General features: G+C 37.4%; 3 protein-coding genes across 6 annotated transcripts; 1 reads left to right on the top strand and 2 right to left on the bottom strand.

The window, feature by feature from the left end:
* Positions 1 to 4,334: 4,334 nt before the first annotated feature.
* On the bottom strand, positions 4,335 to 16,733 carry LOC126822360 (ankyrin-1). The gene is made up of 5 exons (XM_050551224.2): positions 16,655 to 16,733; positions 14,869 to 14,906; positions 12,830 to 12,955; positions 10,113 to 10,808; positions 4,335 to 8,579 (listed from the first exon to the last, which is right to left on the bottom strand). Exons 2-5 carry the CDS (start codon positions 14,897 to 14,899, stop codon positions 7,657 to 7,659), a joined length of 1,776 nt encoding a protein of 591 aa, XP_050407181.1. The 5' UTR covers positions 14,900 to 14,906; positions 16,655 to 16,733; the 3' UTR covers positions 4,335 to 7,656.
* Positions 16,734 to 22,885: 6,152 nt separating this feature from the next.
* LOC126822366 (ankyrin repeat domain-containing protein 50) lies at positions 22,886 to 30,255 on the bottom strand. Of its 2 annotated transcripts, none has more exons than XM_056101156.1 (5): positions 30,160 to 30,255; positions 29,609 to 29,646; positions 29,207 to 29,332; positions 26,995 to 27,663; positions 22,886 to 26,097 (listed from the first exon to the last, which is right to left on the bottom strand). In XM_056101156.1, the coding sequence occupies exons 2-5, from the start codon at positions 29,637 to 29,639 to the stop codon at positions 25,184 to 25,186; spliced, it is 1,740 nt and encodes a 579-aa protein (XP_055957131.1). In that variant the 5' UTR covers positions 29,640 to 29,646; positions 30,160 to 30,255; the 3' UTR covers positions 22,886 to 25,183. The 2 variants fall into 2 exon arrangements, with proteins under 2 accessions (XP_055957131.1, XP_055957130.1); XM_056101155.1 differs by having other exon boundaries at positions 22,887 to 26,097; positions 26,962 to 27,663.
* Positions 30,256 to 31,329: 1,074 nt separating this feature from the next.
* Positions 31,330 to 55,844, top strand: LOC126822356 (angiotensin-converting enzyme). 3 transcript variants are annotated; one of them, XM_050551214.2, is made up of 13 exons: positions 31,330 to 31,445; positions 37,752 to 37,967; positions 43,431 to 43,592; positions 45,182 to 45,413; positions 45,955 to 46,146; positions 46,778 to 46,875; positions 47,731 to 47,900; positions 48,784 to 48,908; positions 49,434 to 49,532; positions 49,812 to 49,956; positions 50,753 to 50,851; positions 52,193 to 52,315; positions 53,718 to 55,844. In XM_050551214.2, exons 2-13 carry the CDS (start codon positions 37,773 to 37,775, stop codon positions 53,983 to 53,985), a joined length of 1,908 nt encoding a protein of 635 aa, XP_050407171.1. In that variant the 5' UTR covers positions 31,330 to 31,445; positions 37,752 to 37,772; the 3' UTR covers positions 53,986 to 55,844. The 3 variants fall into 3 exon arrangements, with proteins under 3 accessions (XP_050407171.1, XP_050407174.1, XP_050407172.1); XM_050551217.2 differs by lacking the exon at positions 31,330 to 31,445 and adding an exon at positions 36,007 to 36,087; XM_050551215.2 differs by lacking the exon at positions 31,330 to 31,445 and adding an exon at positions 36,603 to 36,730.
* The last annotated feature ends 16,245 nt before the right edge of the window (positions 55,845 to 72,089 follow it).

The following is a 72,089-nucleotide window of genomic DNA, read 5'->3' as shown; positions in this document are numbered from 1 at the left end:
GATTAAAGTATGGATCATATTCGTTACCTTTTCATCGTTTTATCATATTCTTGATATTCGTTCTGTTGACACGATCCTTTTATGTTTGTGAACTTTATTTTGTTTTCTTTCTCAGTTCGGTATTTATAATTTTGAATTCAATAAAATAATCTTTTACTTTGTAAAGGAAATCTCTCAGGTTTGTTTCCGATCATTGTAAATTCGATTTAAATGATGAAAAGGAGGGGCGGCTTAAATAATAATCTGGATTTTGTGTAGAAAATGGCAGGTTGATAGGCAGACATCTTGGTATCAATAAAATCTTTAGAATTATTGATAATGTTGTTATAGATTATCTTAATCTTCGCATTCTTAATGGTATTAACAAAATATTTGGTCAATGAGGACACCAAGGCGACAAGAAGAAGGTGTGTTTGATAGAAGAATGTTAAAGAAAAAAATAAATAACCACAATTTTGGGGGTTTTCAGTGTGCTACGCTTAAACATAAAACTTGCAAGAGAGTCCCGTATCAATAAAAATAAGAACCAAACATTTAGGAGGCGGGGGAGGGGGGGGGATTTAACGTCCACTCGACACAAACTAGGTCATTTTGGGACTAACATGGTTTAATTTTATTTTAAGAGAGAGAGAGAGAGAGAGAGAGAGAGAGAGTTTCGTCCCCCTGTGAAAAAAATTTCGACCATAAAAAAATAGATATACATTTCCGTCAATATCACAGCACCCCCGAGAAAACTTCCCGCCCCCCCCCCCTCATTGCTCTCAGCTAGTTACGGCCCTGTAGGTGAACCTAGTTCCTTCAGGGACTGCCTCTGATCGGACGATGTCCGCTGACAGTTCCTATCGCTTTCTTTATAGGTGTAATATGAAAATTCCACCTCTGGTCTAAGGCTATTTTGGAATCCTTACCAACTATTTTTCACCCTGATTCTTTTTTTTTTATTTTGCCAAAGGAATCATTTCTTACCACAGCTGACACACATTTATAATAATTCAACACTATTTTCAAACATACACAAAATATGTTTGAACTGATCAGACATTACAAGACTCGAACATGCGCAGACCGCATGGTTATTTAATCACTAAATTCTACTTGAACATAGTGTTGAATTATTATAAATTTGTGTCAGATATGACGAGAAATGATTCCTTAAAAAAATAAAAGTACATTCACGGTGAAATATTAGTGATCGTTTCATTTTGAAAATTCCGGTGACAGAGGAAGGCAGCAAAGAATAGACAACAGCTAAGCAAAGTTAACATCTGACATAAAATTTGAAAAAAAACGAAAGCAGTTGTTTACGCCTTAAACGGCATTATGATTGATACTCCAATAATTATGACTAAAGGGAGATAACTACATTTAATTGTTTGGATACAGACCACAGCTTTTTCTTTCCTCTTGAAAAGGCAGTAGACCTACTTCAATACTCGAATACCTTTGGGATTCTATAAAACCCCAATAGACATAATACTTTTTAAATAGATTAGATTTTTTGATTAGGCTATAAAGGAAATACTCAAATTTTCCAAAATATTAGAACAAGAAACAAAACGCTGTGGTCTGTATCCTTACGATCAAACGTATTTATCTCGCCTTGTTTACTTTTGTCGGATTATTGATCGCCATAATGATTAAGTCGTGAAAATCTTCTCTTTTTTTGTTTCAATTTTATCACAGACACCTGTAATCTGAAAGAAATGTCTTTCAAAATAACGTTAACACGTGACTAAATATATTACGTCCATGTTCGGTTTGTAACAATCTGATTAAAATACGGATCTATATTTCGTTTTGAACTTTAAAAATGAAATGAAACGAAATAGGATATATGTTTTATTCAGATTGGGTTTGTGAGTAAGACGTTGGCTCGCTAACCTTGAGGTCCCGTGTTCGATCCCGATGTTAGCCGAGAGACTTCATAGGGATTATTGGCGTGAGAAGTGCTGGTCTGTCACTGAGACAAACTGCACGACAGCTGGGTCACCACCGGGGATACCGAGGGTGACATTCAATGGGTCATCACCCGTCGATCATTAGTCGATTATTGAGAAAACATCAACGAACTAATAACGTAAAGGACGGATACCGTTCTGGTAGACCTCGCAACACATCTGCAAGATAAGATGCAACTCTTTAGAGACTCTTGCGACGTCATCCTTTTGACCAGGGAGACGGAACAACTTCTAGGACGTATAATAGCTAACATATCTGATCGAACATTAGCACTATATTCAAATAGGGGTGTTGCGATTCTTTTTTTAATTTATTTATTTATTTTTATTTATTTATTTATTTTTTTTTTGCTGTGTATACCAGAAGAGCAAATGGATGTTTGGTAGTCTTCGAGATACAAAGTTCATTTGCTTAATAACGTTGAGAGAACCCTCAACGAAACGTCGCCTTATTTAAAATAGTAATTGTGTTCCATATTGTGTTTTTTATTAAACCAATGTTGAAATTGCCATATGTAAGTCTCAGAAGGACGGAAATATTTTGTTAACGAGAGGTTAAACTCCATTCCACTCATTTGGGTCGACTTCTAGCTTAGTGTATACTGGCCTTTATGCAAAATCCACGCATCTACGCCCTAATACTTTCTTATCATCAGCTTATGCAAACGACGACATCTTACATGGTCATAACAAATATGAAATATTAAAATGTCAAATAATTCGTGTTTTCAATGTCGAAGACTTTGGATGATACTGAGTTAGAGACTTGGCTACTTTAAGCTAACATGACATCTCCAACTCAATTCTTGCTCTTCAAGAGCCGCAGCAAGAAACTAAACGTAATGAGTACTGTCTGTAGACCTAGCAAAATCCAATCTGAACAGCAGAGCCACCCCCTATATGCAGAAAGAAGCTAGCTATCATTAGTTTTCGAACTCATTTACGTACGAGCAAAAATCTATGGTAAGTGGCTAAGGGGAGATAACTACGTTAAATTATTTGGATACAGACCACAATGCTTTCCCTTTGTTCAAATCTATTATAATTTGCTCAAAGTATTATAATTGCTGGGTTTATTTATCCACAAAGATTTTAATGTCAAAATCATCTTATACATCTATTGGAAATCCCTCTCTGGCCATCGCTGGATTAGCTTCTGATACTTGAGCCTTTGAGGGAGTGTGTCTATTCTTCTCGTTCAATCAAATCTAGCCCAAGTACAGCAACATGACAGCCTTCGTTTAATCTGGGGTCTTCCCTAAAACTTTGGACAGTGATTAAAAACGATGATAGTTTTGTTCGTCTCCAAACAGTATTGTTTACATTGTATCCGTGTTGATAGCCTCGTTTTTCTGCAATATTCTGCTATGCACTGGTTAATTGGGCATAATAAAATCGTGAGTCTGACGTAACGTTATGTAAACAGCTCTGTTTAAAGCGTAATGGTATTGTCACGCCGTTAACTATTGGTTGTTAATCGGACTATTTGGAAGAGAATTTTTCTTCCTTTACGTGGAATTAGCTCTAATCAAACGAAACACTGCGAGGAGTATGGATTTCCACAACTCAGGTATATAGTTTATTATATAGCATCTCAAAACAAACAGAAATATTACGTTGTAATAGTATTTGTGATCGAGCTGTTCGTTTCTCCCTGGCTATTAGTTACATGTACTTCCGCTTCATTTCCATAGGATTTCCGTTTAGAACAGGAAATGAAATGAAATGAAATGGGGTTTAACGTCCTACTGTTCTGCTCCTAACCTGGGCTAATGAAGACGGACATACGCCATACAGTGTGCAATGAGTGAAATTTTCCCCTGGTAGCGGCGCTACGGCCTACTCTTGTATCAAATTCCAACTGCCAAGAGATCTTTTACGTGCACGTCAGTGTGTACACAGGACCTCGGTTTTTCGCCCTATCCGAACGACTAGACAGCTGTTCTTGTCAGGCCCTCTTTCCTGCATCACTAACAAGGGGGAACCACGCCGGGAAATCTAAATGAACTTTCTCGACCAATGCAGGGATGATTAGTATGAATTTATGAACTGGGGTTTAACGTCCTACTGTTTTGCTCTGACTGGATTAATGAAGACGGGCATACGCCATACAGTGTGCTATGAGGGAAATTTTGCCCGGGCAGTGGCACTATGGCCAACTCTTATATCGAATTCCAACTGCCAAGAGATATTTTACGTGCACGCCAATATATACACGGGTCCTGGGTTTTTCGTCCCATCCGAAGGACTAGACAGAAGTTCTTGTAGAATAGTGTTTTGGATTATTGGGAGATGCCGGAACCGCGTTCGACTTTCCCCCCACACACCGGTATATTTTGAATAGGCCTTATAAAAGACATTTGACATCAACACTCGTTATTTATTAATTATTATTGTGAATGTTTCCTTGCCTAGAAGCACGTAATATATTTTATATCATCTAATGGTGTGATTAAAAAACGTTTAACAGTATATCAGGTTGATTAGATAGGCCTATATGTTCACAGGTAGATCTTTTGCTACGACATGCCACAGTCTACCAATTGCAATCGTTAAACATACATTATGCAAGAGCTAAATCTGCCTATTGCAGGTCTTTCTATAGGCCTGAAATGTTATCTAAATTATTAATTAGACATTAATTAACTAATCCAGACCATAATCAACTCTTGGAGCCATCGTTAGCATGCGATATTTAGTGGAATTTAATACCATTTATAACAGATAATAAGCTAGACTTTATTATTGTACATGACGTTCGAGGCTAGCCTAATATTGAATCGCTAATATCGCAATTCAGAGTGAAGCAATTTGACTAATATTTTCAGAATATTCTGTATTCATTATCTATTTTTTTAAAACTATTATAGTGAGAACTGTCAGCTATTCGTCTAATCTTACCTAATGCCCCTTTAACAATAGGCTAATTATTTTTCATATTTTTGGAGAAGTTTACAAATGGGAAGCTGAACTGACTGGCCTTTGCTTATATATTTATAAATATCCGTACCTTTAGCTTTGGCCGAGGTTCGTACAATCGGGGGGGGGGGTAGAATCTCACCATGGTTTATATTAGTAAGTGCAGGGGGGTGTATTACACACATACAATTACACAAGACGAATCCTTGGACACGACACGTTTATATTAGATATAGTGAACGGATCCGGGGGCTAGTCGTAATCGTCCTCTGCGCTGTACAGCCCAGGGCTGCAGTGATGCAAACGTGAATTAAAATGAAAAATGAACTAACGATACGCAAGAAAAATGGAAAAATTTCCCAAACGTTGCATCATACTAGTGTGAGTTATGATCGGCCATGTGCACATTACATATCTAGACTAATATATAATATATACAAACTGATACATCATAGGCCAATATATAATTATACACACTGATACATCATAGTCCAATAAATAATATATACAAACTGACACATCATAGTCCAATATATAATATAAACAAACTGATACATCATAGTCCAATATATAATATACACACCGATACATCATAGTCAATACATAATATATACACACTGATACATCATAGTCCAATATATAATATATACAAACTGATACATCATAGTCCAACATATAATATATACAAACTGATACATCATAGTCCAATATATAATATATACAAACTGATACATCATAGCCCAATATATAATATATACACACTGGCACATCATAGTCAATATTAATATACATATTATCACAGATGTGTACATATCACATATAACTTATATACACAACCAATAAAATCTATAATGGACAGTATTCAGACGTAACCAAAGGTACGTTCAATGAAATGAAATGAAGGTTTAGCGTCTACGCGACACAAACTAGGTCATTTCGGGACTAACACATGGTTCTATTTCATTTCAATAATTCGCTTGCGCGTAGAGGTCTTTAGCCGTGGGAGGAAACCGGAGGACCCGCGGAAAAAACCACGAGGTTGGACAGGTGACCCTACTACTTGTCACGTACAACCGTCGAATCGAAACCACTTCAGTTGGCTCGATGACAGACCTTATGAAAAGTAAATCGTATTAATTCATCAAAACATGTCATAAAAATATTTCACAGCAAACGAAGACCAAGTTAATACTATGTATATAAATATATTTTGAACAATTTAACATCTATATTATATATATATTTTCAACATTTAACAACAAACGTTAAACAACGTTTCGTTGACGAACGCATGTCGCCTACAAGAAGTCTCATACCTTGACAAACGGTGACGCCTTTTTAAGGGATGGGGCTACCTGGAAAATGCTTTCTGAAATTTTAATGCTATTGAATTGAAGAAGGCACAAGTTGTTAGGAAATGTAATAAACAAGGGAAAACTAACATTAAAAATAGAGAAAGAAAAGTCGTTGCCAGGGTAACACATTGGTTTTTTTTTTTAAAAAGTATGAAAAACGTAGGTACACCATATCTCTGGCACTAATAAAGACAAATGTCTCATTTTCGAACTGCTTATTCTTTAATGATAACTCCAAAACCGGACAGAGAGTTTTTCTCTATATTTTTTATAGTTTCTTGGGAAATGGTGTTGAAAACATTTGCCTCACCACAATATTTTGTCTTTGGAAAAATATTTTGATAACTTTTGAAATATTAATGATAATTCAAACTGCTTTCTGTTTGATTGTGTGGTAGATATTAGTTTATATATCCTGCAAATTTGGCGAAGATATCTTAGTTACAGAGATATAGTGTACCTACGTTTTTCATAATTTTTTCCCAAAAAATGTGTTACCCTGGCAACAACTTTTTTAAATGCTAGTTTTGCCTTGTTTATTACATTTCCTAACTAATTGTACTATTTTCAATTCAATAGCTTTAACATTTCAGAATAAAAATTTTCGGATAGCCTCCCCCCTTAAGCGTTAACTCAAATATTATAATAATTAGTTTATGGAATTAAATTAAATGGGGTTTAACGTCCTACTGTTCTGCTCCGACTGGGGTTATGAAGACGGGCATACGACATACAGTGTGTTGTGAGGTGAATTTCGCCCGGACAGCGGCACTACGACCTACTCTCATTTCAAATTCTGTCAAGGTATCTTTCACGTGCACGCCAATGTGTACATAGCCCTGCAGGAAACTTTTAGGGAAATCGAATTTCTAGGTTCTTAAGGTCTTGATAAAAAAAAAATAATCAATCAAGTCTCGTGAATAATATTTTGTTTCATATTTCAAACCAACGACATTTTGGTTTTTAAATTAGTTGGTTCCTGAAGAAGGGGGGTGTACAAACTTTAAAGGTTTCCAAAAGAGAATATTTACAGAGTTATGTGGCCTTAAGCACACACTAGTATCTATCAACAACCAAATATCGAGAGCAATGGGTTAGACTATTCCGCGATATCACTTTGATATCACCCACACGATTAGTCTTCAGTTATAAACAATGGCCAATAAACTGGGAATGAAGACCTTTTACATGTAGTAAAACACACAAACGAAGCGATATTGAAACATTTGTCTCTTTTAAATTTATCTCATTTTGCAAGGGACTGGTGGGGAAGAAGGGCGATTGTCACAAGAGAAGGCCTGATCTCTATATAAAGCCTACTCCTTGTTCACTGGACATACGAGTCATCATCATTTTAATATCCAGTCTTTTTCATCATATCACATCATCGTTTACCTAAAAAGCAAAATTCATACGTCACAGATTCACAAGTATTTCAGTGTTATGTAGGATTTAAGAGGAACAGGAATATTTAGGACTTCAGTTTTTACGGTCACGTGTTTACCGAACAATTTTCTGAAGAAATTTCTACTCTGGAGTAACAAAGACTGGGGTGTATTGTAGGCTTCAATCAGATACTGCCGGAAGGCTTCGTTGGATTCCAGTTCTTTTGGTATAACATCTGAATCTAACAGCCAGCTTTCCTTCGCCATATTGTATCCTGATTCAATAAGCATCCTCCCCAACTCAATCAAACATTTCTCACCGATCATATGCATTGGAGTTTTCGGCTCTGAATACAAGAACACGACTTCTTCAGCTTGGGCATGTTGATCAATTCCAACAGAAGCAACTTCTAAAGTAACATTACGTTTCAAGAGAATTTTTACTATTTCAAGCGATCCCGCGTGAACGGCGTTCCACAATGGCGTGGTACACACGCGATTCTGCACATCCGGGTCAGCACCGTGACGTATTAAACGTCTTACAGTGCTACAGTCGTCATTCAAGGCGGCGTAATGGAGAGCCGTGTCCAAATCTTTATCCTTGTTATTTAGGTCACAGTTTAACGGCAGCAGACGATCGATGATGTCAGGGTGTTTTCCATGAGCTGCCAGGGTCAGGGGCGTGTTCTTGTCTATCGTACGCACATCGGGAGGGGAACCATGTTCCAACAGTAAATTGACAGACGGTAGATATCCGTTCCATGCAGCGATATGTATGGCTGCATAACCCTGTTCATTAGCAAGGTTGACATCAGCACCATTCTCTAGCAGCAGCTCTAATACATCGCGCATGTCGTCTGATCCGCTGTATGTTGCTATTAGTAACGGAGTATAACTATCCCCAGCGGCTACGTTAGGGTTAGCACCGTTTTCCAGCAAAATTGACACAATATGGGACACTTCTGCAAATAGAAAAATAAACATATAAAATAAAGATAGGTTGCCAGGCACCGAAACATACGCCCACAGCAGCTAAATCGTCCGGGCAGTCAACAAGAGTTGTCGCATATTTTTACTTTTGTCGGTAATGAAACATTTATAATACATTAAAATCAGATTAAGAGTAACAACTTATTCAGTAATTATCAGAAAACCATTAAAATTTGTTTAGATTTTATAAAGTTCTGCCCCATGCTAACGTTTAGTATACGAAACTTTTAACATCATGGATTTAGCTGTTCAAGTCATAAAAATTCATTGAAAATCAATATAATTCTTCGTCTCAAGACGGATGATAACTTTAACGTCACAAGATTCTTTAAAGTGATCAAAGGCCATAACTTTGGTAGTAATAATTGGAAATCAATAGGATTCTTCGTCTTATGACCTCAAACACTGTGTATAAATTTAAAGTCAATCGGATATTAACTTTAGACAGGCGACTTACTCCTTGTCACGTACAATCGGAAAATCGAAACCACGCCAGGTGACCCACATTCGCTTGCGCGTAGGGGTCTTTAGCAGTGGGAGCGAATCGGAGGGCCCGGAGAAAACCCACGAGGTTGTCACGTACAACCGGGAAATCGAAACCACGCCAGTTGACTCAATGACAGTCCTTATGATAGAGCGCGCACGTGCTAACCATTCGGCCATCTCCCCCTACCAATGGTAGATAAAGACATGTTATCATGGACTCTAATAAGACCTCTAACGTTACCAATGGTAGAAAAAGACATGTTGTTATGGACTCTAGTAAGACCTCTACCGTTACCAATGGTAGAAAAAGACATGTTGTTATGGACTCTAGTAAGACCTCTACCGTTACCAATGGTAGAAAAAGACATGTTGTTATGGACTCTAGTAAGACCTCTAACGTTACGAATGGTAGAAAAAGACATGTTGTTATGGACTCTAGTAAGACCTCTAACGTTACCAATGGTAGAAAAAGACATGTTGTTATGGACTCTAGTAAGACCTCTACCGTTACCAATGGTAGAAAAAGACATGTTGTCATGGACTCTAGTAAGACCTCTACCGTTACCAATGGTAGAAAAAGACATGTTGTCATGGACTCTAGTAAGACCTCTACCGTTACCAATGGTAGAAAAAGACATGTTGTCATGGACTCTAGTAAGACCTCTACCGTTACCAATGGTAGAAAAAGACATGTTGTTATGGACTCTAGTAAGACCTCTACCGTTACCAATGGTAGAAAAAGACATGTTGTGATGGACTCTAGTAAGACCTCTACCGTTACCAATGGTAGAAAAAGACATGTTGTCATGGACTCTAGTAAGACCTCTACCGTTACCAATGGTAGAAAAAGACATGTTGTCATGGACTCTAGTAAGACCTCTACCGTTACCAATGGTAGAAAAAGACATGTTGTTATGGACTCTAGTAAGACCTCTACCGTTACCAATGGTAGCTAGTTACCCTAGAGAAAGGTCAAGATGCTAATAATAGAACATACAGTCATGCTGTTTTGAACTTACCATTATGTACAGCAAAATGTAGCGGTGTTTCCCCTCTATTGTCAGTTTTATTAATATCAGCACCAAGTTCTAGCAACTGCCTTAATAATTTATCATCTTCTTCCAGCACTGCGTGAATCAGTGGAGTGAATCCGGTGCAGTCCACGTGATTAGGATCAGCTCCTCGTGCTATTAGCAAGGGAAGCAATTCTTTTCGTCTCACCCTTACAGCAATGGTTAGGACCGTTTCTTTTCGAAAGTTGATAGCGTTGACGTCAAGTTTGGGATTATCCAACAATATCTGGACGATTTCTTTCTTTCTCGTTAAAATGGCTTCCATCAATGGCGTGTTACGTTCATACCGCGAGGTAACGTTAATATCGGCGCCATTTTGTATCATATATTTTAGAAGTTCTGTACCGTTAATCACCACAGACAAGAATAAAGGCGTGTAACAAGACACCGTTGTTGCTTCATTTAAAGATAGACCGCAATGTACCCAATACTCTACAACTGGGATGTTTCGTACCACTGCAGCGACATGAATTAATTTTTTCTGGCATTTCTTCTTTTCGAAATGTTGACCATTGGAATGACATCTGCAGAGACCTGTTTCCATCCAGGAATATACCATTTTGTAGCGGTCTGTCTCCATATCATGGTTGTGACCCGGATGCATTTCAAATAGGGTTATACACATGCATCGCCATCTACATTCTGTTATAAAATAAATTAAAAATAATATAAATCTAAAGGAACTGTTCAGCCAACACCAAAAGGATCGGCCGTAAACATACATTATCCAAGAGCTAAATCTGTCAATTGCAGGTCTTTCTTTAGGCCTGAAATGTTATCTAAATTATTAATTATACAATAATCAACTTATCCAGACCATAATCAACTCTCGATGTCATCGCTAGCCTGCGATATTTACTGGATAAAACGCTCATTGATAATTAAATCAAGAAATGGATAATTGAGACTATGTTTTTTATCTTATCGACTCAGTAATGATGATCGAGGCTAGGCCCAAAATTCAATCGCTAAATTCTCGGTTCAGAGTGAATCAATTTGATTGAAATTTTCAGCAAATTACTTTTACATCATCTTGTTTTTAACTAATATAATGAGAACTGTCAGCTCTTTATCTAATCTCCCATAATGTATCTTTAAGGTTTTGTTTTTGAAATATTTGGGAATGAAAACGGTTCAAAGCAAACTTTGAAAATTCATCTATTGCCCTTCCAGTCTCTAATAATTGCCACTTTCCAGATATGACGTATATTACGGTAACGACAGATCCATCTATTTAATTACATGGACCACCATGTGTATTCAAATCGAGCATTGCATGGCGTATTCCGACTAATTATTAAAATAAAATACCCTTGAATTCAATCTTATGCTTGCGCGTAAGGGTCTTTAGCAGTGGGGGGAAACCGGAAGACCCAAAGAAATCTCATGAGGTTGGACAGGCGACCAAAGTCCTTATCACGTACAAGTGGGGAATCAACACCACGCCATTTGACTCAAAGACAAACGTTATGACCCCAACGCGCACGCGTTAACGATTCGCCTCCCTCCCCCCGCCCGATATCCCTTTGACTGTGCTTACCCAAGAGGTTTGACAGGCAACACTTAACTCCTTGTCACGTACATGTGGGGGAACAAAACCACGCTACTTGGCTCAATGACAGACATTATGACAGACAAGTATATCTCTATGTTATAGGTATATCAAGTATATCTCTATATTATAGACTTACCAACTGTTATAGGTATATCAAGTATATCTCTGTGTTATATAGACTTACCAACTGTTATAGGTATATCAAGTATATCTCTATGTTATATAGACTTACCAACTGTTCTAGGTATATCAAGTATATCTCTATGTTATATAGACTTACCAACTGTTCTAGGTATATCAAGTATATCTCTATGTTATATAGACTTACCAACTGTTATAGGTATATCAAGTATATCTCTATGTTATATAGACTTACCAACTGTTCTAGGTATATCAAGTATATCTCTATGTTATAGGTTTATCAAGTATATCTCTATGTTATGGGTTTATCAAGTATATCTCTATGTTATAGGTATATCAAGTATATCTCTATGTTATAGGTATATCAAGTATATCTCTATGTTATATGGACTTACCAACTGTTATAGGTATATCAAGTATATCTCTATGTTATAGGTATATCAAGTATATCTCTATGTTATAGGTTTATCAAGTATATCTCTATGTTATATAGACTTACCAACTGTTCTAGGTATATCAAGTATATCTCTATGTTATAGGTTTATCAAGTATATCTCTATGTTATAGGTTTATCAAGTATATCTCTATGTTATAGGTATATCAAGTATATCTCTATGTTATAGGTATATCAAGTATATCTCTATGTTATATGGACTTACCAACTGTTATAGGTATATCAAGTATATCTCTATGTTATAGGTATATCAAGTATATTTCTATGTTATAGGTTTATCAAGTATATCTCTATGTTATATAGACTTACCAATTGTTATAGGTATATCAAGTATATCTCTATGTTATAGGTATATCAAGTATATCTCTATGTTATAGGTTTATCAAGTATATCTCTATGTTATAGGTTTATCAAATATATCTCTATGTTATAGGTATATCAAGTATATCTCTATGTTATAGACTTACCAACTGTTATAGGTATATCAAGTATATCTCTATGTTATAGACTTACCAACTGTTATAGGTATATCAAGTATATCTCTGTGTTTATTTAAAATCTCTAGTTGATTATCTGGTTGATTAACTATAACTTTATATAATTCTATCAGCTTTCTTCTAGTCTCAAGGTCAGGATCGCCTGAAACATGAAATTAGAGCATACAATAAAACGCAAAGCGGTATCGCAGTACTGATCAAAACTGTCTGACATAGTTGAAAATATGGAAGCAAATTAATATAAGTCAATCAGATTAAAATACACATCTGTATTTCGTTTCGTTTTTTATACTTTCAATGGCCTACACATCATGAAGATCTTACCAGTTGTAGTGGGAGGTCGCGTCAGGAGCCGCAGGAGCGGCTTTAGACCTATGACGTCAGACATTTCATTAACCAATCAGAGTTGATGTTTCAATTAGGATACCCACAGTTCCGTGCATCGCACACCAAAAACTCGCTGCAACAGACCATATTATGGCTAATCCTTCACTTCAACCAGAACGCGGATTATATAACAACTCTTTCAGAGCCTAGTGTAGTCAAGACAAGTCAAACGAAATTTTAAACTATATAAAAAACGAAATGAAATACGATCTGTATTCTAATCAAATTAATATAAGCCAGCTTGGCTTATTTCCGTATCCTATTCTTTATGACTTTACATTGTACAAGAGAGAGAGAGAGAGAAATGGGGTTTAACGTCCACTCGACACAAACTAGGTCATTTCGGGACTAACATATGGTTTAACTTTATTTCAACAATTCGCTTGCGCGCAGGGGTCTTTAGCAGTGGGAGGAAACCGGAGGACCCGGAGAAAACCCACGAGGTTGGACAGGCGACCCTACTCCTTGTCACGTACAACCGGGGATTCGAAACCACGCCAGTCGACTCAATGACAGACTTTATGATACAGCGCGCGCACGCTAACCATTCAGCCATCCAACCCCCCTACATTGTACAATATTTCGAAATAAAAACTGTTTACATCAAATATGATCTGTACTGTAATGAGATTCTTGTCTTGTTACAGCAGTTAATTCGTCCGTTCAGTCAATAAAGGTTGTCGCAATCGGATGATAACATAAACGATTTGGCGTCATTAAATTTTTTTCATAGTCATCAATTATATTATATCTGCATTTAATTATTGGAAATCGTTGATTAAAATTAAATAGGATTTCCTTCTCAGGAATATCAAACACAATGAAGAAACCGCGGCAGACCGGGGTTATGGCAATAGATAACCAGAATTTTAATATTGATGTCTCAAAATTACAACAACACTCCCAACAGTGAGACTGAAGTCCGAAAATAAATAGATTACACCAATTATGTAATTGCATATTTATCTTCTTCAAAATTATTGAGCACTCGAACTGATTATCTATGAGATGAAATGGGGTTTATCGTCCTACTATTTTGCTCCGAACTGGGCTAATGAAGACGGGCATACGCCATACGGTGTGCTATGAGGGAAATTTTGCCCGGACAGCGGCACTACGGCCTACTCTTATATCGAATTCCAACTGTCAAGGGATATTTTACGTGCACGTCCATTTGTACACGGGAACTCGGTTTTTCGTCTCATCCGAAGGACTAGACAGCTGTCCTTGTCAGGCCCTCCGTTCTGCACCACTGGCAAGGGAAAACCACGTCGAAAAATCGGGATGAACTTTCTCGGCGCCCAATGCAGACATCGAACACCCGACCTCTAGGCTAGCGAGTATTTTGTTTGTATTTACTTGCCATGTGTATATTGTTTGTATGTAATTATAGTGTTTACATGTATGTATGTATGTATTGTTTGTATGTAACTATAAGAGTAGGCGATAGTGCCGCTGTCCGGGCAAAATTTCCCTCATAGCACACTGTATGGCGTATGCCCATCTTCATTAGCCCAGTATAGGAGCAGAACAGTAGGACGTTAAACCCCATTTCATTTCATTTCATTTACAAACAAAATATATAAATGAAATGAAATGGGGTTTAACGCCCTACGTTCTCCTTATTAATTTACTAGTATTTACTAAGAAAGGAAAATAAGTACTTACCATCATCCATTATAATATCTTCGTTATCCATTTTACACCTAAAATTTAAAAAAAAAAGCCAACAGTGAGGCTGATGTCCTCCGCCGAAATCCCAAAATAAATAGATGACACATTTTTTAATTGCAGGTTTATCCTTTTCAAAAGTATCAAGCAATGAAACTATACACTATGTTTCATCACTCTCTATCAGATAGAATCAAAGTCAAAAAAATTGCTTGGCTCTGCCCAGCTTCAGCGGGAAATGTTAATTCACCTAATGAACATATACATCAAGTTTAAACATTCTACCTCAATTAAAAGCAGATTTGTTATGTGCAAAAGTCTTGACCAATCAAATTGCTTATAGCTCCTTAGCCTAACCAGAAAATTCCCATCAAACTTAGTCAAGGTAATGATATAATGAATCTATACTCGGAGTTTCATAGCTTAATTATAACCAAAGTTATTGTGCCCAAAAGCATCAAACAACCAAATTGCTTATCTCTGCTTACCGTAAGCAGACAATGTTCTTTGTCGATCTCTGCCAAGGCGTTCACCTAATGAACGCCTACACCAAGTTTGAACATTCCGCCTCAATTAGAAGGGGAGTTATTGTGTCCCAAAGTCTCGACCAACCAAATTGCTTATCGCTCTGCTCACTCTGAGCAGAAAATGTTCATTATCGAACTTAGGCAAGGTATTGATGCAATGAAACTACACACAACGTTTCATCACTCTCATTTAATTAGAACTACAGCTATCGTGTTCCAAAGCATCAACTAATCAAATTGCTTATATCTGCTTACCCTAAGCAGAAAATGTTCATCTTCGAACTCCATCAAGGCATCGACCTAATAAACACCTACACCAAGTTTGAACATTTTAGCTCAATTAGAAAGAGAGTTGTTGTGTCCCAAAGTCTCGACCAATTAAATTGATTATCGCTTATGCTTACCCTGAGATGAAAATGTTCATTATCGAACTTAGTCAAGGTATTGATGTAATGAAACTATACACCAAGTTTCACCACTCTCACTTAATTAGAACTAAAGTTATCGTGTCCCAAAGCATCAACCAATCAAAATGCTTATCTCTGCTTACCCTAAGCAGAAAATGCTCATCTTCGGACTCCATCAAGGCATCGACCTAATGAACACCTACACCAAATTTGAACATTCTAGCTCAATTAGCAGGAGAGTTGTTGTGTCCCAAAACGTGTGACGGACAGACAGATAGACGGACGGGCGGGCCGACAGACGGACGTACCCTATTTTAATAGTCCCCTGGTGGACAATAAATATCTATCTAATTTATACCACATTTAAACAAATGTAATGCAATTAAAAAAATATTAAGCACATCAGTTATTCGTTTCCGCCACTTTTCTGAACCCAAATTTGTCTTCGCTAAAGGTTATTATAACCTCGATCAACTAGCGAGTTATGGTCTGCGTAATATTTCACAGAGCTGTAACACTCGTTTATCGACTGGAAAGGTTCAGCATTTAAATCCACACACGTGAATTAATACACTCCATAAAACATAAACTTGTTTCAGCATTCAATGTTATGGTTAAAATAAACAAACACCTCTTCGTTGTTGCATATTCCTTCGATTCCTTGACTATTTCACCACCGAGTAGAAATCAAAATTTTAAAAAAAATGCCTCTGATTCTGTTTAATATCTAGAGCATATTCGAGAATATGAAATAAAACTACTTGCTCCCGTAACAACAGGCTTGAACCTCAACTCTTCGTTGAGTTTAAATACAGATTTTAAATTTGTAAATACAGCAAAATACCTTACCTCAAAAGCTTGTTTACACTCGCCAGGGGTTTTCTGTTAAGTCTCGGTTATCAAAACACAATGCACCGCACGTATAAATTTAGTCGCTAGATATAAAACGAAACGAAGGAATGTCAGTGGTTTGAAATTAAGATGATATAAATGTACTGGGAAGAACTGGGGTTAATATTCTAAAGAAAAAAAATAAAGGAAACGTATTAAAGAAAAGTAATCATTATAAACGAAAAAAATATATATATCTGCTATCTATAAGTAGCAATAACAAAGAGCTTTAATTGATCAAAGCGGAGGGGGTGGGGTGAATGGCCGAATTTTTAGCGCGTGCGCGTTGCATTATAAGGTCTGTCATTGAGTCAACTGGCGTGTTGTACGGTTGTACGTGACAAGCAGTAGGGTCGCCTGTCTAACCTCGTGGGTTTTCTCCGGGTCCGCGGATGTCCCCCCATTGCTAGACACCTACGCGCAATCGAATTATTGAAATAAAATTGAACCATATTTTGGTGTCGAAATGAAATAGTTTGTGTCGAGTGGACGTTACCCCCCCCCCCTCTCTCTCTCTCTCTCTATCTCTCTCTCTCTCTCTCTCTCGTGTCGCTATCTAATGTAAATATTTATTGAATAAACAGTGTAAGGGCTAAAACTAATCTCAATTTGGACTAGATATCACGTTCTCTAAATTATTGCAGATCTATCTTTAGGCTTTAAATGTTATATAAATTATGAATTAGACGTGTATTAACATGACAAGATCATAATCAACTCTCTAGGTCATCGGGTGCCTTTGATTTTCTACCGATTTAAAAACGATTGGCATTTAATTACAAAATGGACCATCGAGATTTTTTTAAATATCGTAACAACGGTAGTAATGTTTTTCTTATTGGACATTTGTACTAGTATTGAATCTGTAGGATTGTAGAGTTATGATATTAACTCATTTAAAGGAAGAATAAAACCATAGCTATTTTGACCTGTTTTGCATAATTTAAAAAAAAACAACATAATTTATACTTTAATTACTTTTTAATGTTACTGCATGCAATTTTAAAACCCTTCATAGTTGAATTGATTATTGGTGTGTTAATTTATTTGTTTCTATCATTGAACGTGGAGGGAGTTAAATGGGGCCATCTTCTAAACATTCTTTTAGTTCTGAATGGTTGTAGTTCTGGGCATCAGACTGGCCCATAAAGTTGTTGAACTCGTGCTGCAGTGCCCATCGTGTTAAATCCGTTCTACCCAACTTGATTCATGTGGACCAGAAAAGTTTCCTTTATGGCAAATACATCAGAGAATGCACAAGGTTCACATATGATATTCTGTTTGAAATTAAGAGACAAGATATCCAGGGCACGTTACTTTTAATAGACATTGAAAAAGCGTTTGACAGTGTGTCATAGAATTTTTTTAAAAAGGTTGTCGGAGAATGTACAAGGTTCACATGATATTCTGTTTGAAATTAAGAGACAAGATATCCAGGCCATGTTACTTTTAATAGACATTGAAAAAGCGTTTGACAGTGTGTCATAGAAATTTTTTGAAATGGTTGTCCGCACATTTAATTTCGGGCCATCCATGCAAAACTGGAAAAAAATATTTTATAAAAATGCGCTGTCATGCATTATCCAAAGTGGGTATACATCTAAATTCTTTAAGCTGGGGGGGGGGGATGACCGAATGGTTAGCACGTGCGTGCTGTATCATACGGCCTGTCATTGAGTCAACTGGCGTGGTTTCGAATCCCTGGTTGTACGTGACAAGGAGTAGGGTCGCCTGTCCAACCTCGTGGGTTTTTCTCCGGGTCCTCCGGTTTCCTCCCACTGCTAAAGACCCCTACGCGCAAGCGAATTATTGAAATAAAATTAAACCATATGTTAGTCCCGAAATGACCTAGTTTGTGTCGAGTGAACGTTAAACCCCATCTCTCTCTCTCTCTCTCTCTCTCTCTCTCTCTTTAAGCTGGAGAAGAGACTGTAGACAAGGCGACCCACTGTCGCCATTATATTATATTCGTACTATGCGTAGATGTTCTTCGGTCAATGATTACGTAAAATGTTAGAGGTGAAATGAAATGAAATGGGGTTTAACCTCCTACTGTTCTGCTCCGAACTGGGCTAATGGAGACGGGCATGCGCTATACAGTGTGCTATGAGTGGAATTTTGCACGGACAGCAGCACTACTCTTATATCGAATTCCAACTAGACAGCTGCCCTTGTCAAACCCTCACTGACACGAGGAAGCCATATCAGAAAATCCCGATGAACTTTCTCGACCAACACCGGGAGCGAGCCAGCGACCTCCAGGCTAGTGAGCCAGCGTCTTACTCACTTAGCCAACGTGGCTCCCAAAAATAATAGAATTAAAGGTCAATATATATATTCGTTAAGCAATGTAAAGATACAGTATGTAAGATTTAGATAAAGAGCTGACCATTCTTGCTATAAAGACAGCTGTCTAATCATTCGGATGAGACGTAAAAAACAGAGGTCCCATGTATACGTTTGCGTGCACGTAAAAGATCATTTGGCAGTTGGAATTCGATATAAGAGTAGGCCATAATGCCGCTGCCCGGGTAAAATGTCCCTCATAGCACACTGTATGGAATATGCCCGTCTTTATTACTCGAGTCAGAGCAGAACAGTAGGACGTTACACCCCATTTCATTTCATTTCATTTGGACTGAACGAAAATTAACGTGTTCTCTGGATTACCCAAACACAGAATGTTCTGATCTCAAAAAGCCTGATTATATAGAATTCAAATTTATATTGAATCATGGAAACGACCGAATTAAATGTCCAAGATTTACCAAATCAATTGAAGACAGAGGTTTAAATTTTACTGATATTAATATATCCAATAAGTAGAGTATAAAAACATCTTGGATCAGAATTTCATATAGCCAAAAGGGGAGAGAGAGAGAGAGAGAGAGAGAGAGAGAGAGAGAGAGAGAGAGAGAGAAATGGGGTTTAACGTCCACTTGACACAAACTAGGTCATTTCGGGACTAACATATGGTTCAATTTTATTTCAATACTTGCACGTAGGACCCGGAGAAAATCCACGAGGTTGGATAGGCGACCATACCCCTTGTCACGTACAACCGGGGAATCGAAACCACGCCAGCTGACTCAATGACAGAATTTATTATACAACGCGCACACGCTAACCGTTCGGCTATCCAACCCCCCTCATAGCCAAAATAGTAACTGGAATCTTTTTATGGACCATTATTTAAAATTTCTCTGTAGTGGGATCCAATTTAAACTCCAAAATACTTGAGGTGATCGACAATCCATTCTTGAAGGACAGCTATAAAGAATGGGTTGAGTTTTGTTGAGAATGTTCTCGAACATGATAATACAAAGATGAACATTGAAAATATTCTATTACAACCCATCTAGTACAATAAAAACAAACAGATATAGATTTATTAAAAATTGGTTCAAAAGGAAGTCCGAAATGTCAATGACCTCATAAATGATAAACCCATGATCAAAACATTTGACAAAATAAAAAACGATTTGCTGAGATCTCTCCCTAAAAAGTGGAAAATATGATATCAAACCATGTACATTCTCATTTGCGAAAACCCAGCGTCTCAGGCCTATCCAGACTGACTTAGCAAATCTAAGGGTTGTAAACATATATACTATTTCTTAATCGATAGGATCCGAGAGAGAGAGAGAGAGAGAGAGAGGGAGAGAGAGAGATTTAACGTCCACTCAACACAAACTAGGTCATTTCGAGACTAACATATGGTTCAATTTTATTTAAATCATTCGCTTGCGCGCGTAGAGGTCGGTCTTTAGCAGTGGGAGGAAACCAGAGAAAACCCACGAGGTTGGATAGGCGACCCCCCTACTCCTTGTCACGTACAAGCGGGGAATCGAAACCACGCCAGTAAGGATGAAGGATCCAAAGGAAAAAGAATGCAAAAATGAAATGAAATGGATGAATATCCATAACCTAACCCTGTCTAGAAGACTGTGGGAAAAAAATATGTGCTCTACCAAAAAACGTGACACTGGGCACAGAGTTGCTAGAGTTTCAGCTCAAATTTCTACACAGAATTATTACCACAAAATATATCTTTACAATATCAAACTAAGAAACTGTTTTCATTCTGTGGGGGAAAAAGATGACACTTTTGATCACTTATAATTATTATAAATGCTCTGCATCTCAAAATATTTGGAAAGATGAGTTATGTATAATGCTCTTGAAAAGTATGGGTTGCTCGATGTCTATTTCATATAACGATATAATGCTTGGTAAACAGGAGACACCCCCAGTTGTCAATTTTCATATGTAGCAAATATTACATCTTCCGCAGTAGTATAACCAAAAACTCCCTTAATTTCCAAGCTTTATTGAAGTTTATTCATTTTTATTACAAAATTGGAAAATACATATCTAGGAAAAATGGAAAACTACGTATTTTAATAGAAAATGGAATATAATTGCTAAGCTGTAAAGCTGTATGATAATATGTAAAGAATACAATATTTTGTAAACTGCATCTTGTAGCTTGTAGTGAATATATAAATAGAGAAATGGGGTTCAACGTCCCCTCGCCACAAACCGGGTTATTCTGGACTAACATATTGTTGAACCTTATTTCAATAATTCGCTTGCGCATAGGGTTTTTTAGCAGTGGCAGGAAACCGAAGGACCCAGAGAAAACCCACGAGGTTAGACATGCGACTCTACTTCTTGTCACGTACAACCGGGCATTCGATACAACGCCAGTTGACTCAATGACAGACCTTATGATGCAGCGTGCACGCGCTAACCATTCGGTCATCCAACCTTCTGTAGTGAATATAGCTATGTGATAGATGTGAAGACTGTAAAACATTTATATGGAAGAATAATACATTTTTTTAAAGGAGCTAAACCTCTAATTCAATATTTCCCACAATATTTGAAAATAAAAACATGAATTAAAAAACAATATTGGTCCATTTCAATCAATATTGATGTTGTTAACTTGCCGTGAAAATATGGGATTCTAATATCCAATATTTAAGACACAATGGACGTTTAACAACCAGTCGTGTATTCTGTGGTTTCGGGGGCCATTTGTAATAAAGAAAGAAAAACATATACCGCGGAACAATGCTGAGGTAATTAGTAATTGCTACAATGAGGGGTTGGAAGTTTTTAACCAAACTTACGGTATGATACCCCCTAGGAGCAAGAAGTGACATGCTGAAGTGGTTACAACCTGATGTCGCTGTAAAGGACTGTAGTTCAAATAGCCATTTTATGGATAAAATTTTGGGTTTCACGTATGTATATTATCACCCATTTTAAGCCTAGATCGATTTCAATCCAAGCACTAATTTTAAAATAAATTTCAGTACAAATTTTTTGTGGACTTGTTTAAGGGTACAATATTCATATTGTTCCTACAGTACAGAAAAAGATACACTCTTACTTTTTCTTTCATGGCTGCAAATAGGATTACTTTTGATGGTTTGAACTGCTAAGCACATAGTATCAATCGGCGTAAAAAAATTCACCGGAATGCAACATACTTAAAATATAGCAGAGAAATAAAATGTCTGACTATTATACGTGTTCGTCATATGTACCATATTGGTTGTGATGAACGTTAGTTTTCAATGCTTTCAATTTTATAATATTTCGTTACAAATTGTTCGTTAACTATTTTTCGTTAAACGCCCATTCCAAATTCTATATGGAACCGATTGTATCCACACTTAAAGATTTCTAGCGGGAGTAGAGCAGGGATGAAAGAAAGATGTTTATCTGCTATTTTAATGGGGAATGGGGTATTAAATTGTATCGAAAATCATAGTACAGCACTTGGATAAGGTTTTAATATGTGTCAATTAATAATTTTGGAGAAATATGCATTGGTCCAAGTTTTCTTCCAACCTCGTGGGTTTTTCTCCGGGTCCTCCGGTCTCCTCCCACTGCTAAAGACCCCTACGCCCAAGCGAGTGGACGTTAAACCTCATTTCTCTCTCTCCAAGTTTTCTAGCTTGGCGTGGTCGGTGGCAACCCGACTTGACCTCCTTTTGTACTGGTTATTCACAAGACTAATTTAGCAGCGGTATATGTTTATTAACATGTAAATGCTAATTTATGTTGTTATAATTATGTAAAACCTGTAATTTAAATATTTCCTATAAATAGGCCTGTTCATATAAGTTACACTGATTTTGATCTAGGTTATGAACATTGGTACAGTATATTTGTGAATATTTGTATGTATTCTCCTCTTGGATCTGAAATTCAGTATGCCCTCTCTTCTCTAGAGATGTCTTTGACAGAATGAATGCTTAAATATTATAAATTGTTTCTTTTCAGTGTGTTGCTTCGTTTCACTAATTGAAAGTGAAACAAGGGTCATAGCTCTGGGAACGGGTTCTTTCCTTATCTCCGATTATCTATCGTCCTTACTCGAGGATACCTTGATAATCCGTTGGAAATAATGCGCCTCGGGAAGATTGTATAGCCTAGGGGCGTCTTCCGATAATGTGCAACTGGAAACCCTTGTCCCACAGCAATACTAAATATACGACGAGGCTTTGTCGTTAGGGGGTGACCGTGGTACTGGAGCGTCTACAAACTAGAGGAAAATAATATTTTTAGGAAGACTGACGTTTATTTCGGGTGCTGGTATATACAATGTGAGTGAGTCTTATAATAATATTAAATGCATAATAATGAATAAAGAAAATACAAAATACATATTACTATAACAATAAGAAATATAAAATGTCGACTGATATATCATTATATATTTTTATGCTTTATGTAATAAAGCTAACGTACTTTATGTAATAAAGTGAACGTTAAGGATACCATACGTAGCGCATGTGCATGCGATGTCCTTTATATGGAGCATGCATGCGTGCGTGTAATATTTGCAGAATATTTACATTATTAATTCTAGATGTAATCTATATAATCCATTAGAGCTGGGTGAGATGTAGAGTTCTACTTTGAACATTGTACATCGTTTATATGTCACTCAATACGCTCGTGGATATTATTAACGAAACAAAGATTTCATTATTAACGCATACTCTAATTATGTGGTCTTTCAAATGTACCAACATTGTATGCTCATTATTAGAGGCTATTCTATTTGCTCCTCAATATGTAAAATGAAATGAAATGAAATGAAGTTTAACGTCCTACTTTTCTGCTCCTAACCTGGGCTAATGAAGACGGGCGTACGCTCCTCAATATGTAGTAATATACATAAAATATAAGACAATTAAAATATTACAATAAGACAATTAAAATATCAAAATAGACATAGTGTAGTTTAGACTTACCTAGAGGAAAATAATACTTTTAGGAACACTGACGTTTATTTCGGGTGCTGGTATATACAGTGTGAGTGAGTAAAGAGAGACGGGACTCACTCCCATATATACCCTAACGCGACTAACCCTTATCATCAGTGTTAAGTAACTTTCTAAACTTGGTCTGAACATAACATTGCAGGAAACCGCAATTAATGTTTCGACTCTAACTATATAAAAGTTAAATAAGAGATCTTGAAAACCATTAAATGTTTAATAATTATAATGTGAATGAACTGTGCAGGAAAAAGGACTTTTCGGTGAGATTTGATAAGACATGTATGACTAAAGATCAGAACGTAATATCTGTATACTATAACAGCTCTAGAAGTAATTAACGGAAATTGCTGAAATTCAATAGGCGTCTTCGTTTTACTAATTTAAATGATGCATATAAATTCCATACTGATCGGAAGATAACTTTTGTCGGTAGAGCGTTTACAAAGTGACACAAGGGCCATAACCCTTGGCATAATTAACAGCAATTGCTGAAATTCTACAGGTTCCTTCATTTCACTTCACTAAATTAAATGATGCATATAGATTTCATACATCTCCAATGATAACTTGTGTCGTTAGTTAGAGCATCCACAAGGAGCATCAAATTTAAACAAGGGCGATAATTCCAAATGAAATGAAAAGGGGTTTGACGTTCAACTGTTTTGCTCCGAACTGGGCTAATGAAGACGGGCATACGCCATACAGTGTGCTATGAGGGAAATTTTGCCCGGACAGCGGCACTACGGCCTACTTTTATATCGAATTCCAACTGTCAAGGGATCTTTTACGTGCACGCCAATGTCTAAACGGGACCTCGGGTTTTCGTCCCATCCGAACGACTAGACAGTTTTCCTTGTCAGCCCCTCCGTCCTGCATCACTGACAAGGGAGAACCACGCCGGAATATCTGGATGAACATTCTCGGCCAATGCAGGGATCGAACGTCATAATTCAGAAGAAATTAACGTAAACTATTGAAATTAAATTGGCTTCGTCATCTCACTCATGTAAATAATTTCAAAGCAATCAGATGATGAATGTCGTCTATAGTGTGTTCACAAGAAATTTTGGACGACGGACGGACCGGCCGACCGACAGACGGACCGACGGGGGCGACAGCAATAGACGACTACATTTCCATGTGGGTGTATAAAAAGACAAATTCCTACGTCACAATACGCTCACAAATGTTTCAGCGTTATATAGGATTTAAGAGGAACAGGAATATTTAGGGCTTCAGTTTTTACGGTCACGTGTTTACCGAACAATTTTCTGAAGAAATTTCTACTCTGGAGTAACAAAGACTGGGGTGTACTGTAGGCTTCAATCAGATACTGTCGGAAGGCTTCGTTGGATTCCAGTCCTTTTGGTATAACCATTGAATCTAACAGCCAGCTTTCCTTCGCCATATTGTATCCCGATTCAATCAACATCCTGCCCAACTCAATCAAACATTTCTCACCGATGATTTGCATGGGAGTTTTTGGTTCTGAATACAATACCTCATCGTTGTCATACGGATGAAGTCCAACAGAAGCAACTTCTAAAGTAACATTATGTTTCAAGAGAATTTTTACTATTTCAACTGACCCCGCGTGAACGGCGTTCCACAATGGCGTAGAACACACGCGATTCTGCACATCCGGATCAGCACCGTGACGTAATAAACGTCGTATAGTGCTACAATCGTCATTCATTGCGGCGTAATGGAGAGCGGTATCCAAATCTCTATCCTTGTTATTTAGGTCACAGTTTAATGGCAGCAGACGATCGATGATGTCAGGATGTTTTCTTTGAGCTGCCAGGGTCAGAGGCGTGTTCTTGTCTAAAGTACGCAGGTCGTGAGGAGAGCCATGTTCCAACAGTAAATTGACAGACGGTAGAAATCCATTCCATGCAGCGTTATGTATGGCTGCATAGCCCTGTTCATTAGTATGGTTGACATCAGCATCATTTTCTAGCAGCAGCTTTATTACATCGCGCATGTCATCTGATCCGCTGTCTGTTGCTATTAGTAACGGACTATAACCATCCGATGCGACTACATTAGGGTTAGCACCGTTTTCCAGCAACACTTTCACAATACAAGAAAATTCTGCAAATAAAAAAAAAAAAAAAAAATGAGCACAATGGGTCACAATGTCTTCTAAATCATGATCATTCAAGTACACACATTTGTAGACAGTGGATAAAAAAGGGTATTTTTCATTTTAAGATACATTAAGGGAGATAAGATAAAGAGATGGCAGTTCTCACTATAATAGTTAAAAACTAGATAATGTAAAGGGAATTTGCTGAAAATTTCAGTCAAATTGACCCTTTCTGAACTGAGATTTTAGCGATTGAATTTTCGACCTAGCCTCGATCATCATTACTAAAGTCGGTACGCTTAAATAGTCTCGATTATCCATTTCATGATTAAATCATGAATGAAAGTTGAGCAGCAAATCTGATCGTAATCCAGTAAATATCGCAGGCCCCTAGGCGCAAGCAAATTATTGAAATAAAACTGAACCAATGTTAGTCTCGCAATGACCTAGTTTGTGTCGAGTGGACGTTAAACCCCATCTCTCCTCTCTCTCACTGGATCATTTCGGGACTAACATGGATCAATTTTATTTCAATAATTCGCATGCGCGTAGGGGTCTTTCGCAGTGGAAGGAAGCAGGAGTACTCGGAGAAAACCCATGAGGTTGGACAGGCGACCCTACACCTTATCACGTACAACCGGGGAATCAAAACCACGCCAGTTGACTAAATGACACACCTTATGGTACAGCGCGTACGTGTTAACCATTCGGCCATCCACACCCCCTGATGACAATAAGACATATTGTGCTTGATAACGATAAGAGGATACTTGTCGAAACGTCGTGCTATTAGAATAAAACCAGTGATTGTTTCCCATAAAAATTGTGTTCTGTTATTAAGACATAAAGAAATGTTATCACGAACTTACCATTAAGGACAGCAATGTGTAACGGTGATTTACCTCTAGTTCTTTTGTCAGTTTTATTAATATCAGCACCATGTTCTAGCAACTGTTTTAACAATTCGTCATCTTCTTCCAGTACAGCGTGAATCAGTGGGGTGAAACCTGTACAGTCCACGTGGTTAGGATCAGCTCCACGAGCTATTAGCAAGGGAAGAAATTCTTTTTGTCTCATTTTTACAACCATAGTGAGAGCCGTTTCGTTTCGACAATTGACAAGGTTAACGTCAAGTTTGGGATTATCCAACAATATCTGGACGATTTCTTTCTTTCTCGTTACTATGGCTTCCATTAATGGCGTGTAACTTTCAGACCGTGAGTCGACGTTAACATCGGCGCCATTTTGTATCACATATTTTAGAACTTCTGTACTATTGATCACCACAGATAAAAATAAAGGCGTGTAATAAGACCATGTGGTTTCTTCATCTAAAGACAGACCACAATGTACCCAATACTCTACAACTGGAATGTTTCGTACCACTGCAGCGACATGAATTAATTTTTTCTGACATTTCTTCTTTTCGAAATGTTGACCATTGGAATGACATCTGCAGAGACCTGTTTCCATCCAGGAATACACCATTTTGTAGTGGTCTGACTCAATATCATGGTTGTGACCCGGATGCATTTCAAATAGGGGTATACACATACAGTCCAATTTACATTCTGTTATAAAATAAATAAAAAAAAAATAGATTTAAAGGTACTGTTCATCTAACCCTATATAATAATAATAATAATATGTCCATTTATATAGCGGCCAAATCCAGAAATGAAATGAAATGGGGTTTAACGTCCTACTGTTCTGCTTCTAACCTGGGCTAATGAAGACGGGCATACGCCATACAGTGTGCTATGAGGGAAATTTTGCCCGGACAGCGGCACTACGGCCTACTCTTATATCGAATTCCAACTGCCAAGGGATCTTTTACGTGCACGCCAATGTGTACACGGGACCTCGGTTTTTCGTCCCATCCGAACGACTAGACAGCTTTCCTTGTCAGCCCCTCCGTCCTGCATCACTGACAAGGGAGAACCACGCCGGAAAATCTGGATGAACTTTCTCGGCCAATGCAGGGATCGAACACCCGAACACCCGACCTCCAGGCTAGCGAGCTAGCGTCTTACCCACTTAGCCACGTGATCCCCGGGCCAAATCCACAAATCGTGCTCATAGCGCATACAACTATACAAAAGACTTTTGCCTCTAAGTTTATTTTTGTTTTGTTTTTTGGGGTGTTTTTTTTTTGGGGGGGGGGGGTCTAATTCAGTAGTGAATTTTGAGAAGATGACTTTTAAATCGAGATTTGAAGATTGATCAAGCAGTTACAAAACGGAGTTCAACTGGGAGTGCATTCCATCTTTCAGCGGCAGCAGCAGCAAACGCTCTTTGTCCAAAGGTAGCAAGTTTTCACTTCGGTACCACTAGCTGATTGAGATTGTTTGAACGTAACTGTCTTTTTGGAATATACCGTTGAATTAATTTGCAGAGGTAATCAGAAGCCTCTCCACTGACACACTGATATGTTAGGCAGAGTACTTTAAAGTCTATCCGGGCACTGACAGGTAACCAATTAAGGGTTTGGAGAATTGGAGTTATGTGACAATGATATGGAGACCTAAAGGTTCGGCCTAAGCTTTTGTTTTCGGAATGCGAACTTTGAGAATTTATCTATTGACCTTTCATTCTCTAATAATTGGCCCTTTCCGGATATGACGTATATTATGGTAACGAAAGATCCATCTATTTAATTACCTGGAACACAATGTGTATTTAAATCGAGCATTGAATGGGGTATTTCGACTAATTATTAAAATCAACATAACCTTCAATCCAATGCTATACCCCCCCCCCCCCCGCCCCGCCCAACTCGATGTATTTAAGTGATAATAGATAGATATTATCAAACGGATGTCTGAATCCAATTTGAGGGAAATGTTGTCTTCGAGATATGTCGAGATAATTCATTGATCTCCCAGTTACTCCGAAACTGTTACTCAGCTGACGAGATGAGGGGAAAAGTTGCATTCGAGATGAGATTCGACTGTGCTCATCAAGTACGTACATCTCTATGTTATATGGACTTACCAACTGTTATAGGTATATTAAATATATCTCTATGTTATAGGTATATCAAGTATATCTCTATGTTATAGACTTACCAACTGTTATAGGTATATCAAATATATCTCTATGTTATAGACTTACCAACTGTTATAGGTATATCAAGTATATCTCTGTGTTTATATAGAATCTCTAGTTGATTATTTGGTTGATTAACTATAACTTTATATAATTCTATAAGTTTTCTTCTAGTCTCAAGGTCAGGGTCGCCTGGAACACAAAATTAGGGCTTACAATAATAACACTGTTAGCCATGTCAACTAAACAAAGTGGTTTCGCAGCCAAGCTTCCCATATTAATTTACAAGTATTTACTAAGAAAGGAGAGAGGGGGAGAGAAATGGGGGTTAACGTCCACTCGACACAAACTAGGTCATTTCGGGACTAACATATGGTTTAATTTTATTTCAATACCGTAATTCGCTTGCAGTGGGAGGAAGCCGGAGGACCCGGAGAAAACCCACGAGGTTGGAAGACAATTACTTACCGTCATCCACTAAAATATCCTCGTTATCCATTTTACACCTAAAATTAAAACAAATAAATAAATATCTATCTGGTTTATACCAAATTTAAACCTACACTTGGTGTACTGCAATTACAAATATTAAGCACATCAGTTATTCGTTTTCCGTCACTTTTCTGAACCCAAATTTATGTCTTCGGTAAAGGTTATAGCCTCCTTTAACCAGTGAAACTAGTCTAAGTAATATTTCACAAGAGTTGAAATACTCGTTTATCGACTGGAAAAGATCATCACTTAAATCCACACACACGAATTAATACACTCCATGAAACATAAACTTATTTCAGCATTCAATGTCATGGTAAAAATAAACAAACACCTCTTCCCTGACTATTACACCACTGCGTAGAGATGTCAGAGTCCATTCAAAATTTGATTATGTTTAATATAAAAGGGGTTAATCTGGAAAATGAAATAAAACTACTTGTTCCATTAACACCAGGCTTGAATCTCGACACTTCGTTGAGTTTAAATACAGATTTTAAATTAGGAAATACAGCAAAATACTCTACCTTAAAAACTTGTTAACGTTCGTCTGAGGTTTCCTGTTAAGTCTCGATTATCAAAACACAACGCACCGCGCGTATAAATTTAGTCGCTAGATATAAAACGAAACGAAGGAATGTCAGTGGTTTGGAATTAAGATGATATAAATGTACTGGGAAGAACTGGGGTTAATATTCTAAAGAAAAAAAATCCAGGACACATATTAAAGAAAAGTAATCAATATAGACAGAAAAAAAATATCTGCCATTAATTACAATAAGTGGTAATAACAAAAAGCTTTAATTGTCCGATGGGGGTGGGGGGTCGTTAAATCCTCGCTTGTATGTGATAAGGAGTAGGGTCGCTTGTCCAACCCTGTGGGTTTTCTCCGGGTCCCCCGGGTACCTCCAACTGCTGAGGACCCATTCGCATGCGAATTAATGTAGTAAAATTGACAAAAAATATCTTAGTCCCAAAATGTCTTACTGTAACCCTCTCTTTCTCTCTCTCTCTCCTCTCTGGAAAAATTAAATATTGTCAAAATTGACAAAAAATATGTTAGTACCAAAATGACTTACTTAAGTTACTTTGTTTCGAGTAGGGATTTTCCGACGTGGTTTACCCTTGTCGCTGGTGCAGGACAGAGAGCCTGACAAGGACAGCTGTCTAGTCGATTGGATGGTACTATAAAACCGGGGTCCCTAATATACGTAAAAGATTGCATGGCAATTGAAATTTTCCTCATAAAACACTGTATGGTGTATGCCCGTCTTCATTTTCCCAGTCGGTGCAGAACAGTATGATGTTAAACCCTGTTTCACTGCCCCCACCCTTCCCGCCTCCCCCCACCAAGAGTTTCGCTCCTTATAAATACACCACTGAATGAACCCCATGTTACCATTGTACAGATGATTTGCTGTGATATAAATTAAGCAAAGGATTGAGAGCTTAAATGTCTGGGTTATGATCACTCGAGTCTACTTAAGTACGTCACTATAAATCTGACACCGGCACTTTACGCCGTTATTAGCCTTGCATACTCATATGTATTTTCCGTTTCCCATACAATGGCTTATTAATTAATACATCATCATCGCAAGAACAAGAATCCCCAACACTTTTATTCAAGCCCTAGGTATTTAATGTTGATGTATCGAATGGTCTAGCGAGGATGAGTGTGTATTCCGCTTTCTGTTGACGATTGTGATATCACCCTACATTAGAAATGTTCCCCGCGACTAATACACGACCATTTTACTTTGTGTACATATTATGGAAATAGCTGTTCATATATTATCTATCTACTGCCATGGTAAAATACTTCTCTAAAATCTATTTTCCGGTCCTAACATGTTTTAATGATAAATAACAAAAGTTCAATTTTAGAAAATGAGTTTATGTAAGTCAGAATTATTTGTCGTCTTTAAGCCTTCAATGATTATGCATATTGATTTAGAAGTTCTTTCTAAGAATTATTCAGTTCTATTCATTTAAAGATGTATTATGACTTACGTTATATACATTAAAGACACATTATGACGTAAGGTATATACATTTAAAGATGTATTGTGACTTACGTTATTTACATTAAAGATGAATTATGACTTACGTTATTTACATTAAAGATGAATTATGACTTTCGTTATTTACATTAAAGATGAATTATGACTTACGTTATTTACATTAAAGATGAATTATGACTTACGTTATATACATTAAAGATATATTATGACTTACGTTATGTACATGTACATTAAAGATGAATTATGACTTACGTTATATACATTAAAGATATATTATGACTTACGTTATGTACGTGTACATTAAAGATGAATTATAACTTACGTTATATACATTAAAGATGCATTGTGATGTAAGGTATACATTTAAAGATGCATCATGACTTACGTTATGTACATTAAAGACGCAAGATTTTCCAGCGTGGTTTCCCCTTGTCAGTGATGCAGGAAGGAGGGCCTGACAAGGACAGCTGTCTAGTCGTTCGGATGGGACGAAAAACCGAGGTCCCGTGTACACATGGGAAAGCACGTAAAAGATCCCTTGGCAGTTGGAATTCGATATAAGAGTAGGCCGTAGTGCCGCTGCCCGGGAAAAATTTCCCTCATAGCACACTGTATGGCGTATGTCCGTCTTCATTAGCCCAGTTTATGAGCAGAACAGTACGACGTTAAACCCCATTTCATTTCATTTTGAAATTCGAAATAAGAGTAGGCGTTTGCTCATTTGGATGGGCCGCCAGTGTACAATAAAATTGTAATTCTATCAAGATTGGGCGGACACGCCGCTATCCGGTCAAAATCCCCGCCATACCACACTGCATGACGTCTGCTTTAAATAGGTTTATGCAGAAAGATGGACGCTAAACCCCATTTCATTTCAAATAACGCACATACGTGATTTAAGATGTAAGTGTTCCCTTTTTAGGATTTTTCGGACTTTGGAAAAAGCCAGACAGAGACACGAGACAAAATCGCGTGATCAAGACGTGATTTTAAAACTAATCATTTTTTGTTATTAACGTTTTTAATAAATTTTATCGAGGTTTCCTGGTTAAATAAATCTAAAAATATTTTAACAGTACAAGGCACAATTAACCAAGGAATGAAATAAGCGTATGTTATTCTCAGAATGAGAGAAATATAGTGCACGTTTTCATTAGCCCCCCGTCTTCATTAGCCCAGTCGGAAGAGAACAGTAGGACGTTAAATCCCATTTCAATTTATTTCTTATTATTGTCTCAGAAACACAGAACCTCATAGTCTTTAACGTACGGAGGGGTTTGGCCAATGGAACTGTTTGGTTTAAATCCAACAAAGACAGAGACCCTCTACGAGAGACATTTTACAATAAAAAAAATAATCTTATGAGTGTTCTTTTAAGCCTATGTTCCTTCTTATTTTGTGCATGGTAACATAAAAGACCGGATAATCTAGCCCAGTGATTCTCAACCAGTGTGCCGCGGCACATAGGTGTGCCGCGAGATCTTCCTAAGTGCCCCGAAATTTTGAACAGCACACTTAAGAAAACGCGAAAAGACACTTGATTCCAATTGAGTATTCACAGGTGTCTACTGATAAGTTCATAGCAGTGTTTTTTCCTTATTTAGTTTGAGTCATTCTATATATGTGTCTATGACTAGTTTGTGTATGCCGTCTATGACATGCCATAAATTTGAAAAATTCAGATATTCTTCATATATATTTTGCAAGGTGTGCCGCTAATTTTTCATGTGTTACAAGGTCTGCCGTTGCCTAAAAAGGATGAGAACCACTGATCTAGCCAGTGACCTAGATATGTTTAAATGGTCACAATTCATCCACACTGGACTAAATTTTTACAGGTCAAAGATTGCATTAAGTTAGGCGACGCAATATTGAAATTACGTAAATAAGTAAATAAAAAACCCGCCATCTCCGAAATCAATCTGCTTTACAGCGTTAATGAGAGAGAGAGAGAGAGAGAGAGAGAGAGAGAAATGAGGTTAGCATCCACTCGACACAAATTGGTTTAATTTTATTTCAATAATTCAATTGCGCGTAGGGGTCTTCAGCAGTGGGGGGAAGCCGGAAGACCCTGAGAAAACCCACGAGGTTGGACAGGCGACCCTACTCCTTGTCACGTACAGCCGGGGATTCGAAACCACGCCAGGTGACTAAATGACAGGCCTTATGATATAGCGCGCACGTGCTAACCATTCGGCCACCCACCCCCCTCAGCGTTAATTGCGAAAACCCTCTATTAATACTATGCAAGAAGACCGGCATTTACGGTTGATTTCGGTCTATAGTTGACCTACATCTTCATCTGTTATTAATGTATTCTTGAATGGTTTGTTTTACATCACAAGACTGTGCCTGTACATATGGTGTATGAATAACTATCCTAAATTAGAAATGAGTCAACTTAAATTTATAGGCAAATTCTTTTGTACCAGTTTATGCAATGCAGATAACGATAATCGTGACAAGTCATATCCCTGTGTGTTGTACAGTACATTATCGTTATCGTTACGTAGGGGTTTAACTTCCTACGATAATGACGAAGGGTATGCGTCATCGAGCAGTATGTTATGATCGAAAATTTTGCTCAGACAAAGATTTATATAAAGGGCTGGTCTTTCTTGATGTAATAGTTCAAAAATAAAAAATCAATATTACTTCATTCTGGCCGAAGTTATGAGTGTGTAAAGTTTTGACAAGATTGTCTCGCTTGTCAAGTACAATTGCTACGATAATAAACAACGTCTCGTAATATGCAACTTTAACTTTTACATAATGCATCTAAAGCCCTAACTCAATATTGTCCATAATATTCGAAAATAAAAACATTAATTAGAATACAATATTGATCTTTTTCAACTAGTTCATCTGGATTTTCCGACGTGGTTTCCCCTTGTCAGTGGTGCAGAACGGAGGGCCTGGCAAGGACAGCTGTCTAGTCCTTCGGATGAGACGAAAAACCGAGGTCCCGTGTATACATTGGAATGCACGTAAAATATCGCTTGGCAGTTGGAATTCGATATAAGAGTAGGCGATAATGCCGTTGCCCGGGCAAAATTTCCCTCATAGCACACTGTATGGCGTACGCCCGTCTTCATTGGCCCAGTATAGGAGCAGAACAGTAGGACGTTAAACCCCATTTCATTTCATTTTAACTCAATATTGTCCATAATATTCGAAAATAAATACATTAATTAGAATACAATATTGATCTTTTTCAACCAATATGGATGTTGTTACTTTGCCGTGAAAATATGGGATCCTAATATCCAGTATTAAGACTCAGTGAACATTTTAAAATCAGTACACGAGTCGTGTACTCTATAGTGTCAGGTGTGAAAGACTGCCGCCACTTGGGGGGTTGGGTGGCTGAATGGTTAGCACGTGCGCGCTGTACCATAAAAAGTCTGTCATTGAGTCAGCTGGCGTGGTTTCGAATCCCCGGTTGTACGTGGCAAGGAGTAGGGTCGCCTGTCCAACCTCGTGGGTTTTCTCCGGGTCCTCCGGTTTCCTCCCACTGCTAAAGACCCCTACGCGCAAGCGAATTATTGAAATAAAATTAAACCATGTGTTAGTCCCGAAATGACCTAGTTTGTGTTGAGTGGACGTTAAACCCCATTTCTCTCTCTCTCTCTCTCTGTGTCGCCACTTTGGACTGTTCACGTATTTCACAGAACATAAATGATAAGAATTAAAAATAAAATTTTAGGTTCCAAACAATAGAGCCATATGCCCTTTAAATGTAAATAACTTAAGTAATAATGCATCTTTAATGTATATAACGTAAGTCATAATTCATCTTTAATGTACATAACGTAAGTCATAATGCACCTTTAAATATACATAACTTTAGTCATGATGCATCTTTAAATGTACATAACTTAAGTCATGATGCATCTTTAAATGTATATACCTTACGTCATAACACATCTTTAAATGTACATAACGTAAGTCATAAGGTACCTTTAAATGTACATAACTTTAGTCATAATGCATCTTTAAATGTACACAACTTAAGTCATAATGTATATCTAAATGTACATAACTTAAGTAATAATGGATCTTAAAATGTACGTAACTTAAGTCGAATGCATATTTAAATGTGCATAACTTAAATCGTAATGTATCTTTAAATGCACATAACGTAAGTCATAACCCATCTTTAAATGTACATAACGTAAGTCATAACCCATCTTTAAATGTACACAACTTAAGTCACAATGCATCCTAAATGTATATAACTTTAGTCATAACACATCTTTAAATGTACGTACCTTAAGTCATAATGTATCTTTAAGTGAATCGAACTGAATAATTCTTATAAAGATTCGTTGTTATCGTAGTCGAGTGAAAATATCGGAAAGCATGTGATCATTTCTCAGAATTTCATTTGGTTTGACGACCGTGTGTTTGGATATCTGTCCACTACTACAGGTCAGTAATACAGGGTGAAACACTTTCACCTAGGTTACGCTGTACAGTTAAATCATATTCATTAGCGAATAGCTCAATATTTCAAGCTCAGACTTTCGGGCATGGCAAATGAGACGTTTCTATTTATTATGGCATTTAGTTTACAATCTTAAACCAAAATAAAACAACGAATGTTCCTGGCTGGGCACGATCACTTGTGCTATGTCACGAGAAGCTGTGGTATGACAGGTTTAGCTGTGTTGCGACACGATTAGCTGTGTTGGGTCATGATTAGCTGTGTTGTGTCATGATTAGCTGTGACATGCGACGATCAGTTGTGCTATGAAACGAGAAGATGTGATATGTCAGATTTAGCTGTGTTGTGTCATGATTATTTATGCTACATTCCCATTAGTTGTGCTGTTCCACGAATTGCTCTGTTGTGGGATGGTTAGCTGCGTTCCATGATTAGCTGCTAGCTGTGTTCCATGATTAGCTTTTAGCTGTTTTCCATGATTAGCTTTTAGCTGTCTTCAATGATTAGCTGTTAACTGTGGTCCATGATTAGCTGTTAGCTGTGTTCCATGATTAGCTGTTAGCTGTGTTCCATGATTAGGTGTTAACTGTGGTCCATGATTAGGTGTTAACTGTGGTCCATGATTAGGTGTGCTATGTAACGGCAAGCTAGGCTAGACAGAATGGTTGTGTGTCGCGGGGAAAATTTCATTTTCATTTTGAAAAGTTAAATATTTTGACAAGATAAATAGGCCATTTCTTTATTTTATAGTGTTGACCCAAATATATCAAAGAATATCATTTGGGATAGCCCCTTTAGCGAATCTACAATCGATCAGAATTGTAATAATCTCTTTAAAAGAGATCCATATTTAATTAATCCATTGTACACGAGCCGAAGTGCTGATAGGGCTACAGTAAGGGACCCCCAAAATAGTTCGAAAAACATTGTAACATAAATCAATAAGACTTTTATATAGATAGTATATAATTTATATTTTTATTTTGCTTGTGTATGTTTGTGCCAAATACATCTATATATCTATCTACCGTACTGACGGGGGGTTGGATCGCCGAATGATGAGCCCGTGCGAGTTGTATCATGTCATTGAATTAACTGGCGTGGTTTCGATTCCCCGGTTGCACGTGACAAGGAATAGGGTCGCCTCTCCAACCTCGTGTTTTTTTTCCGAGTTCTCTGGTTTCCTCCCACTGCGTAATGCCCCTACGCTCCAGCGAATTATTGAAATCAAAATTGAACCATATGTTAGTCCCGAAATGACATAGTTTGTGTTGAGTGGACGTTAAACCCCTTTTTTTTCTCTCTCTCTCTGACATACAGACATACAAATTGCATAGGTGCGGTTTTGATAGACAGTGGCTAGATTATGCTACCCACGCACACTTAATCAGACCCTGAATTGTACACATCGCAAATAAATAAGTACAAAGATGCTCAAGAAATTACGAAACGGTGGTCGACATATTGTAATTCATATCATCGTTTATTACTCATTGTTTGTTTATTAATAAGAAGTACCGCCATAAACTAGGATCAATTGGCCGTGTGCTATCCGCCCATATCGTAAAAATGACATCACCAAATCTATTACTGAATTTACAACTCCTTCTGGATAAAACTTGTGACTTGTACAGCCTTCTGTTCACAGGTCCAACAGTAACCAAACAAGATGGAGATGAAGTGCGTGCTGGTGTTCGTGTTGTTAACGACGACGTCAATATTATGTGATTTAATTACTGATGAAGAAGCAGCGAGACAATTTTTTGAAGATGTCAATACCAAATCAGAAGAAGTTAACTTCCGGTATGTTTCGGCAGCATGGACATATAATACAAACATTACCCAGGAAAATCAAGAAGCAATGGTAAATTATAGTTTTAATTAAATCTAGCTTATGTGAATTTCCATGCTTATGAACCAAAATGGCCGAAAGCAGCTCGACCTCTTTAAAATACGTCAAAATGAAATCTTGATGATCTGCTTCGTCAATTCGATTTAAAAAAATGTTTATAAAGATCAAACGGAAGTCGACTGGTTTAGTTTTTGTTTTTCAGTTTAATGTCTTTTTTTATCGACAATGAAACACAAAATCGATTATCTGAACATTGGCTTGGATATAAAGTTTCCAACGAATTTCACCCCACAAACGAAATCAACGTATAAAATAGTCAACGTAATTTTTGTTCTTATCCGTAGATGGATGTTACCCAATGAAACAAAACAACTCCTGAAATACTTTTAAAAAGACAATTTTATTGTTGAACCATATTTAAAATACCTTTTGGAAATAAGGAAAGGGAATTGTCACCCCTAAAGATTAAACAGCATAAAATACATTAAAAAAGACAATTTTATTGTTGAACCATATTAAATTAAATACCTTTTGGAGATAAGAGAGGGAATTGTCACCCCTAAAGATAAAACAGCATAAAATGCATTAAAATAGACAATTTTATTGTTTACTCAAATTAAAGATTTACAACCATTTTAAATACTCTTTAGGGAAAAACCCAGCCAGTCTAAATCTTCATCATGCAAAGTACCCACTACCGCTTGTTATTTTCCTATAGGCACGTATATTTTCTGGGTGGTGGATGGCCGGATGGTTATTAGCACGTGCGCGCTGTATCATAAGGCCTATCATTGAGTTAACTGGCGTGGTTTCGAATCTCAGGGTGTACGTGACAAGGAGTAGGGTCGCCTGTCCAACCTCGCGGGTTTTCTCCGGGTCCTCCGGTTTCCACCCACTGCTAAAGACCACTACGCGCAAGCGAATTATTGAAATAAAATAGAACCATGTGTTGGTCCCGAAATGACCTAGTTTGTGTCGAGTGGACGTTGACCCCCCCCCCTCTCTCTCTCTCTCTCTCTCTCTCGGCACGAATATGTTCTGTGTATTTATTGATATATTTAATGGTTTAAGGAGTATTTATTCAGGTTGAAGGCTATAATAAAATTAACGGAATGTGGTAAAAGGCAGCTTAATCTTCATATGATTTGATTTAAACAATGTTATATTCAATAAATTTACAAAATGAAATGAAATGAAATTGGGTTTAACGTTCTAACAAACTAGGTCATTTCGAGACTAAAATAAGGTTCAATTTTATTTCAATAATTCATTAAACCATCAAAAATATCAATAAAAACACGGAACATATACGTGCCTAGCAAAATAACAGGGGAGGGAGTGGATTGGAGTTTAACGTCCACTCGACACAAACTAGGTCATTTCGGGACTAACGCATAGTTCAATTTTATTTCAATAATTCGCTTGCGCGTAGGGGCATTTAGCAGTGGAAGGAAACCGGAGAACCCGGAGAAAACTCACGAGGTGGGACAGGCGACTCTACTCCTTGTCACGTACAACCGGGAAATCCAATATTTGCAGGCCTTGGTAATATATAAACTGAAAATCCCCTATAACTCATATTCCCGTAGCATTGTTAATGTTCGCTACCATCGCTTCGAGAATTTTTTGAGATCCACGATTTCAGTTGTTATAGAAAGAATAAGCATATACTACCTAGTGTACGGAGGCACATCTCTATGCATTTGTACGTTTTTGAATAAAGCTAGTGGACGTCTATTTTGCAATCTGATTTGTATTTTGTACCTCAATATGGGATGATGGTTGTGTTTTTAAACTGCCATTATCACATTATGATTTCTATAATATCGGAAGTTGGTCACTACAGACCCGGGACTGTACAGCACAGTGGACGCTTACGGCTAGCCCCCGGATCCATTCACTTTTTTGAATTGTCTGTATGTTTGTGTTTTCCTGAGTATGATGTCCTGTCCGTGTATATGTTTTTGTGTAAATTTTTGTTCGGTGCAGTATTCTGCACTTATTATTAAAGCGATTTCTCTTTCATTAATTTTACAATACTTATAAAGATGCATTATGTAAAATTTCGATAAAGAGCTGACTATTCTTGCTATAATAGCTCAAAATAGATAATGTAAAATGAAAATATTAAAAATTTCATTCAAATTACTGAGCCACGTTATCACCGTATATTGGTATATTCGAGACTTGGCCTCGTTTTCTTATTTTCGCATTATTTTTTGGAATGGCGAACCGTTCTAATTTAGTTAATTCTTGATTATCAGATGGCATTGAGAGTTGATTATGGTCTTGTTTTGTTAATAAATGTCTAATTAATAGTTTATATAATATTTCATGCCAAAAAAAAAGACCTGCAATAGGCAGATTTGCGTCTTGCATGATGTATGTTTAATATCTATGGTTTGTTTAGGACAATACAAAAGGAGACATTTTCTCATATCTTTTTATTAGGTCAGTTTATTGACTTAAATTTGTAATATAAATTAACTACGTTATAGATGTTTACATTCAACTGACTTAAAGATATATTAATATTTTACTGGTTTTATAGATATTTATATTTTACAGGGCCCTGTTTCTCGAAATTTTAACTAAAGATAAAATCCAAATTTTAGTAATACTTCAATTTTGATTGGCTAAGCACTAAAATCAATCTAATATTATCCAATCAAATTATTAAAATTTGGATTTTATCTGTGTTGAAATTTCGTGAAACAGGCTCCTGCTTTTATAGATAATCACGTACAGAATAGTTTTTGTATTTTAAGCTGTTTAATGCTCTCGTGCTGAAACATATATTATACAAGAGCTAAATCTGTCTATTGCAGGTCTTTCTTTAGACCTGAAATGTTGTCTAAATTATTAATTAGACATTAATTAACTTATCCACACCATAATCAACCCTCGATGACATCGGTAGTCTGCGATCTTTAGTGGATTATGAGCCGATTTACTGCATAACTTTCCTTCACGATTTAACGATTAAGTCGATAATCGAGACTATGATGTTTATCGTACTGACTTTAGTAATAATGAACGAGGCTAGGCGGAAAATTCATTCGCTTAGTTCTGGGTTCATAGTGAATCAATTTAAATGAAATTTTCAGCAAATTCCCTTTACATTATCTAGTTTTTAACTATTATAATGAGAACTGCGCAGCACTCACAAAATAAACCCAACAAGACAAACCGGCGGACAAGACAAAATGCAGTGTGTAAAGTTTAAACAATATTTCATTAAACAGGCAGGTTCTCGCCAAAACTATAAAATAGATAACACGTATCTTTATAATAAGCAATGGTCAACCTATATTAAAATAACGATGCGTGACGTATAAAATTTCCCACGACTTAATTCATCCAACAAACTGAGTTGAATTTAACAACAGGCAAGTTCTCTCCAAAACTATGAAATAGATAACACTGATGTTTATAATAAATAATGGTTAGCCTATACTAAAATAAGGCTTCTTGACTTGCATTTTTCGCTGAAATTAAAAATTTCTCACGACTTAATTCATCCAACAAACTGAGTCGGATTTAACAACAGGAGAGTTCTTTCCAAACTATAAAATAGACAACACTTATGTTTATAATAAATAATGTTAGACTTGCATTTCTTCGCTGAAATACAAAAACCTCTCACAAATTAATCCACGTTCATATGTAGGCTAATCTGATTAATTATTAAACATTTATTTAAGAAAACCAAATTAAAATACCAAACGCTAGATAATCTCCCGGCTTAGATTCGATGGAATTAAAAACAGGGCCATCAATTTGGTTCACGGCTAACAAAGATGTGAGCAGCATAGATCTATTGAACAATTTGATTAAAATACAGATCTATATTTCGTTTCGTTTTTTTATACTTTCGATGACCTACACTACATGAAGATCTGACCAGTTGTAGCGATAGGCGTCATACGAGCAGCTTTTGACTTCATGACGTCAGACTTTTGAATAACCAATCAGCATTCATGTTACTAGTGGATTACCCACAGTTCCGTGCAAGACACGCCTAAAGCTTGCCGTAACAGACCGTTTCATTGACTATTCCCACAAATCATTCAGAACACGTAAATGATAACAATTCTTCCAGATCCTAGTGTAGTAAAGACAATTAAAACGAAATTTTGAACTATAAAAACGAAACGAAATAGGATCTGTGTGTTAATCAGATTGATCTATTGAATTGTCAATTAATACCCATGTGAATATTAAACGGAATAGAACCATTTTAGGCTGATATTCACAAGAAGTCTATAGAGCGTCTTTAAACATGAATAACATTAATATATTAAAGATACATTATGGACGATCAGATAAAGAGCTGGCAGTTCTCACTATTTATAATAGTTAAAACTAGATAATGTAGAGGGATTATGCTGGAAATTTCAGTCAATTTGCTCCTCTCGGTACGAAAGTATTAGCGATTGATTTTCCGGTCTAGCCTCGGCCGTCATTACTAAAGTAGGTACGATAAAAAAAAAACATAGTCACGAATATCCAATCAATGGGCGTTGAGCAGCAGATCATAATCAAATCCAATGACAATCCGACGCATAAGATGGCATCGAGAGAAGATTAAGGTCTTTTCATGTTAATAATTATTAGTTTACATAACATTTCAGACCTAAAGAAAGACCTGCAATAGGCAGATATTATTTAGCTCTTGCATAATATATGTTTAACAATTATATTGACTAATATGTTAAAACAAATACAAAATCGAATTAAAAAAATAAAAACCAACACAGATCATTGAATGACAGATTGACAGATTCAGAAATAGATCCTTAAATATATAATCGAATATTCACTCTTTTTACTTGTTTCCATAAATCTTGTTGAATTACTGGCACCAATCATCGGGTTGTTTAAAGGTTAATATCCAAACCAAACTTGTGATAAAACGTAATGATTTAACTATTAATTTTCTCTGACAGATTGGCAGATTCTGAAATGGATCAGAAAATTATAATCGAATAATCATCCCCTTTACTGATAATTTCCAAAAATCGTTTTGAATTAATGGCATCGACACCTTGACTTAAACTTTATAACAGGGGCGGATCCAGGAATTTTTGCAAGGGGGGGGGGATCATGTTCCTGAGGCAATATATCTCCCCACTCCCCTCCCGCATGGTCTCTATCGTCATTTTGGCGTATATACATACACATTGAGCTTTTTAAACAGAGAAAAACAACACCTCGTTTGCCGTCAATTTTTATTATAAATGAATACGACATTGTGATTCAATTTCATGGATGCAAAGCATTAATTGTGATATCACATAATGTCTATATCATTATCTCGTGCTTTGAGTGCCCATCCTGTCCCAAATCTGACGATAAAGGATAAAGCACACGGCCGAGAAAACTTTCTCATAAAAAGTGTTGATCCGCCCCTGTATAATTGTACAATTTACTATGCAACAAAAATTACATTATGGTTCCTTGCATATTTTTCAGGTAGCAGAAAGTTTAAGGTTAGCAGAGTTCGACCAGGAAGTAGCCCATAATGCATCTCAATTTTACTGGTCGAATTTTACCGATACCAATCTAAGACGCATATTCTCCCGACTGGTGGATATCGGCACAGCAGCCATGCCAGATACAGCAAAATTAGAAAGGGTAAAAAAAGACTTTTGATATAATGCAATAGAATATTGCATGAGAGACAGAGAGAGAGAGAGAGAGAGAGAGAGAGGGGGGGTGGACGTCCACTCGACACAAACTAGGTCATTTCGGGACTAACATATGGTTTTAATTTTAGATCCATAATTCGCTTGCGCGTAGGGGTCTTTAGCAGTGGGTGGAAATCGAAGGACCCGGAGAAAACCCACGAGGTTGGACAGGCGACCTTACTCCTTGTCACGTACAACCGATATTGCATAAGGTTTCTGTTGAATTGTTTAGCTATTAGTATAAATATTCGCAAATGAAACGACTGTTGGTCATTCTTTATCTGCACATTACGGTTCCTATTAGAAATGTCCACAGCCTAACGAAATTTCAAATTGCGGGATCACGCATCCATTTGTTTTTATTATTTATTTGTTGTTTTACAAAAGTTATTCCACTTGATTGAGTTGAAATTTTTGTTGACTAATACAAAAAAAATATCTACAATCCCTGACGATTGAAATCAGTTAATTGTCTTTGGTAATAATAGTTCATTCGGATATTTTCGCGATCGTCGTGGCACGATCACCAAGCCATTATTGACCATTCGAAATATATGTCCTTCCTCGACCCATCGCCTGTTGAACTGTAAGCACTATAGCATAGAAAAATACCGATGATATTCGAGTAGCACTAGTATCTTAGTGCTTTAACGTCTGCTTCCACAGAAGTGACATCGCAGACTATGATATTCAATCAGTGGTGTGAATTTTATAGTTCAAGTTACATTGGTTAAAATTTGTTCTCATGTCGGAAGAAATCATGGATGGTGTATCGTTTTAATTGGCATAATAAGACCCCCATTAATGTACATTAATAGAAATGTTAAAAATGTTATGAAATGGGGTTTTAAGTCCTACTGTTCTGCTCCGACTTGGCTAATGAAGACGGGCTAACGCCATACAGTGTGCTTAGAGGGAAATTTTGCCCGGACAGTGGCACTACAGCCTACTCTCATGCCGAATTCCATCTGCCAAAAGTTCTTTTACATGTACGCCAATATGTGGACGGGACCTATACTTTTCGTCCCACCCGAAGGACTATAGGCTGCCTTTGTCTGCCCCCCCCCAGTTCCTTCCCCACTCACAAATCGGAACCACGTCGGAAAATCCAGATGGACTTTCTCGCCACACCGGGATCGAGTACGGAACCTTTAGTCTAGCGAACCAACGTCTTACTCACTGACCCACCGTGGCCCCCTTAACATTAATAAGAAATAGGACTCAAAAGTTCAATATTTTTTGACGTTTTATTAAATTCCACTTTGTTCTATGGTTTTGTTGGGCTCTTCGTGCTCTACTGTTTATTAGATATTATGTAGTAATTCAATTATATTAATGCACGAATTGTGGGATTTATTGTGGAAAGGGGCGCAACTCTTACGCATGGGCGGTGGAACTTTTCGTCAAATATTGATAACGGTCCCAGACCCTCCGTACGTTGAAGACTAGGAGGTTCTGGGTGACCGAAACTACCAATTTAATAGTGCAATTTTACACTATTTTGTAATTTACTTTATTTTTTCTGTATATTTATAGTTAAATCAGATCCAATCCGAGATGAGGACTATTTACAGCACAGGTCAAGTATGTTTATCAGAATCAGAATGTCTTCCTCTAGATCCTGATCTAACTCGACTATTTGCTGAGTCCCGGGATTATGATAGACTATTAGCAGCGTGGCAGGGATGGCGAGATGTCAGCGGCAAGAAGATGAAGGATCTATATGAAGAATTCGTTGCCCTTAGTAACGAGGCCATTGTAGCTAATGGTGAGTAAATATTAGAGTAACGATCCGTGATTTACATTTTTCGAAAAAAAATGAAATTTCACCCGACATATTTCATTTTAATATGTACTCAGCTTGGTAAGTTGAAATCTGATTAAAACACGGATACTATTTCGTTCCGTTTTTTTATAGTTCAAAATTTTGTTTTACTTGTCTTTACTACACAAGGATCTGGACGGGATGTTATCATTGACGTGTTGTGGATGATTAGCCAATGAAACGGTCTGTTACGGCGAGCTTTTGCCTTGAGCTGCACGGAACTGTGGGTATCCACTAGAAAACTAATGCTGATTGGTTAATCAAATTCTGACGTCATAGAGTCAAAGTCGCTCGTATGACCTCTGACGCAACCTATCACTACAACTGGTCAGATCTTCATGTACTGTAGCCCATCGAAAGTATAAAAAAAACGAAACGAAATATAGATCTGTATTTTAATCAGATTGCAAGTTTATATACAATAAAAAACATGGATGAAAAACAATGAAATATATTGTATTACGTTGACTATGTTCCATTCCAGGATATGAAGATACGGGAGCTTACTGGCGTTCTTGGTATGACACGCCCACTTTCGAAGAAGATCTCGTGGATTTATTTGAAACGTTGAAACCATTATATGTCAATCTACATGCATATACGAGAAATAAACTTAAAGAATTTTATGGTGCTGATAAATTCCCTTCTACTGGTCAAATACCCGCACATCTACTAGGTAAGGTTTAACGGGTACGATATGTAGTATATAGCAACCGGTTTGCAGGTTTTGTAACAAATAACAATCGTTTTTCAGGTTTTTCTATCCAATATTAATCGCTTTCCATGTTTTAATTCCAGTAGCAACCGTTTATCAGATTGTATATCCAATAGCAACCGTTTCTCAGGTTTCATATCCAATAGCAACGGTTTTTCGGGTTTCATATCTAATAACCACAGCTTTCCAGGTTTTATATTCAATAACAACCGTTTTTCAAGTTTCATATCCAATAGCAACGGTTTTTGAGGTTTTACAACCAATAGCAACCGTTTTCAGGTTTTATATCCAATCGCATCCGTTTTCAGGTTTATATCCAATCGAATCGTTTTCAGGTTTATATCCGATAACAACCATTTTTCGGTTTTTTATGCAATAAAACCCCTTTTCCAGGTTTTGGATACAATGACAACCGCTTTCCATGTTTAACACGCAGCTTGAAAAGCTTTCCAGGTTTAATATCCAATAGCAACCGCTTTCTAGGTTGTATTTCTAATAACAATCCTGGAAAGTGTTACCATCAGACTTATATATCCCAGAAAAGATATATATTTTACTGGATACGATGTGTATTAATGTTTATTTGTTGTAGGTAATATGTGGGCACAGACATGGAATAATCTTTATGATGTTTTGGAACCCTATAAAAATAAAGATAGTATTGACGTAACACCGGAAATGATACGCCAGGTAATGTGCCAGGTTTATTATACGTACGAAGGTCGTTATTACAAGGTTATGTGATACTACAAGGTTTATTGTACGTATGTAGGTCGTTATTACAAGGTTATCTGATACTACAAGGTTTATGGTACGTATGTAGGTCGGTATTAAAAGGTAATATGTTACTACAAGGTTTATTGTACGTATGTAGGACGTTATTACAAGGTTATGTGATACTACAAGGTTTATTTAGGTTTGTAGGTCGTTATTCGTTTACCCTATAAGTAATCGCAATAACCTACCAATATATACAATTCCCACGTTAATTAAAAATACATTATGTAAGATTTAGATAAAGAGCTACCCATTCTTGCTATGATAGTTCGAAAATAGATAATGTAAAATGAATAATTTGAAAATTTCACTATATTGCGAGCGAAGATATTAGCCTTTGAAGGTTTGACAAGACGCCTGCAATAATTTCAACCACCGTACTGGTTGTTCGAAGCAAAGTCTCGCTTCGCCATTTTTAGATTAAATCAAAATATGGCCGAACCTTTCTAATCTATTTAATATCGAAGAAATCTGATGCCATCGAGAGTTGATTTTGGCCTGGATAAGTTAATTAATGTTTAATTAATAATTTAGATAACATTTCAGGCCTAAAAAAAGAATGGGCATTGAGCAGGAGATCGGAATCAGAATCAAATCCAATGACAATCCGTCGCGTAAGATGGCATCGAGAGTTGATTATGGCCTGGATCAGTTAATTAATGTTCAATTAATAGTTTATATAACATTTCAGGCCTAAAGATAGACCTGCAATAGACAAATTTAGCTCTTGCATAATGTATGTATAATATAAAGTTGTTTTTTTTTTAGAATTTTACAGCTGTGAAAATGTTTGAAGTTTCTGATGAGTTCTTCGAATCTCTTGGAATGATTAAAATGCCTGACCGCTTCTGGAATTATTCTATGTTAAGTAAACCGGAGGATCGAGATGTTGTCTGCCATGCTTCCGCCTGGGATTTCTACAATAGACAAGACTTTAGGTAGGAATTAAACTAAGCGATTCAATGTTCTGGGAATACACTGGTATATAAATAACAGACAATCTGAATTTATGATTTTTGAAGGATACATTTCCACAGGTTTTATGTTCCTGTGCAGTGCCGGATTTGGATGAAGAGAGGCCCTTGGCTATTTCTAATTATGGGGCCCGTCCCAATCCTGCACCCTCGCGACTAGAGGAAGACCTGTCCCAATCTTCTACCCTCGCGACTAGATGAAGACCTGTCCCAATCCTCTACCCTCGCGACTAGATGAAGACGTCTCCCAATCCTCTACCCTAGCGACTAGATGAAGGCCCACACCAATTGTCTGCCCTCGCGACTAGTGGAAGACCTGTCCCAACCCTCTACCCTCGCGACTAGAGAAAGACCCGTCCCAATCCTCTACCCTCGCGACTAGATGAAGACCCGCCCCAATCCTGTACCCTCGCGGCTAGAGGAAGACCCGTCCCAGTCCTCTCTACCCTCGCGACTAGAGGAAGATCCGCACAATCCTCTACTCTCGCGACTAGAGGAAGACCCGTCCCAATCCTGTACCCTCGCGACTAGAGAAAGACCCGTCCCAACCCTCTACCCTCGAGACTAGAGGAAGATCCTTCCCAATCCTGTACCTTCGTAACTAGAGGAAGACCCGTCCCAATCCTGTATCCTCGCGACTAGATGACGACCCGTCCCAATCCTCTACCCTCGCGACTAGATGAAGACCCGCCCCAATTGTCTACCCTCGCGGCTAGAGGAAGACTCGTCCCAACCCTCTACCCTCACGACTAGAGGAAGACCCGTCCCAGTCCTCTCTACCCTCGCGACTAGAGGAAAATAGTTTTGATGTTTAAATTTATTCTTTGAACTCTTTTATTTTCAAAAGGGTGAAACAATGTACAGAGATTAATATGGAAGACTTGATAACAGTGCATCATGAAATGGGCCATATTGAATATTACCTACAATATAAAGATCAACCAGTCGTTTTCAGAGGGGGAGCTAATCCTGGTAAATTCTTTAGTCTTCAATTTCATCAATTCAGTTACATTTAAAATTCGGATAAAATGCACAAATTTAGATTTTTATTTGAGAGGGAATTGAGATTACTAGGTCATTTCGGTACTAACATAAAGTTCAATTTTATTTCAAGGGTATTTAGCAGTGCGAGGAAACCGGAGGACCCGGAGAAAACCCACGAAAGTTGAACAGACGACCCTACTCCTTGTCACAGACAGGGATTCGAAACCCCGCCACATGACTCACTGACGGGCCTTAGGTTCCAACACGCACGCGTTAAACCACTAGATAGATTCCCCCCCCCCCAAAAAAAAAAAAACAACTGTCAAGGAATATTTTACGTTTAATGTCAATTGGAACACGGAACCTCGGTTTTCGCCCCACAGAAACACGTTGATTGTCTCCCTTCGTAGTCGCTACCCCTGAATCAATCAGTTAGTAATTCACGATTTTTCTTATCATATGGTAACATGCTCGTGCATGGTGGTTCTTTGATTGTATGATTGTATTTTACAGGATTCCATGAAGCAGTTGGTGACGTCATATCTCTATCTGTACAGACACCGAAACATCTCGAGAAGATTGATTTAATTCAAAATGTTACTAACGATAATGGTAAGACAAGTATTTAATCAATTTCATTAGCCAATCAGCGTTGGTGTTTCTAGTGGGATACCCACAGATCTGTACACCGCATGCTAAGACCGTTTCATTGGCTAATCTCTCACATCAACCAGGACGTGGGTTATATAACAACTCTTCCAGATCATAATGTAGTAAAGACAAGTAAAACGAAATTTTGAACTATAAAAACCGAAACGAAATAGGATCTGTGTTTTAACCAGATTGCAACTTTAGTCTTAATTTAAAAAGTTGTTTTTTTCTCTTTTGCAGAGGCGGATATTAACTTTTTAATGAGGATGGCTCTACAAAAGATCGCCTTCTTACCATTCGGTTATTTAATAGACCAATGGAGATGGAGTGTTTTTAGTGGAGAAACACCGAAAGATAAATATAATGAAAAATGGTGGGATCTTAGGTAAGAATAATAAAATATTCGCCGGATATGCCGGGGCCATGGCGGATCTGTGAGTAAGGCGCAAGCTCGCTAACCAGGGTTCGACCCCCGTTGTTGTTCGAGAAAGTGCCTAGGGATTTTCCAGTGTATGTTCCCCTTGTCAGTGGTGCATAACAGATAAGCCTAGTAAGAAACTGTCTAGTCGCTCGGATGGGACAAAAAGGGGTGCCATGTGTACACATGGACGTGCACCTAAAATAACTCTTGACAGTTGGAAATCGAAATAAGAGTAGACTGTAGGCACCATTTCCCTCTTAGAATACTGCATGGCGTATGTCCGTCTGAATTAGCCTTATTAATGTGGCGTTTCTCTTTATTCGACATTTTCATTAAATCAATAAATACTCCAGAGTCAATTATATAATTACTGTTGGGTCAAGTATATAATTATTCTAGAATCAAATATATAATTACTCTAGGGTTCAACATATAAATACTCTAGAGTCAAGTATATAATTACCTTAGAATCAAGTATATAATTACTCTAGAGTCACGAATTTAAGCACCCTAGGGTCAAGTATATACTTCCCTAGAGTCACGTACATAATTATTCTAGGGTCAAGTATATAATTACTCTAGAGTCAAGTATATAATTACTCTAGAGTCAAGTAGCTAATTGCACTAGAGTCAAGTATATAATTACTCTAGATTCAAGTGTATAATTACTCTACAATCACGTGTATAATAGTACACTATCACATTTTTTTAACATTTCTTCCGTATTTAAATTTCACATAACTTTTTTTTATTTAATTAGATGTAAATACCAGGGTGTATCACCACCAGTTACCAGAACAGAAGAAGATTTCGATCCTGCATCTAAATTTCACATTCCTAACAACACACCGTATATCAGGTAAACTTGACACGTTCCTAACAGCACATTTAACAAGGTAAACTTGACACGTTCTTGCGCGCCATATATTCACTTGCACATTTCTGACGTGACACCTTATATCAGGTAATGTTTACACGTCCCCAACAACACACCGTATAGCAGAGCAGGTAAACTTGACACGTTCCCAACAACACACCATTTAACAAGTAAACTTGACACGTTTCTATCAACACACCACATAACAAATAAACTTGACACGTTTCTAACAACACACCATGTAACAAGTAAACTTGACACGTTTCTAACAACACACCATGTAACAAGTAAACTTGACACGTTTCTAACAACACATTACATAATAAGCAAACTTGTCACGTTTCTAACAACACCATATATCAGGTAAACTTGACACGTTCCCAACAACACACCATGTGATACGTAAACGTAACACATTTTTAACGGTTAACCATAACACTTTCCTAACAGCACGCTATGTAACAGATAAACATAACACGTTCCCAATTGCACACCGTATAGCAGGTAAACTTTATAATAAACAGTTAATAAATTACCATTGACTTGTATTAATCGTTTCATGTCATAGTGTAACCAAGGGCTAGCACTGATATCCTTCCGCCTAATAAATGTCCCCCAAGCTTGGCACAAAAATTTAATTCAAACAACTTTCTTCAATTCTACTCCAAAAACGTCAACAAAAATGGTCATGAAAATGGAGGAAATAATGAGAACGGTTATAGATAGAAGGCACTACATCCGTGGCAAACCAAATAAAGGGAATTAGTTGTGGTCTGTATCCATACAGTGGACTTAAAGGAGCTAAATCGATAATATTTTGGACCTAGAAATTGACACAAATGGGTCGCAACGCATATAATAATGTAATATGAATGTACATAAACTGATTTACATTCAATCGTTTCTGTTTTTACTGTAATTTCTAATCAGTTATGTTCGGCGAAATACGCCAGAAGTCTCAATCGAATGGCAATCTCTAGCGTCTGGTTATTCCAGTCTACGCCGATAGTATTTATTGCGCATGCTCACCATAAAATAATACGGAGTTACCTTTTGACATGACTTGTGGAATAAGTATAGCCTCATTCTTCGAGTCTCTTGTTACAAATGGCGCTGAAACGCATTATGGTACACGATTCGTGTACCAATGGTAAAATGTTTATTTTGTCTTAAATATTGGATATCAGAAGCCCATCATTTCCCGGTAAGATCACATCAAAGTTGATTTAAATTGACAAATAATTCGTGATTTCAATGTCGATAGCCCTTGATGAGACTTAGCTACTTCAAACGTCAGTCCGTTTTTGTTGTTCTTAATTTCAGGTATTTTGTAAGTTTTGTGATACAGTTTCAGTTCCATAAAGCCCTGTGTAATGCTGCTAGTCAAACTGGTCCATTACATCAGTGTGATATTTATCAGAATCAACAAGCTGGACAGTTACTCAGGTATAAAACTATATATTTATATTTCTTTACAATCAATTGGGATTCTACTGCGGCAGATCCTTAGATTATACATAGTCAGTTAAATGAGATATCCAGGCGCGGATCCAGAGGGGGGGGGACGAACAATGTTTTACCCCATATATTTTCGCGGAAAAGTATAACGGTCAGTTTATGTTAGAAATCGTAATTTACTCCGAAACGAGCCGGATGGTGACTTGGTTGATTGCCCGACAGCCCCCCCCCCCCTTTTGAAAATCCTGGATCCCCACCTGATATCATTTAAAACCTACGACACCCAATTTAAACCCAAGGTATCCGACATCAAAAAGAAACCTAAGAAGTCGGTGTACTATTTGAACCCTATTACGCTGTACACAATAGTTTTGTCGGTGGTATCAGTCTATTTGCAAGCGGACGTTAAGCCAAAACTACCCTAGGTTGTCGATAACTTATATATATCTTATAATGAACCTACCATTTTACATTATATTTATCTTTCTGTGTTTCTCCACTAAAAACACTCCACCTCCATTGGTAAGAAAGCGGTCTCCTCTAGAACCTTTCTCACTTAAAGATAGGTTCCCTGAAAAGTATTTATCCGTGGTTATTGCCAATAAAAGTATGGCAATTTTGGTATATATGGAAAGTAGAAATATCCAATCCTACTAGAAAAATACTGGATTCCCTGAAAAACACTCATGGGGCGTATACAGGACAAAAATGCAAGGGTTCCCCTAATCGTGCAGGAATGTCTGCACGCGTGACGTCGAAGGTTGCACGCGATGATTGAGCGCTTTGTGTACATGTTGATAAACTTTATGAAGAGTTAGACGTACAACACTTTCTAAAGATAAAAATCACGCAGTGGATAATCCGAGAATTTAATTAGGATTCGATATTTTGTAATAAATAGTCAGCGATTAAAGACAACACCGCCTTGTGTATGCAATGAATTCTCCTCCGACCTCGCAAGGGTTGCTATATACTACCAAGGGCGGAAAGTCACGTGGCACAAACATGACCTCTTTTGGTCGATTTTTATAGCAGGGTATTCCTTGAAAATTACAATGTTTTGAGAGGGATTTGAAGCAAAATTATGATAAATTAATTAGTTTGAATATGCTTTTAGTCCAAATATATCATCAAATCACCCAGTTTGTACGCGGGAATGTATCTTTAAGCCTGAAGAGTTCGCATAAGAACCAAAGTAGTAGCTTCATGAGTCAAATCTTCGACGGCTACCTGCCACTAATAGATTTCTAATTTTAAATCACAGAATCTTCAAATTCTACCCCAAAAATTACTTTAATATGGCGTTGTAACCTCTTTCAAATGTTTGTATCTTCCTCCTTAATGAGCAATGCTATCACTTTCGAAAATCTTCTTTTTTTTTGGTTTTCAGTGAAATGTTGAAGCTAGGTTCATCGCTGCCATGGCCGGAAGCTATGGTGATGGTTTCAGGCGAAGATAAAATGAACGCTACTGCGTTAATGGAATATTTCCAACCTTTAACAGATTGGCTTCAAGAACAAAATGGCGATGATATTGGTTGGGAGGATGCTTGTCCGGCAGCTGATACCAAAGATCCGTCAAGTTCTAATATGAATTTCATATCCCTACCTTTAATCATGGCCGCTGTGTTGTATTCGTTACTTAAAATACGAAACTAAAATATAGATTCTGTCCATCCTTGCGTATTCGTCATCGTCCATGAACATTTAAAAACGAGAAAATGAAGTTGAAAATTTGAATATACCGAAACCCAAAGCCGCCATATTGCTTTATGATTTCAATTTACAGATATAATGAAATCGGGTCTAACCAGTTTCGTCCCCCTGTGAAAAAATTTTTGACCATGAAAAATAGATATTATACATTGTCCGTCAATTTTACTGCACCCCTGAGAACACTTCCCGCCCTCCCCCCCCCCCCCCTCGTTGCTCTGAGCTACTTATGGCCCTGTATCTAGCGTCCTAATATTCTGCATATTAGGCTAGAGGAAATGGTTTATACTAGGAATTTGTAGAAAGTGTAAAAAATTTTATAACGTTTTATATCATTATTGTCGAAGGTTTACTGATTTTATTTTTTTTTTATTATTAAAGAATAACTTTCGTGAATGAACGCAATATTGTTTTAAGTATGCATGCATAGTAAATGCACATATAAGATTCAAAAAAGTGGGATACACATTACACACACATACCGTAGGAACACACGTGTGTAGGTCAGATCTATTTGTTAAAGTTGCAATTTCATATTTTTACGTTATATTTTTAAAATTTATTAAAATAAAGCCCTAAAATAGATGGTATCTATAAACAATCCTACCTTGTTAAAGAATAATCCTATTAATCCTATAATTCACTATTGCCAGTTGAGAAATTGGCAAAAATATCATTTTCATCTTCAAATTCAAACGTTTGCAGAAAACTACTCCATGGTGGAGAATAGAAAACAAGGGGGGTAATTGGGAGGTAATTGTGTTATTATTTCCGGTGTAAATGAGTTTTAAGTGTGAGAATGACACCTATGATCGTATAATAGTGAGTTGACAACCTATTGAGCAAAAGTCATAGAAATAATTATGTTTTGACTTTCTTAGAAAATATGAAATTGTAACTTTAAGGCAAACTCAATTTTCGCCATAGTCGTTGAGATTTAAATACGGTTAGGACACGTGATTATTGGTGAGATTGTAGGTTAGGGTTAGAGTCGACGTTAGGACTAGGTCCAGGGTTAGGGTTGGAATTAGCGTTAGCCTTGTTTACATCTAATGACGTGTGACTAAACTTGAAATTGGCCTTATCAAATAGACTTAGCTGGTGTTTAGGGCCTTATAGTGCTCCTGTCTTGGAACTAGCTGGTATCAAGATTTTTTTCAGTGGCATAAAATACCTTGACATACACATTATGTTTTTATTTAACCTCCATTATGCAAGAGCTAAATCTGCCTATTACAGGTCTTTATTTAGGCCTGAAATGTTGTCTAAATAATTAATTAGACATTAATTAACTTATCCAGACCATAATCAACTCTCGATGTCATCGCTAGCCTGCGATTTTTATTGGATTAGGTTCCGATTTGCTGTTCGACTTCCATTCATAATTTAACCATGAAATGAATAATCGAGACTATGTTTTTTATGGTTACGAATTTAGTAATGATGTTGATCTGATCGAGGCTAGGCCTAAAATTTAATCGCAAAATTCTCGGTTCACAGTGGATCAATTTTCAGCAAATTCCCTTTAGATTATCTAGTTTTTAACAATTATAGTGAGAACTGCAAGCTCTTTGTTTAATCTCCAATAATGTATCTTTAATGATACACATATCAATAATTGTGGCTGGGTTAGGGTGAAGGATATCATAAGTAAATTGATTCTAAATGTTTGATCATATGTTTTATGGTTTGAATTTGATAAAACTTTCAATGCTATGCTGTTTTACGTTTCAAAATAATATTTGCGTATACAGTATGGTTTTATTTATTAAAATTTAATTCACGGAGATAAATTGTAATTATTTTTAAATGTTTATATTTTAATAATTAAATTTTAATTTATAATATCTCGGGTTTATCGTTTCTTTGTATAATATTATATCATATTTGCATGTACATTTTTTAAAATATTATAATTCAAGTATTAATGCACAAGGGACAGATCGGAAATTGTATAATCTAAGTAGTTTCTGATAATGTTTGCACTTTAATATTTACTATTGGGCAAAAGAATACCATCAAATAGTATAAACAGAAAACCCCAATATCAAAAACAATTTACATGTATCTTTGAATTTATTTATCAAATTACGAAGAAAGCTAATTATTTTGTAATATACACATGTCTGGCCCTTGTGGGGATTTCAAATTAGAATGGAGAGAGAGAAAGAGAGAAATGGGGTTTAACGTCCGTTTCGTAATTTCTTGCGTATCTTTGTACATTGTACTTTCATATTTACAATGTGTACAATTCAGGGCCCTATTAAGCGTGCGTGGGGAGCATAATCTAGCCATTGTTCGTCGGGACTAACACATGGTTCATTTTTATTTCAGTAATTTACTTGCGCGTAGGGGTCTTTAGCAGTGGGAGGAAACCGGAGGACCCGGAGAAAACCCACGAGGCTGGACAAGCGATCCTACCCGTTGTCAAGTACAACCGAGGAATCGATACCACGCCAGCTCACTCAATAACGGACAATAGGATACAGCACGCACGTGCTAACCATTCGGCCATCCAATCTCTCAACCCACCCCACACCACAGAATGCAGCGTGTAAAGAATTGCAATTAATACTTCTCAAAACTCTCTGATTAAAGGGGAGGGGGCTACGATTAGACCAGCCTTGTGGGCGATTTCAAGTACTTGGACCAGGAACCGAGCATGACGTCATCATCGCCATCTTGGAAATGTCACATTAGTCCGTAAATCATGCCAAGTTTCGGGTCGCAATTGAATTGGCGGAGCTTTGGGCTTTATTCTAAGAGGTACGACCTGAAGACAAACAGCAACGAGACGAGTAATAACTAATTAGTTTATCGGATCTAATGACTGACTATTACTCATGTTGTGGAGTTGTTGTAATGACAGAGTTAAAGTTTCTGAGCGCTAAGTCATGTTTGATAACAACATCCAATATATTCTCTTCATTTTCTCTTTGGTAACATTTGAAATCCAAACGACGATGCTACTCTATATGTATAATAAGATATTACCCTAAAAGCCTCGAGGGTGTGGTTGCTCAGTATGGATGCTAATATGGATGTCTTGGGTTCGTGTGGTGTAGGGGGGTTACAGTGGCTAAGTGGGTAAGACGCTGGCTCGCTAGCCTGGAGGTAGGGTGTTCGATCCCTTCATTGAACGAGAAAGGTCGTCCAGATTTTCCTGTGTTGTGCCCCCCTTGTCAGTGATGCAGGATGGAGGGCCTGATGAAAAACAGGGGTCCCGTGTACAAATTGGCGTATACGTGAAGGATCTCTTGACAGTTGAAATTCGATATAAGAGTAGGCCGCAGTGCCGCTGTCCGGGCAAAATTTCCCTCATAGCACACTGTATGGCGTATGCCCGTCTTCATGAGCACAGCTCGGAGCAAAACAGCAGGACGTTAAACCCCATTTCATTTCATTTCGTGTGGTTTATGATTGAATGCCTCGGAAAGAACAGCGTTTAGTCGTTCGGATTCGACATGCCCGCCTTCTTTTACCCGCGATGACAAAAACGAATAAATAAAGGATGCCTGATACAAATCGGTCCCTATAACGCGTCATAATTTCTCTAGTTGCGGTCACCCAAAGAACCTCTTAGTCTTCAACGTACGGGGAGAGTCTGGGTCGGTTGTCAACATTTGGCCAAATTTGCTGGATACCATAAACATAAAAAAAAAAATCCCGGTTACGCATAAGCAATGTAACCTTTTAGCTAAAGTGACGGGGGGGGGGGGGTGGATGGCTGATTGGTTAGCGTGCTGTATTTTAAAGTCTGTCATTGAGCCGACTGGCGTGGTTTCGAATCCCCGGTTGTACGTGGCAAGAAGTAGGGTCGCCTGTCCAACCTCGTGGGTTTTCTCCGGGGCCTCCGTTTTTTCCCACTGCTAAAGACCCCTACGCGCAAGCGAATTATGTAAATAAAATTAAACCATATGTTAGTCCCGAAATGACCTAGTTTGTGTCGAGTGGACGTTAAACCACATTTCTCTCTTTCTCTCACAGTGACGAGGAATTAGGATTAATAAAAAACATAGATAAAATGGTCCTTGAAAAGAAAAACATTACAATAAAAAAAATAAAATAAGAGTGTTGGATACTGAAGAGGCAATGCAAATAGATTTTTCTGAAAAGGCAATTCTTTAATTAATTTCATGGGCTTCGACATCTTGTATAAGGGCTAGTAACTTCCTTTAGATGTCTTTCACGATAATGTAAAAGACGGGATAATCTAGCTACTTATTCTCAAATGTTGATAACAATCCAGGCTAATATTAGTAGAATATTTGTCGGAATGATAGAGACTAGAATGTCTCGTGTTATAAATCGTCTTGTACGGTTGTTTAGAAACACTGAAATGGGAGAAAAGGTTAAAAAAATTGTAAAAAAAATAAGACCCATTTATAAAAAATATCACTTTATATCATCAATATCAGTATAAAATAATCATTTTCCATCAACAATATATATATAAGATATAAAATTTGATATATTAAAAATATTTTACAAAATTTGATACGCAATTAATTATAATGAAATGGCTATCCTGTTCATAATTGTCAGTATAGCGGCAAAAATACATTAATAATAACATTGGTTAAAAATGTCGACAGGTTTAAAAACACTAGTTCAAAATGGCGATAGATCTCCTGTATTTATATAACTACCATTTAGAGTCGCTATCCGAACAAGAAATAGGACAAATTATAATGAGATTAAGACAATCTGGTTAAAATACAGATCTATATTTCGTTTCGTTTTTTTTTATACTTTCGATGGGTCAACTACATTAATATCTGACCAGTTGTTGTTGGGGGTCGCGTCAGGGGTCATACGGCGGCTTTTGAATCTATGACGTCAGACATCTGATGTTTTGAATAGGATACCCACAGTTCCGTGCATCCAACACCAAAAAGTCGCTGGAACAGACCGTTTTTTTGGCTAATCCCCCACATCAACCAAAACGCAGGTTATATAACAATTTTTATAGACCCTAGCGTAGTATAGACAAGTAAAACCCAATATTGAACTATAAAAAACGAAAGGAAATAGGATCTGTGTTTTAATCAGAATGAGATTAGGACATCCTAGTTATTGCTGGGAAAACATATTTCTTCATTGAATCCGATGGGTAAGCCATCACGTGATGATAGAGGAATGGTATATACCCACTATATCCAACATCTATACCAACTAGGACCCTTTCACCGAAAGAACCGTCGCATACCAGACCACATCCTCGGTATTCCCAGAGTACTCATTCCTTTACTCCACTATCCACTGCCCTGGCCTTGATTGTAGCTATAGTCTAGCAACCAATCAAAAAACTGCATAAACGCCCGGTCTTGATTCATATAATATTATATAATTTGTTGTTAATATACGCATTTAGAATAATTTGGACTTCTCTCATTTAGGCTAACGCCCAACCTTATCCGGTGAGAGTTACTTCCCTTTGCCAACTTCCTTTGATCGATAAAAATAGCACAACCATCAAGGGCGGAAAACCTGAAAACGTGTTCCCCCACCCCCCAGATTAACCCTGGGGTTAGTGGAGATACGGAGAATATGACATCTTTCTTATTTCATTTAATGTCAAATAACTAATAACTATCTAGCTGTAATTTAATTTTTTACCTCATTAATTTCCCTGATCTGAATTTAAAAGTTATAACCAAAACACATTCACGTGATTATGAATGAATTAATGAATACAAGTACATTAACGTTATATCATAACTGATACGATTAAACAGATTAATGTTATAATATGTAATGATTTAACCAAGGCAGCTGCTGCGGTGGGTATACGAACATTATTCCTTTTATCTATAACTGGAAAATCGGATGTACCGGGGCAAGCTTCACTCCATCCGGGTCTTTCGTGTTTGTTTTCCTTTTCTAACCACTTCATTAGTGGTTGAAAATACTCAACCAGAGGACCGACATCCATTTTCCTCTGGCCTGTTATTTTCTCCATGGCTTCCGGCCATGGTTTCGAGGCTCCAAGTCTTAGCATATCACTGAAATAAATCACAGTATTTAAAAAAAAAAAAAAAGAGAATGACGCTATTCAATGCAAGCTTAAATCAACTTGTGTAAAGATAAAAGGACGGCACCGACTGGGCTAATGAAGACGATCATGCACCATGTAGTGTGTTATGGGGGACATTTTGCTTCTAGACCTTTTGACTCTGATATTTCAGTAAAGTATGATCTTAGCTAGATCAAGACCGCTGCATGATGCCATTAATAAGCTGTTATCTATTGATGTTAAAGACCACGTAACGTGAAAAATCTTAGTTGCATGTACTTACAGCCAATGGTTACTGTAGCCATTTTACGGCAAGTTCAAACCAATCTGATTAAAATTAATTCAGCTATTAAGTTTTAAGTATCCGAAAGCCAAAAACGGTTTTCAAATTTTCAATTACAACCTTAATCCGGTTGATTGGCTGGTGACGTCACAGGCACTACACATACTATAATCTTACCCGAGTAATTTGCCAGCATCTTTAGATTGATATATATCACATGTGTGTAATGGTCCTGTCTGATTGGCTGCTTTACATAAAGCTTGATGAAACTGGAACTGTATCACAAAACTCACAAAATATCTGAAAAAATATAAAAGACAACAATAATTGAAATACGTTGGTTGTGCTATAACTTATATAAGGTGTGTTATTGCGTATAAATATGGTGTGCTATTACTTATATATGGTGTGCTATTCCTTATGTATGGTGTGTTATTACTTATGTATGGTGTGCTATTACTTACCTTATATATGGTGTGTTATCAGGTATATGGTATTTAGCACCTGGATCGAAATCTATCTCAGATCTAGTACCAGGTGGAAATATACCCTGATATTTACATCTGAAAAGATAAATTAATAGTTTACAGTACTTATAAATATACTCTGCTATTTACATCTGAAAAGATAAAGAGTTTACAGTACTTGTGAATTTAATCTGGTTAAATGCCATTTCTAATGACTAGAATTGATAATCCTTTAGAGGAATTTAGTAACTAACTGGATAGAGCAATAAACTATAACATATATATACTTATGGAAGAACAATTACTGATTTCACTCGGCAAACCTCGGCAGATTCCGGTACCCTACCCTAGATGTATGGCGAGTTTAAGTTGTTGGAAAATGTATCACTATCACTTATATTGAGTCAGTTGTTCGACCCTACGGTAGAGGATTTTAAGGACTTTTAACACAAAATTAAGCAGTTTTATTCTCCAAAATATAACCGAGCTTGGCCCTTTAACTTATGTAGTTTAGTACCTGCCTTACACATGGATGACAACTGTCAGCTACTACCTTGAATTTATGTAGTTTAGTACTGGCCCTATACACGGACGTCAACTGTCAATTACTGCCTTCACCTTTTTATGAGCGAATTGATATTAAAGGTTAGTGATTTTAGTTAATCACCACCTTTTATTTATTTAGGATTATTCTTTTAATACTGTGATTAATGGGAATTTGATACCGATGTGATAGTTATACGACACTTGAATACGAAGGTAGCCTAAACTGGGATCATAGTTGTTGTCCAAAGACGAAAACTGAAATTGAACGCGAGAGTGAAAATACGTCCCCGTGTCCTGCATAGCCTTAATATGGAAGCCTATAACTACCTTCCATAATATCTACTTTTCACCCCTTGAAAACACAAGTCAAAATGCAAGTCGAAAATAAGAAATTAGGAAAAAACGAGGGGCGCTATTATCGAAGTGTATTAATTCTTCATTTCCTATTTTCGAGTCGATTTTGGCTTGTATAGCGTGCTGTCGCCTCAACTCTTCGACTTTAGTGTTTTGAAGGGCCGAAAAGTAAAAATTACGAATGGTAGTTATAGGCGTCTATACCTTAACCTCAGTATTTCCGTTTGTTACCTTAAATTCCACCATTTTTCATTATATTTATCTTTCGGTGTTTCTCCACTAAAAACACTCCATCTCCATTGATCTATCAAATAACCGAATGGTAAGAAGGCGATCTTCTCTAAAGCCATCTTCATCAGGAAATTGATAGCATCAACTAAAAATATAGGTTTCACAAATATCATTTTAAAGAACAAAAAGGGTTTAACGTCCTCTCGACACTAACTAGGTCAATTCGGGACTAACATATGGTTCAAGTTTATTTCGATAATTCGCTTGCGCGTAGCGGTCTTTAGAAGTGGGAGGAAACCGGAGGACCCGGAGAAAACCCACGAGGTTGAACAGGCGACCCTACTCCTTGTCACATACAACCGGGGAATCGAAACCACGGCAGCTGACTCAATGACAGACCTTACGATACAGCGTGCACATGCTAACCTATTCCCCCCCCCCCCCGACACAAAGAATATTCATGATGAATAGACTGCCCTGTATGGAAAAACCAGCAGGATAATCATTACTTTATTTGTCTAAGGCGATGTTCTGGCCATGTTCAGTTACTTGACAAAACTATTCCTAAACGGTCGATACATTCTGATTTTCAATAACGAAATGAAATGGGGTTTAACGTCCTACTGTTCTGCTCCGACTGGGCTAACGAAGACAGGCATACACCATACAGTGTGCTATAAGGGAAATTTGGCCCGGACAGCGGCGCTACGGCCTACTCTTATATCGAAATCCAACTACAAAGGATCTTTTACGTGCACACCAATGTGTACACGGGACCTCTGTTTTCCGTCCCACCCAATCGACTAGACAGCTGTCCTTGTCAGGCCCTCCGGATTTTCAACAAAGTCTCAAGTAGATGTTGAGACACAAAAAGTAGTCACAAAGTATGTACAACAAGCGTAAAGAAACATCTTATTTGACAAAAAAAAATCAACATACTCTAAAATCCTACTTTTATTTTTCTATTAAGACAGTTGCGCCCCCCCCCCCCCCCCAACGTCACATTAAATTGTTTACATTATGATCATGTTTATATCTTGAAGAATACTCACGTTCACTGTCTGAATCATCTTTCATAAGACCGATCTTTCTCAGATGTTTAGGTGTTGAAACAGATAGGGCTAGAGTATCACCTACAGCCTCGTGAAATCCTGTAGAAAACAGTAAACAACATATATTATATTCATTGATTAATTAAACAGTGCTCAACTGATTAGAGGTAGATAAAAAAAACAGTATTTAAGTGGGGTGTTCTCATTTGTTATTTCTATTAGTCATTAAAAATATATTTTTTTTTTATAAATTCTAATTTTTCGTTAAACATCTTGAAAGTTAACGCCGAAGCCGGAATGGCGAGAGCTGCCAGGCAGCCTCCACAGCCTCCACAAAACTTAATAAGACCGCTAGGAATATGATAAGGCCGAGCCGAAAGTCGGATCGATGAGAGCTGCAGGGTGGCCTCCACAACAGATTATATGACCACGAGGAATATGATAAAGCCGAGCCGAAAGTCGGACCGGTAAGAGCTGCAAGACGGACTCCACAACAGATTATAGAGCCGAGTCGAAAGTCGGACCGGTTAGAGCTGGAGAGGGCCCCCCCCCCACCACACACACACACCAGATTATAATACCACGAGGAATATGATGAAGCCAAGTCGAAAGTTACACTGATGACAACAGGAGAACGCCCCCACAACAGATTATAAGACCACGGAATATCAACAGTTGGACTGGTGAGAACTGCGGCATGTCAACAGTTGGACTGGTTAGAACTGTGGAATATGAACAGTTGGACTGGTTAGAACTGCGGCATGTCAACAGTTGGACTGGTTAGAACTGTGGAATATGAACAGTTGGACTGGTTAGAACTGCGAAACTCTGATTATATCTACTGACCTGGATTAGAACCGTCTCTGAATGGTTGTGGTAGATTATCATATTGTAAGAAATATTGTATATGTCCCATCTCATGATGTATCGTTACTAGATCTTCCATGTTTATATCGGTACACATCTTTATCCTGCAAATAAATTCACATAAATAATAATTGTGATCTCTAGAGGGTTCACAAGCTAAAAACACGATTTTTCGTACAATCAGAGGCCATAATCCAGGAAGTTACGGTTCGATACGCGCATTTATCGACAGGAAGCGAGATCCTTGGAATATAGATATATGTTTTAAGTTTCGTCAAAATCGGATAATAATTTGGACCTCTAGCGTGTCCAAATGTTACAAACGTGAATATTCGTATAGTCAGGGGCCATAATCCATGAAGTTATGGTCCGATGCATGCAATATCGAAAGGAGCTTAGATCGCCTGGGTATCCTGGATATAAACATATATTATATTTCAAGCTTCGTCAAAATCGGATAGAAAATGTGACATATAGAGGGTTCACAAACAAATGTGATCGGGCGGACGGACAGGGGGGATGAAATGATACGTTCTCGCTATACTACTTAAAAGAATAGATAATGTAAATAGAATATGCTGAAAATTCAGTCAAATTGGTCTATTCTGAACCGAGTTTTAGTTTATGAATTTTAGACTAGCCTCGCTCGTTATTACTAAAGTCGGTACGATAAAAAAAAAACTCGATTATCCATTTATTGATTTAATTATTTTTAAAAAATGTATTCCAATCCACTAAATATCGCAGGCTAGCTATGGCATCGAGCGTTGAATATGGTCTGGATAAGTTAATTAATGTCTAATTAATAATTTATATACTGTAACATTTCAGGCCTAAAGAAAGACTTGCAATAGGCAGATTTAGTTCTTGCATAATGTAGTTTTAAGCATAAACAATAAAGCTCATAATATATTGACCCTCTGCATAATTGAACGAATACTTCAAATTGCAATAAACAACAACTTTGTCGTTTATGATTCATTATTAGTTCCGTATTAAGGAGTTTCGCCCCATGAAATTACGGTGCTCATAAATTACCGTACTCATAAATTAGCAATAAGTCTACGTAATCTTTAAGTGGCATTTAGCGTTGAGGAACATGTTCAAAACAAACGCCAAGGTTCTGCTTTAAGGGCCCTATCATACTTTCAGCATTCCCTTCTCTAATGTCTGAATCTTACACAATGTCTCATCTATACTTATATTTGTGACTGTCGTGTGTCTGTCTGTTCAGGGTTGGCGCCTACGCTAGTGCTGTCCCGAGACTAAAATGTGATGTACAGGTCTATCACGGACTGGGGAGTAACATAGGCGATGACCTACCACTTCCGGTTTCGGGGCTATTCCACTTCCGGCTCATGGCTATACCTGTGCTAGACCGGGTCAACCGCTTGTCAAAAATATTTTTCAGTATATTTGGATCAGCTATTAGATAACAACCAATATCCAGGCATAATTGATTCAGACCCGTTTCAAATCTTGAGTCGTTGATTAGTTTGATTACCTGAAATCTTTAGCATTATAGAAGTCCCAGGCGGAAGCATGGCAGACGACATTACGTCCATCTTTAGGTTTTTCTAACATGGAGTCAGTCCAGAATGAGGCTGGCATCTTTCTGAGTCCTAAACTTGTAAAGAAGTGTTCTGCTGTTTGGAACATTCGTAATACTGTATAATTCTGTAATAGCAAAGATAACAGATCAAATATAGATTTAAATCCAAAAACAGGGAATATGGTACCGGTCGCTTTAATATAAAACAATCAAATTCGACTGGCCTTGGGATGAAAATAGTGCACAACCAATAAGATACAGTCATGAACATATCAAAATCGAATTACACAAATGTCTAATCAGCAAATGGTATAAATCATTAGGTTGATGTGTACACCGTTTCATATGGATATCTTGACTGGTTTATGAGAAATGATCCAGAAATAAAAACGGGGCGGAAGCGCAAACGGCCCCTGTTTTAATATGCTTCACATTTCTTCGTTGTGCGCTGGATAAAACAACGCAATCAATTAAGGGTAAAAATGATCTATTTTAGGACAATATATATAGTAGGGTTTTTTCCCTTTTTTATTAGTTTTTATCGTCCTCGCGACACAAACTAGGTCATTTCGGGACTCACATATGGTTCAATTTGATTTCAATTATTCGCTTGCGCGTAGGGTCTTTAGCAGTGGGACGAAACCGGAGGACCAGGAGAAAACATCCGAGTTTGGACAGGCGACCCTACTCCTTGTCACGTACAGCCGGGGATTCTATATATAGAAGCTATAGTTACACAGATTTACCTGTTTGTGGTCACTTACCTGTTCTTTCATAGCTGGTGTGACGTCAACGCTACTTCTGTTTTTGTATGGTTGCAGTAAATCATAAATATTATTCCACTGTTGAGCCCACATATTTCCTATAAAAATACGTCATAATTACAATAAATATCGATTAAATTGACGAATGCCGTACAATCGACCAAACGCAAGAAATGAAATGAAATGGAGTTTAACGTCCTACTGTTCTGCTCTGAATGGGTTAATGAAGACGAGCATACGCCATACAGTGTGCTATGAGGGAAATTGTACCCGGACAGCGGCACTATGGACTATTCTTACATCGAATTCCAACTGCCGAGGGATATTTTACGTGCACGCCAATGTGTACACGGGACCTCGGTTTTTCGTCCCACACGAACGACGATACGTTGTCTGTGGTCAGGTCCTCCGTCCTGACAAGGGCGAACCACGCCGGAAAATCTCGATGAACTTTCTCGCCCATGGCAGGGATCGAACACAGGACATCCAAGCTAGCGAACCACCGTCTAACTCACTCAGCCACCATGGCTCCCACTAAACGCAAGAAGACTAGCCACATGAGATATTTCCCAAACTGGAAAGTGGTGCCAACTTTTGAAGAAAAAAACCGGAACATTAGGTTGAACCTTACAGACCCATAACGACAGCAAACTCAGATTTTTTATGACGACCACATAACATTTGAAATGTAGCTGCAAACCCCCGAATTGAACGGGGTTTAAAGTCTAGTCGAGGACATTTATCTTTATTACGGTTACGCCAGTAGTGTGTGACCGCCCGCTCTTGTCGAATTTAAACTGTCAAAGATTCTTTCACGTGGACACCGAACTGCACACACATTCCCGTTACTTATGGCGATACTTAACAGGCATTATGTAAGAGCTACCTATTGCAGGTATACCTATTATCAATTAGACATTTATTAACATGAAAAGATCATAATCAACTCTCAATGCCATCGGATAGCTCCCATTTTAAATAGATTAGAATGGTTCGGCCATTTAATGATTTAATCTAAAAATGGAAAATGGAGGCTAAGACTCGAATGACCAGTGCGCTGGTTACGGTCAATGGACACATCCTGTCAAAACTACAACCATTGACAACTTTAGTCAAAATAAAGTAATTTAAATGAAATTATCAATAATATTCATTTTGAATTATCTATTTTTGAAATATCATAGCGAGAAACCATAATTCCCCATTAAGACAGAATAAGGTAAAGAAAATGAACAGGACTGTTGCTATGGTAACTTACCTAGGATATGAGCTGGTATGTGACCAGTTGAAGGGAATTTATTAACAGGGTAGATGGTCTTTAGTTTAGATCTAACATATGTATGTAACTGTTCGTACAAGGGATGTAACTGTTTTAATAAACCCTTCAGATCTTCTTCAAATGTTGATGATTCATAAGCTGATCTCCAGTATTCGCCTGTATCTTGATAACCTACAGGAAACAACATATAACAGGAACATGTTTAAACATTGCCACAGATTCTTTGTTCTAATACAAACTTTGTATCTCGTTAATGGAACATCAAGGGAAATGAAATGAAACGGGGTTTAACGTCCTACTGTTCTGCACCTATACTGGGCTAATGAGAGATCTTTTACGTGCACGCCAATGTGTACACGGGTACCTCGGTTTTTCGTCCTATCCGAACGCTTTAACAGCTGTCCTCCGACCTGCACCACTGATAAGGAAAATCCCCATGAACTTTCTCTGCCAATGCAGGGATCGAACACGTGACCTCCAGGCTAGCGAGCCAGCGTCTTACCCACTTAGCCACCGTGTCTCCCGGACATCAAGAGATGCTTTACATGCACAAGCCTAAGAAATAGACATACCTGCCGTGGAGAAATTACCTAACACAATATCGAATATAAATTTTTTACAGATGATCGAAACGAACGTACCCTAATAGCATTAAATTACCAATATGTTTTAGAGCTACAAGAGGTGTTATCAGGCGACTATACGAATGCATGAAAAGGAGAGTGTAACGTTTACGGTCACGTGTACAATGCTGCAAAGGCCAGTTTCGCTCGGTATAACGACATTTCGACCTACTTTTCAATGAAGTCCAACATTCAAGGGTTCTATCAGGTGTACGTCAATGTGTACATTACATGAGTGGACCTCGGTTTTTTGCACCATCTGAACGACCAGGCACCAGTATACTAGTCAGCACCCCGAGTACTAGGTCGGGCAAATGCTCAATGCCAGGGGACTAATTTGGCTCTGGCAGCATTAATGCAGCCAATTCAACTTCGAATTCCAATCACCAAGGTTTCTGTTGGGTGCATGCAATGTGTACACGGACCGTATACGAACAACTTGACATATCTTGCATGTTGGCCTACACCCAGTGTCCTTACCATTTTACTACAGCGGCCATATTATGTAATGTAAACAAAGGTGAAACTGATATTTTAAATACCTACCTAAAGCTTCTACACCGGTATTACTAAGATTAACAAACTGTTCATATGAGTCTTTCATCAATCGACCAGTCTTTTCTCTCCAACCAAACCAGATACGTTGTAGTTTATTGTAATCTCTTTCTGTAGCCATCATACGTGTAACATCTATCAATAAATAACAAATAGCTATCACACGTGACACGCCAATAAATAAAAATGGCCATCATACGTGACACGCCAATCAATAAATACAAAATAGCCATCACACGTGACATATCTGTCAATAAATAAAAAAATAGCCATCATACGTGACACGCCAATCAATAAAAAAATAATGTCAATCATACGTGACACGCCTATCAATAAATTAAAAAAGGCCATCACACGTGATACATCTATCAATAAATAACAAATGGCCATCACACGTGATACATCTATCAATAAATAACAAATGGCCATCACACGTGACACATCTATCAATAAATAAAAAATAGCCATCATACGTGACAGGCCTATCAATAAATTTTAAAAAGGCCATCATACGTGACACATCTATCAATAAATAAAAAATGGCCATCACACGTGACACGCCTATCAATAAAAAAAACAAATAGCCATCACACGTGACACATCTATCAATAAATAAAAAATGGTCATCATACGTGACACATCTATCAATAAATAAAAATACAATCACAATATAATACCTAAGGCAGCACAAGATATCAGTTGTCCGTTAAACTGGGGTGGTACCCTTATTGCGCAGCTACGTCAAGATCAGAGCTCGCCAAGATTCCAAATATTGTGCAGTGGTCTCCATCGTCGAAAATGATCGCCGAGTCACGACGTTTGTTTGAAGCATATTCAAAACAAACTCCCAAGTTTCTATGATCTGACCTGGAAAGCTGTGAGAACGTTTTTCTTTTTCAAGTTTATAATTTTTTGGGACATTTTCTCGAGTTAGCCGGTCGCAGCAGCGCATTAAGGACGTCCTCCCAGTCTGACGGGGGCATAAGTTGTGCTATAAAACAACTATAAACCGACAATGTCAAGAGATTTACTTTACAAAATTATTTATTTTCCATGCTCACCACCAACGAATAAAGGCCCTGTCCCAATGGAGGTACGGTGTGTTGAATGTCAATCTTGGCGACTCCTGGCAGATCATGCCTCTTGTGATAAAAGGGCTGAACCGATGATGATTTTAACGAATCTCAAAGATTTACGTTATTGGGTGTCGTAAGACACAAAGGTTTGAAACATTTACCTGGCTCAAGTGGAACACATTTCCCTTCCTCAACACAAACAGTGGCAGCACCATAAATACCTTCCATCTGCGATTGTAGTTGCTGCATCTGAATAACATGTCAAAATAAATATAGTTATACAGTGAAGTAAAATTTAACACCAATCTGACATAAATACAGATCTCCAATGGCCTACACTACATAAAGATCTGACTAGTTGTACTGGAAGGTCGTGTCAGTGGTCGTACGAGCGGCTTAGGGCCCTATGACGTCAGACATTGATTAACCAATCAGTGTTGACGTTGATAGTGGTTTACCCACAATTCCGTGCATCAAACGCCAAGAACTCGCCGTAACAGACGGTTTCATTGGCTAATCTCTCACTTCAACTAGAACGCCGGTAATATAACAACTCTTCCAGATCCTAGTAGCCAAGACAAGCAAAACGAAATTTTGAACTATAAAAAACGAAACGAAATAGGATCTGTGTTTTAATCAGATTGCTTTGACACTTAATGTCAGCAAGATGGCTCCCAGGACATAAGCTCTAGTGTACTGGGCTACCACACATTCACAATTCTTGGGTTCCCTTTCTACTGCTAGATTAAATGAATTTTGCTATTCGTTATTATACTTTTTTAACAACCAATCAATTACTGCTTAACAAAAGTAAGTACTAAATATGTTATTAAACAGAAAAGTGAAGAACCAAAATGTAGCAATATATTTGATAGATGAGTTGGTTGCGTCCAGTAGTTCCATCAACTAGTTTTAGACAAAAAAGACAACTTAGCACACCAGTGTCGGGTTGGATGAATCAAATTAAACGAAATCGTTCCAGGAAAATGTCAATGCCCTGGCCTTAAACATTCGACAAACTTATTTCATACCAAAGATATGACTTAGTACAGCAGCGTAGCGTGGGATAAATGAACTGAAACGAAATACAGTCAGGAATATGATTGTGCCTGGACAGGATTCGTTGTTTTCTTACCTTCGCTAATGACTGGTTATTTTTCATGGCGCTAGTTCCAATATTGGTTATTTTCCAGAATAATCTTCTTGTTCTTTCATCAGAAATATCCTTCCATTTGAAGTTTGCATTAGCGTCTGCTGCGGCCGCTTTTTTGAAATAATCTAACTTCAATCTTCCATTAACCTATAAAGTCAGCCAAATTGTATGGAAAGTGTAAAAAAGTGAAAATAATAACAGAGAATACGCCTTTCAAAATGTCACGGAGAATAGTAATGTCAGAACCATCTGATTAAAATACAGATCTATATTTCGTTTCGTTTTTTTACACTTTCGATGGCCTACACCACACTGATCAGTAGTGAATTTTCGCTAGGCCGCTACAATCACTAATAAGGATGACATGATGCGACTTAATGAGTCTCAAATATTAACTTTTTTCTTCCGTCAAATTAAATTCTAAAACATTTTTTTATTTTATTAGAAAAATAAATAAAGACGTTTGAATTATTTGTAGGTAAAAATCATTTCCTATTTAGTGTAAATGGGTATTAAAATAAGTAAAATTCACCATTTAGCCCGACTCAGTAACGTCTTATGTAAACAATGCATGTGCTATTGAGCCAATGATTGACGCTGCGTGATGTGACGTCACGTGTCGAAACAGTCATCTGTTACAGAGATATTAGAAGATTTCTGTGAAACAGATTGGGCCTACAAAGACAAATAAAACGAAATTTTGAACTATAAAAAACGAAACGAAATAGGAACTGTGTTTTAATCGGATTGATTTTAGATACAACAATGGCGGACTCATTACAGATTCAGATGTAGAAGTATACTAAACTGCGAGACAAATTCTGGAAAACAAAGGAAAATATAAATGCTAAGAGTTCGAAACATAAACAAATACACATCCCGGACGACCAGTAAAACGGATATAATGCTATAAATGAACTTACCGACATTTGGGATGTTTCATCTGTAATATTTGTTTGATATGACCAATCGCCTTCATACATATTATACGTGGCCTTTTCTGCGCCCTTATCATATGTAGCTAACCACTGATTAGCCTGTTGTAAATCATCTTCAGGGCATTCTTCACTCCATCCTAACTCTTCACCTAAAAACAAGAAAACCTTTATCATTGGCTTAGATAATCCACACTCGCGTATATCTTGAAATTAGCAACTCGATTATCACATGTAGACATTTTAGCTGGAAAGCGCGAGACTTGAAATTCACCATGATATCTACTATCGAGGAAT

This window comes from Patella vulgata, chromosome 5, assembly GCF_932274485.2.
Source record: "Patella vulgata chromosome 5, xgPatVulg1.2, whole genome shotgun sequence".
Lineage (NCBI taxonomy): Eukaryota > Metazoa > Mollusca > Gastropoda > Patellidae > Patella > Patella vulgata.
Note: the sequence above shows the minus strand (reverse complement) of the source record. Positions and strands in the feature narration are given on the sequence as shown.

Bases quoted from the DNA above. Each gene is read 5' to 3' on its own strand.
- LOC126822360 (XM_050551224.2), bottom strand. From the start codon at position 14,899: ATGGATAACGAAGATATTATAATGGATGATG. The intron at 10,809-12,829 runs GTAAGTCTATAA...ATTTTATAACAG, and splicing joins TGATATACCTATAACAGTTG to AATGTAGATGGCGATGCATG. The intron at 8,580-10,112 runs GTAAGTTCAAAA...TTCTATTTGCAG, and splicing joins ACATTTTGCTGTACATAATG to AAGTGTCCCATATTGTGTCA.
- LOC126822366 (XM_056101155.1), bottom strand. From the start codon at position 29,639: ATGGATAACGAGGATATTTTAGTGGATGACG. The intron at 29,333-29,608 runs GTAAGTAATTGT...TTTGTGTTCCAG, and splicing joins GGATATTTTAGTGGATGACG to GCGACCCTGACCTTGAGACT. The intron at 26,098-26,961 runs GTAAGTTCGTGA...TTTTATTTGCAG, and splicing joins ACACATTGCTGTCCTTAATG to AATTTTCTTGTATTGTGAAA.
- LOC126822356 (XM_050551214.2), top strand. From the start codon at position 37,773: ATGGAGATGAAGTGCGTGCTGGTGTTCGTGTTGTTAACGACGACGTCA. The intron at 48,909-49,433 runs GTAAATTCTTTA...TGTATTTTACAG, and splicing joins CAGAGGGGGAGCTAATCCTG to GATTCCATGAAGCAGTTGGT. The intron at 49,957-50,752 runs GTAAGAATAATA...TTATTTAATTAG, and splicing joins GAAAAATGGTGGGATCTTAG to ATGTAAATACCAGGGTGTAT.